Source organism: Physeter macrocephalus, chromosome 18 (genome assembly GCF_002837175.3).
Source record: "Physeter macrocephalus isolate SW-GA chromosome 18, ASM283717v5, whole genome shotgun sequence".
NCBI classification, from domain to species: domain Eukaryota; kingdom Metazoa; phylum Chordata; class Mammalia; order Artiodactyla; family Physeteridae; genus Physeter; species Physeter macrocephalus.
Window position 1 is genome coordinate 95,408,046 of NC_041231.1, and position 52,040 is coordinate 95,460,085.

General features: G+C 41.1%; 1 protein-coding gene across 1 annotated transcript; it reads right to left on the reverse strand.

Moving 5' to 3' along the window:
- Window positions 1–31,854: 31,854 nt before the first annotated feature.
- On the reverse strand, window positions 31,855–44,338 carry RBM24 (RNA binding motif protein 24). The gene is made up of 4 exons (XM_007129171.4): window positions 43,534–44,338; window positions 42,166–42,289; window positions 40,663–40,717; window positions 31,855–34,015 (listed from the first exon to the last, which is right to left on the reverse strand). The coding sequence occupies exons 1-4, from the start codon at window positions 43,699–43,701 to the stop codon at window positions 33,652–33,654; spliced, it is 711 nt and encodes a 236-aa protein (XP_007129233.2). The 5' UTR covers window positions 43,702–44,338; the 3' UTR covers window positions 31,855–33,651.
- Window positions 44,339–52,040: the final 7,702 nt, after the last annotated feature.

Here is a 52,040-nt window from a genome sequence, read left to right on the forward strand (position 1 = left end):
GCCCGGGGCCTGTGCCCCATAGCGGGGGGGGCCACAACAGTGAGAGGCCCGCGTACCACAAAAAAAAAAAAAAAAAAAAAAAAAAAAAAAAAATTAGTTGCACTCCATTGGCTCAGTCAGCTTAGACATTGTACAATAAAGAGAAAAAGAGGGGCTTCCCTTGTGGCGCAGTGGTTGCGCGTCCGCCTGCCGATGCAGGGGAAAAGAAGGATAGCACTGATATAAAAAGTACCAAAAACAGGGCTTCCCTGGTGGCGCAGTGGTTGAGAGTCCGCCTGCCGATGCAGGGGACGCGGGTTCGTGCCGCGGTCCGGGGAGATCCCACGTGCCGCGGAGCGGCTGGGCCCGTGAGCCATGGCCGCTGAGCCTGCGCGTCCGGCGCAGCGGTTGAGAATCCGCCTGCCGATGCAGGGGACACGGGTTCGTGCCCCGGTCCGGGAAGATCCCACATGCCGCAGAGTGGATGGGCCCGTGGGCCATGGCCGCTGAGCCTGCGCATCCGGAGCCTGTGCTCCACAACGCGAGAGGCCACAGCAGTGAGACGCCCGCGTACCGGAAAAAAAAAAAAAAAAAAAAAAAAAAGACCAAAAACAAGGGGAAAAAAAAAAGAAGGAAACCTATTCCACTAACAGAATAGCTATAATGTCTCTTCTTTGATGAGTTTTCCTATATTAAGGCCCCGAGGAAGTTGATGAATGACACATTTATAAGGGAAACAAAAGATCTTATGAAATTATGGGAAAAAATTGACTTGTAAGATAAGGATGACGAGCAGCGCTGGGGGCAATAGCCATACTTCCATATTCTCTTCTTCGGAAATGGAACCTAGAGGTTCTCTTGCAAAATGAAGTGATGGCTTGACTAATTTTAAAAGTTAATTAAATTGGAATACATAGCAATTTGTTAAATCGTTAAAACTATTTTCATAAAAGAGAAAATCATGACTTTTATACAGTACATCTAAAATGAATAAATACCAAAGAATTTAACTCATTAGTTAATAAGGGAACCAATAAGATGTTACAGCTGGTTTCAAGGAGAATTTAAGAGGTGGAGACATAGGAAAATCATGAAATAAATCTGCAAATAGAGGCAAAAATTGGCTATGTCTGCAGGGTAAGGGAGAGAAAGCAATTGTCTCTCCACCAGCCAAAATTTATTTGCAGGACTATTGCCCAAAAATATTTGCATTGCATTCATTATCTACAAATTACAGTTGTAAAATAGCACAAAGGCAATGAAGGACATGAGCCCCATAGAACCAGATAAACCAAAAGAGTGTGCTCTAAACTGAACATAGTTTTCCACTGAAAACCCCCAGTAATCTTTCAGTACAAAGGTTTTCACAATTTTTCCTACATAGATATGAAATTAAACATAATTATTCCTATGGCTACCTAAAGTTCTTAGTATTTCTGATGTAGATATAGCCTTCTCAGGTTTGATTTCATTCCAAATACACAGAGCAATGGTTTACATCTATTTTTTGGATGGTGAAGATTCATCTTTTACTTGCAGAAGTGTCACTTGCAAAGCCCATTAACAATTCCTGGGAAATAAAAACAGAATTTGGGTAATAAAGTCTAACCTTTTTTTTTCTTCTCTTTTCCTTTGTACTTCGTCGTTTCACTTACTCACAGGGTGCTGCGCACAGAGGACTTGTACACGGCACTTCAGGCCAGAGTTCCTAGTGCGAAATGGCCGTATTTTCCACAGCTCAGCTGGCCGTGTGTAAACACGACGCCGTGATTCAAGATGGCAGCGGCGGGCCCTGCGCACAGACGCTGCATCCCGCACTGCGGTCTGGAGCGTGAGCCGCGCAACTGCGCCCATCCCCGCGAGAACTCTGCCCCTCTGCCGGCGGGCAAACGAGATCCCTATAAAGCAGCCCCGCCCACGGCCTGTGGGGAGAGCATGCGCTCTAGAGGGAGAGAGCGTACGTCTCCGTTTTTTGATAGAGGATAAAGCTTTCCTTTGCTTCTGAACCAGACTGGGTCTCATTCTGTTGGCTCCAAGGACATGGGGCAGATGGACCCTGGTTGGGGACTGACTCAGGAGGGTCGGTAACAGAAGCAGAAGATTAAAATGGCCATTGAGGGTTCACGGTTCCCTTTTGTAAGGAGACCACGCTAGATGGGAGATAGCAGATATGGGGGCACGTCAGAGCTGGGAGCTGGAAGTTGGGGAGACAGCAGACTTTGAATCTTCGGTGGGTCTGGCCTCTGGGGTTGTCAAAGGAAATATCAAGAAGCATTGCAAAGATTTTCAGTATTTCTGGAAATTTATTTGTTAATTCTTCTAAATCTTGGAAAATGTTATGTTTTTTTCTTTTATCAGAACACCAAATTAATTCATGTCTCCCAGATGAGCCATTCATTTTCTGAATTTTTCTCTTTTGACTACGAAGAGTTGCATATACTTTGCATGAACTCCCTCTCTTCATTTATTCTCTATAATTTTTTTCATTCTGAAGTTTAAATTGCATTACAAGCACCATTAACAACAGCAAAGAAATTGTTCAGATGTAGCTCTTGTGTTCTGATCAAAGCTATTTCTCTCAAGGTGATTCATATTCTCAGACTTTCAAAGATGTGCAAATGTTTATGTCATTACTAATATACCAGCAAAGCTTCAGCTGTACCAAAGACCAGAAGTAAAATTAGAGCAGTGAACTAATTAACGTTGTATGTACTAAAAGAAACTGGGAGTTATTTTTTGTATTTACCACTTGAGAATGGGAGGGTGGAGTTTGTCAAGTTTAAAACCCAAAGCGTTGACAAGGTTCCCCTCAAGACTTATAATCATGAGTCAAATAGTATAATACTGGCAGCATGCAATGTCATCTTTAAGAAACTTAAAAACTGGCACCAGAGAACCAATTGCACTGCATCTGGGAAAAAGAATTGAGTGCATTTTGGCTTTTGAGCTTTTCAGAACAACAAAATTACTTCTCTTCTGACTGAGAAGCTATAATTGTAGCTCTGATAAAAAAAAAGATTTCTTGAGACAAATTCTTCTTTTAAAAAAATCTGAATTAGATTGTTTACCCTTAACTTAAAATTGTGAACTCCAGTGAAGGTTTATGCAAGATTGTGTTAGGGTCTGTACTGTTTTTCTACAGGATTTAAAATCTAATGATCTTTGAACTGTCACTTCCACTTCTTCAATGTCTGGTTGAAATGACTTCATACTTGTAGGGGAACTTATCACTTGGGAGGGTTTGGTTTGTCTGCCTTTCAAATGCTTTGCAGAAATTGTTGGGAATAAGCCTGGTAGAGTGGAATGGAAGTGGCTCTTGATGTATTTTGTCATCTATTTTTTCTCTGCTCAGTTTTTTTTTTTTTTCACATGCTAATGCTGGCTACTAAAAGCATCTTTCATTCCTTATGCCTAGCAACCGATCTACTTGAGGAATAGACAATTGTGTCGCAGCAATGGAGAGGAATCAAAGCCTATCAAAGATTAAGATGGATTCTTAGCCAGAACAGCCTGGGTTTGAATTCCAGCTCTGGCTTTTAGAGCTGTGTGACCTGGGGCAAGTCACTTCATTGCTCTATTCTGTTTTCGCATCTGTAAAACAGGGATGATAGTATCAGTGCCTACCTCAATGGATTATTTTAGAGATTAAATGAGCTCACTTTTGTAAAGTGCTTGGAACACAGCTTGGCACTTGGTACATGTTATATATTTTGAATTAATTAAGTTAAAATAATTGCTCTCAACTGTGAAGGCTAGAAACAAGACAAATGTCCATCAACAGGAGGCTGCTTAAATCAGATATAGTACATCTGCAGAACTATACAATGTAAGTATTAAAAAGAATGTGGCAAGGTCCCCTGTCTTACATGGGAAGAGCTTCAAGAAAAAAGCTATATATATATATAATATATATATATTATATATATATAGTACCATAGCCCCAAGTAATGCCTTGGAAAAGAGGATGAGGGTTAAGGGTGTTCAGTGCTAGCTCTCGGTTCCCAAAGAGAACACTAATGTTGTATTTAATGCAAAAGACACCAGCAAAGCAGTTCAGAATCTCTTATATGTGTCTTTATTCTTTTAGGTAACAAATTTAAGTTCACGTCCTTAATCTTTCACAATTATCCTTTTCCCCCCTACTAAAACCATAATGAATCAGACTTTTATTAAAAAAATAATAACTGAAACTGGATTAATTTTTTAGTAGAAAAAAAGGGTATATAATAAAAAAAAGAAAAGCCTCCCAAATTCCCAAGTCTCTGTGCCACTCAGAAAAAATTGTTGATTGTAGTTACCTCTGTGTTCTTCCACACCTCATTTTCTATGTGTGTGTGTGTGTATAAATGGTGGGAATTATATGTTCACTTTGGGAGTTAGTTTCCTACTCTGCAAAATGAGGATAATACTTGTATGTGTGGGAATACAAATGTTTTGCTGTATAACACCAGAGCCTAGAACTTCAAATGTTATTTGTATCAATCAGGTCATGCAATTTTTTTTTCTTTTTTTTGCTTATCAAATTGGAAACTTGTTTTTATTTTTACATTTTATTTTATTATTTTTTCTTTTTTCATCTTTATTGGAGTATAATTGCTTTACAATGTTGTGTTAGTTTCTGCTGTACAACAAAATGAATCAGTTTTATGTGTACGTATATTCCCATATCCCCTCCCCCTTGAGCCTCCCTCCCACCCTCCCTATCCCACTGAGGGTAGCTGTACACAAAGGCTCTTAAAAAGACAGGGCAAAAATCCCTCGGGAAAAAAAAAAATTAGGTCATGCAATTCTGAGTTGCCTTACTGGAAGCATGGTATCAACTAAGCATGGCATCGTCAAGTTAAGGCATGGTCCCAGTTTACTCTGTGACTCCTGGAAGTCTATGTTCTACTCTCAGAGTCCCAGTTTAAAAACAACATATGAAAACTAGTTTGAATTTAGCGATGAGTGATCAAGATCATGAAGGACTTGGCACTATGTGTGTGAGGTCTGATTAAAGAAAAGGAGAATTTAGCCTGGAGGAAAAAGGTACATGAGGATAAAATGTTGCTAGGTTGTCATATGGGCTATAAATTAGATTTGATCTATAAGGCACCAACAGGTAAACTATCTTTAATGGGGAGAATTAAGAGAGAGATTTTTGTCTCAGCCTATGAAAGAATTTTTATGGGTAAAAACCGTCCTAAGATGGTATAAACAATAATGGTTTTCTTTATTGTAAAAAGAATGCATGTCCTTTTAAGAAAATCAGAGAACAAAAAACGTTGAAATATAAACACTGTTATTATTTGGAAATCTCACCATCTGTTTAAACTCAAGCATGTTAATGCATTGTTGAAAAAAGTTTTGAGTTTAATAGTTCACTGAATTTGGCAGATGTGCATGCAGCACTTGGTCCAGAGCTCAGCAGTGAAGTTACAGACAGGATGGCACTTAGATTAAATAACATTTTGGGCCCCTTTCAAATCTGGGAGCCTATTATCTTATAAATGCCAGAAGCATTGATTCTATCGAGTGCATAGCTCAGGCTGGCCTTAGTTCTAGGCCTCTTGTGAATATGTGAGTGTTAGCTCAATCCTTGCACTGTAACAGCTCCATCCACAGCTGGAAATGGAAACAACTAGAATGGAAAGCTGATGCAGTTGCCAAGCAACTCAGATTTGGATAAATATGGCTCTCTTTTCTGGTGTACCAGATAAGTAGATAAACAAACATTCTTTTGAATATGACTCATTCTTATCCTATGAGTACACTTATAAAATTAAAGAACTAAGGCAGATATTTAGGTAATTCAGGGCAAAAATTTCTATGAATAATCTAAACATTTTAAAACCCAAATGGCTTGACCCATGTGAATAATGTCCTCAATCCTACATTTTAATGTGTGAGTAGGACAGAGTCTCAGCAGCGCACTTCTCCTTGAGTAGGCAGTAGATGGGGTAGCACCAGAGACAGAAAAAGAAGAGAAAGAGAACTGAAATGTGCAACTGTATTTCTTCTATAACTTGGAGTTGATTTGTGAGTTGGGATGTCTTTTTTTAGAATCTTGGACCACAGTCAGTAGCTGCTAGCAAGACAATGAGGTCAGTTTCTGGCAGCAATGAAATGGTTGTTTCCCTAACTAGACTCTGAGCTCTTTGAGGGCATTTATTTTTGTATTTCACAATGTCCAGAAAGCGTAGAGTACTAGATATTAATTTACTACAATTACAGATCAAAGATGTCCTTGACATATGTATATTCACTTATGTTTCCCAAATTTATGGGCACAAAATATACATATTATACTAAATATACCCAATAATATACATACCAATCAAGACACCTGAAATGATGCAAATGAATTCTCTGAATATATTTATTATCATTGTGACACTTTAAAGCTTAAGCTAAGAAAAGCATTTTTCCTGCAACAGTGGTGAAATATTGTTTTGTTTTGTTTTTTTTTTTTTGCGGTACGCGGGCCTCTGACTGTTGTGGCCTCTCCCGCTGCGGAGCACAGGCTCCGGAAGCGCAGGCTCAGCGGCCATGGCTCACGGGCCTAGCCGCTCCGCGGCATGTGGGATCTTCCCGGACCGGGGCACGAACCCGTGTCCCCTGCATCGGCAGGCGGACTCTCAACCACTGCGCCACCAGGGAAGCCCCATCCAATCTTTTTTTAACAATTCACTGCCATGCTTGTGTTGAGAAGATGGTGAAGTTTCAAAATATTAAGTGTTTATATTTCAATAGTTTTCTTTTTCTGATGTTTAGAAATGACCTGTATTCTTTTTACAAGGAAGAAAACCATCACTCTTTTACAATAATAATTTTTATAAGAACCTAGGAAGATTCCAACTCTTCCCAGTGTAGAGGATGACATTTGCCTAAATCATGCTAAACTAGCTCCTCTTGGTACCCATATGGCAGGGGGTGAGAAATGAGTATGGAGTGGAAATCCTGAACATTGGGGCTGAAGGCTCTTTATTCAATCGGCTGCTATAGAGTTGGCTTGGATTGAAGGTCTGGCAGCCACACTTCAATCATGGCTAAGGAGTCTGCAGTGGCTGCTGCTACAACTCTCTTCCCATCTCCCCATCCTACTCAGCTGTCCCCACGCCCACCCCTAACCCGCAGTCACTCTTGTACATTTCTAGGGGCTTTGCATTGCCAACAGTTTTGGGAGTCACCAGATCCAAGAGGCATAAAAGGAAGGGTATTGAGGAAAGTTTTCTTGTAGCCTCAAAGGGCAAATTGTTTGAGGGAGGAAAAACGGGGCTGGATAAATATAAGAGGAAAATAAGATTCTCTGAAGGCCACCCGGTGTATAGTAAGTTCTCCCCTCAATGCACACATTAGAGGTTCTGTGTTATTATCGTCACAAGTCTAGGGGTTAAGCATTGTCATCATCCTTATTTATAAAGACATTGAGATGCAAAAAGGTAAAAGGCTGAGCCAAGGTTTGTTTTCTCATTCTGCTGGACACAAAGCCATTAAACGACCTTTTGAGAAAGATTTTTTAGAGCAGACAGAATCAGTAAGAGAATAGGCTTCATTTAATTTAAATCACTACCACCACTGCTGTTCCCTCTCTTATATGGGCAGAGATGACTCTACTTAAATCAGGGCGTTCCCATTTTTCTCATTCCTCTCGAAGATGTTAAAGATTATGAGCTCTTTAAGGGCAAGATCATGTCTCAATCCCTTTTGCATCCATAGCACCTAGTACAGTGGCTGACACGCAGCATGGAGGTGTGGAATGAAGCTGATGAGGAGAAGACCATTGGCATATTATCTCCATAAAAAGGTGTGAAGGAGTTTCAAGCTTATGAAGACCCGGGATTTTGTTTTACCTCTGCCACTAGTTTTCGGTCCTGGGAAAGTGATTTACCTAATCTGTGCTTTGATTCCGTATGAATAACATTAAGTAGGTTGAGTCATGTGTTCTTGCCTTTTGCCCCTAAGCTTCTGTGTCTACAGGAAGGCTTATGTTTCCATAGAGAATGGCGACATTCTGCTGGAATACTTAGTTCATATCATCAGTAGCACCTGCCAGCTCTTACATAGCTCAAATTCAAGGTGCATAGTTTACCACGTTAGAGGAACCTTGTGCTCACAACCAGAAATTAAGAAAAGCAAAAAGTCAACAGGCCAGGCTTGTTGACAAATAATCATGGCAACTCTGGAATCAACTTTTACGTAATAGCAGCTATTTACTATAATTTGGTGGAAGCCAGCCTGGAGACCTACTAAGTATATAATATGACTCCGTTCTGTATAGTAAGTAGCTTTCCTTTAGGAAGAAGATTCTCTGTTATGTTGAAAGGACTCTACTTACTTATGGAGATGTGAAAATGTTAACTTCCAGAATCTAAAGAATATAGTCTCCTCTCAGGAAGGTGTTGTGCAAAGGCAAAATGAGAAGCACGATACCAATATGTTTGTGTGTGCATGGAGGAGAGTTTTTAAGAATTCAATTAATTCTTTTTTTTTTTTTTTTTTTTTTTCGGTACGCGGGCCTCTCACTGTTGTGGCCTCTCCCGTTGCGGGGCACAGGCTCCGGACGCGCAGGCTCAGCGGCCATGGCTCACGGGCCCAGCCGCTCCGTGGCATGTGGGATCTGCCCGGACCGGGGTACGAACCCGTGTCCCCTGAATCGGCAGGCGGACTCTCAACCACTGCGCCACCAGGGAAGCCCTCAATTAACTCTTAATTCAAGACGTTGTCTTAGTAACTACTATTTCAAGATGCTCAGTGCCTGCAACGTAATTCATAGCTTCACCAAGGCAGGAGAAAAATAGAAAAAGACAGAACCTTAAAATACCCTTGCCAATTAAATCCTGAGTTATTTTTGACTCTGAGAATAGTCAGTCATTTTATTTAAGCTGTTAAGTATGATAAAGAACGCATTGATTCTTCATGTTTCCACTTACATTTTCATTGCTTCACAATCTTCAGTGTGTTTGGGGGGGTTCATCTAATCTCCTCTACCTCCAAATCCAAGGTGTTAAAAATAGATGTAAAGACCAGCTTAATATTTGAACTTTACCTTGAAGGCAAATGACAAAATAGTGGAGTTCATGACCCAAGTCACCAAATCCCCATCATCCCAGGGCAATCTCAAGAAATGCAGCAGGTGTGACGTGGTGGAGCCACAGACCACACAGCAAAGCCAGCCAGTACTTTCTTGTTTACTCTTTATAATGAGAAGTTCATTGTTTTAGGGCACAGAGATCAAGACGACTGCATAGATTCATAGCAAACCTCGAAGGTTCATTTAAAATTTCAATAACTGCCCATTAGTAAGCCTCTCATATGGTAGGTTCCTGTGGAAGGTCTTGTTCTTTGGCTACTGAAAAGCTATTCCCCACTCCCTTTCTCCTGACATCCCTTCTACAGATGCTTAAAAGCCAAACAGTTGCTTTTGTAGCTTTTTGTCTAACAAGGGATGGTGATATGATAGCATTGAGATAATCAGAATTCTGCTGGGTGTTTCTAGGTGAGCTTGCTGTCCCCATAACAAGGGATAGATGTCCAGCAGGACCTTTCTCCTTTCCCCCTCATTCCTGTCTTGAACGCAGGCATGATGTCAGGATCTTTAACACTTATGTGGCCACCAGGAGGCCACAAACATAAAGAAAAGGCCAAGAAACTTTCAGGGATGCACTCCACTGGATTAAGGCCAGCAACTTCCTCCATCTAGACTTTTAATATACATTTAAAATATATATTTAAAAACCGTTTATTTGTTTAAGATGCTGTAGATTGGGTTTTACGTTGCTTACAGTCAAAGCATCCCTAGCTGATCGAGTGTTTCACATACATCATTTATAATTCCCACAAAACTCCAGAAGGTAGCCATTATCATCCCTATTTTATAAATGAGGAAATGGAGGAGCAGTCTAAATTACTTGTCTGAGGCTACACAACGGTCTCATCACTTTACTAGCATTTCCAGTTTTTAAAATCGGTGTCATTTACTGGCTAAATATGAATGTTTCCTGCACTTACAGCATTCTCCCACTCTGTGTGTGTGTGTGTGTGTGTGTGTGTGTGTGTTGTATTCTTCCCGCTAGGAAAGTTTGGCTCTAGTCTGATTCTACTACAACCTGCTTTCCAGGCTGCTTCTCATTCAGTTTCGTGTTCTGTAAAATGATGGGTTGCATTAAAGTTCAAAAATCTCTTCCAGCTCTAAAGTTCTATGAGGCCATCATGTCCTCATAAGATTGTGAGCTTCTCAACACTATGGATTCTGTCTTTTATTTGCTTGTTTTCAAGCCCACATTGCTTTGCCTGTGGCAGATATGCAGTAATTATATTACGTATGGTTTAATTAAATTCCAATCTAAGGATGTATAAAAGAAGCCTCAAGTACCATGGGGAAATATTAATTCAAGCTCATAAAACAGACATTGGAAATGATATTCCTTAGAAGAAATATACCATACAAGTGCAAGATTCATTAATCTACTCAGGAATGTTTGTTACATATCTCTTACGTGTCTGGTCTCTTTTTTTTTTTTTTTAATTTATTTATTTATTTATGGCTGTGTTGGGTCTTCATTGCTGTGCACGGGCTTTCTCTAGTTGAGGAGAGCGGGGGCTACTTTTCCTTGCGGTGCGTGGGCTTCTCATTGTGGTGGCTTCTCTTGTTGCAGGGCATGGGCTCTAGGCACGCCGGCTTCAGTAGTTGTGGCATGCAGGTTCAGTAGTTGTGGCTCGCAGGCTGTAGAGTGCAGGCTCAGTAGTTGTGGCACACGGGCTTAGTTGCTCTGCGGCATGTGGGATCTTCCTGGACCAGGGCTCGAACCCATGTCCGCTGCATTAGCAGGCGGATTATTAACCACTGCACTATGAGGGAAGCCCTGTGTCTGGTCTCTTATGAACATGGGGCTGGTTGTGATTTTAGGAGAAGGTTGGCATTACAGTTGGGGGATGTACATGAGGAGTTACAGTACAGCACAGCAAGTGTGATGATTCAAGGACATACAGGAGAAGATTTCAGACCCAGGCAATCCAGCCTGCTGAAATGCGGAAAAGCTCCATGGTGGGACCGATTGGCTGAGCTAAGTTTTGAAGGATGATGATAGATATCAACAGCAAACAAGAGGAGATGGGGCGGGAATGACTCTGGCTGAGGAAACATGTCCAAACCCGTTCAGACACATAAGGACAAGTCTTGAGAACTGCAGACTTGGTCTGTATGGCTGGAGTATAGGACATGGATGGAGTTGGGGAAGAGGTTAAAGAACTAAGATGGGGCCTGGTAATACAGGCAGTATAACCATGCCGAGGGGGATGGATTTATTTTGGCAGGCAATGTGGTGCCAGGGATGTGATCAGATTTGAAACGTTAGAAAGATGGTCGTGTAATGGGAATTTGTAATATGGTCAATGTTATGCACAGGAGCCTCTTTTTTATTCCATATCCATAATATGATTGATATTCATATAGTCTATGAATAAGAGTGATAGAAGGGTGGTGAGAAGACCCAAAAGTAGAATGTTTCAAGGTTCCATGGGTAAGATGATGAGCATTTAAACTAAGGCATGGAAATGCGGATGAAAAAGAATCGATAGTTACAAGTTATGTCAAGGAGGCAGAAAGATAATACTTTTGATGAATTAAATGATGGTGGGGCTGGGGGCATGGTGACCAAGAGTGTAGCACTCGGGAACCAAGCACAGGGAGGAAGTTTTGTGAAGCCAGATGATGATATTTGCTTTGGACACATCTAGAATGCCATGCAGTGCCTGAGGGCAAGATGTTCAGTAGAACACCGGACAAATACGGGTCTGGTGCTTAAACTATAGGGAATCATGAGCACGTAACACAGTGATTCTCAACCCTTTGAAAACCAACATCTTCTTTATATAACATATAATAATGCCCCTGCAATTCATAGATAATACGCACATATAGTAAATTTTTTAAGAATCCAAGTAACACTAGGTAAAGGAGAAATAAAAGGAAATTAGTTTATTTTTTAAATGGAAATTTAATATTTACATACTTAGGCATGGCTACATTTACAGTAAATAGTTAAAGGTTAGACCCTGCAGACCGGTTCATTTGTTCATTCATTTAACTATTCTTCACGAAGTGCTTCTAGGTTATCAGTACAATTTGAGGCACTGGGAGAACAGCAGTGAAACAAAAGAGATACAGTCTGTGCTCTCATGGAATTTACATTCTCTAATGGGGCAAGACAGACAACAAACAAATAAATAAGAAAATAATAATGTGATTTCTTATGGTGATAAGAGCTATGAGAAAATAACATAAGACTGTTGGGATAAAGAGTGATTTGTAGTGAGGGAGGCTACTTCAGATGGTAAAGTCAGGAAGAGTCTCTCTGAGGCATTAAAGATATGAAAGAGGTAGCCAGGTGGAGGAATCAACAATATCCTAAGATGGAGAAAAGTTGTCTGTGTCTGAGGACCAGAAAGAAGGCCAATGTAGCAGGAGTGTAGTGTTTTAAGATGAAATCACAGGAGTAAGCACAGGTCATGTAAACTAGCGCCTTGAAGGTCAACCTAGGAAGTTGAAGTTTTGTTCTAAGTGCCATACAAAACCATTGGAAAATTTTAATTAGAGATGTAACGTGATCCGCTTTACATTTTTTAAAGTACATTCTGGAGACTTCCGATTATGACAGCATGGCAGACTAGATGTCCTAAATGAAATCTAATCTGATTAAAATGTGAAATGAATCCCTCCTATTAAAAACAACTAAAAATTCTGGATAATTTTATATGTTTAACACTTTCAAGATCTTGCAAATAAGTAAGGAATTTGCAGATGCCAAAATGAAATGATACCAGGAATCCTACTTGGTACATGCCTGAAACTGGCTTTTATCCTAAGGGTGTTTGCAACTTTGGTGAACTTTAATCTCTGTTTTGATCGATGCTCAGGGCACACAGAAGGAGATGAAATCTAGGGTCCACCCAAGCTGGGAGTGTTATAGGGAACCCCTATATAAAGCTCAGATCCCAAAAGGCTGGATCTTAAAGAGTGAACAAGAAATAAAACCACAGTGCAGAAGGAGAAAGCAGGCACTCCCATACATTGTTACTGGGAGTATAAAGTAGTATAACAATTTTGGAAGATGGTCTGGTTGGTTTCTTATAAAACCTAGTATAATCCTACCCTATAACCCAGCAATTCTACTCCTGAGGTTTTTACCCAACAGAAATGAAAATATACGTCCAAAAATTGACTTGTATGTAAATGTTCATAGAAGCTTTATTTATAATAGCCCCAAACTTGAAATAGCCCAAGTGTTCATTAACCCAAGAATGGATAAACAAATTGTGGTGTATGTAATGTATACAATAGAATACTAACTAGCAATAAAAAGGAACAGACTAATGATACATTTAACAACATGAATAAATCTCAAGAACATTATGCTAAGTGAAAGAAGATTCACACAAAAGAACACAGTTGATTCTATTTATATGAAATTCTAGAACAAGCTAAACTTACCTAAGGAGGAAAAAGTCTGAATAATTAATATCACTAGAGTTGGAGATAGGGGACATGGACTGACTTTAAAGAGGCATTAGAAAACATTCCAGCATTATGTTAATGTTCTATGTCTTATAGGATTAAAGCTCATAAAACAGAAAAATTAAAATTTGTGCATTTCATTTCATTTAAATTTTATGGATGTATATACACACACACACATATATACACACACACACATATATATACACATATAAATATATACACATATAAATATATACTTCTGTTTGATAATAAAAACAACAACAGATCACTCTTGCTATTTCGTGGTGAATGTGAATGGACCAAAAGGGTCAAGGGAAACCAGCTAGGAGGCTATTGCAGTGAATCAAGTGAAGCATGATGAGAACTCAGCCTAGAGTAACAGCAATGGAGGTCAGGGAAAGTGGTTGAATTCATGATTTATTTTGGAGCTGGAGCCAATGTGAAATTGGATACAACAGTTGAAGAAAAGATAGGAAATAAGAATAACTGCTAATATTTTAGTCTGTATTATTAGATGGATAGAGGTGTCATTAATTGAGAAGAGGAAGATTAGGAAAGGAAAAATCTGATGGGGGAACACAAAAATTCTCTCTTCTGACCATTTCAGTTTTGATAGCGATTTGATATTAAAAGTGAAGATACCAAGTAGATAGATAGTATAATAATCTGGAGGAAAGGTCAGGGCTTGAGATATAAATTAGAGAGTCTGAGCATATAGGTGATATATTTCATATTTGTAATATTAAAATATATGAAATGTTTAAATGCATATAACAGCTAGCTAGTTATATAAATAGTGGTATTCATAGTAGAATATCATGTAGCCTAACAAGGGTGTAGGTTCACATAGGCTGATACTAAAGATGTTTAGGATATATTGTTAAATTTATTTATTTATTTATTTGTTTGCTTGTTTGTTATTGAAGTATAGTTGATTTACAATATTGTGTTAATTTCTGTTGTATATATTCTTAAAGTTTAAAAGCAAATGGCATATGTATCATATAATTTGTATTAAAAATCACATATAAATGTTTGTGCATGAATAGAAAATTTCTGGAAGATACATAAGCCGGTGTCAACAGTGGTTACTTGTCCGGAGATGAAGTAGAGGCATGATATGGGGATGGCGGATTTTGCTTATCCCTTTTTATTATTTCAAATTTTACCTCGAATATGTATTTTATAAATAAGTATCAAGTAAATACCTAGGCGGTGATTGTGGTGGTATTGTTTTTTCCTGGTTATGATAGGAAGAGAACCAAATTAGGAAAATGAAAACCTAGTTTCTTCACTGACTCTTGTGATGTCATGGGACCAGTCCTCTCTTCTACGTAGGCTTTAATTTTCTCATCAGTAAAGCATCATCATTAAGCAAACAGCTCTCTGCATTCAAAGTCCCATCTAAGCTAATTTTGCCTTATGCTACATTCAATTCAGGCTTAATTATTTACACCACACACCAACACATGGACTCAAATACTCTGCTTTACATCAATCTGATCCAATCTATCCAAATCTATTCAATTCATCCAGTCTTAATCAATCCATCCAGTACTATTGATATTTAATTCAACAGGGCATCTACTCTGTCCCAGGCACTGTGTAAGTGACAAGACAATAACAGACAGTCCTAATCTTGACAAAGAGTCCCTGGTCTAGTCAAGGGACTAGAGCCATGTAAACAGTTATAACACCCTCTGTAATAATAGAAGCATAAAGAAATTCTGGAGGTGAAACAGAGGAAGCAGTGATGAACTCTATCTGGGAAGACTGGGGGAGGTTCCTTTGGTAGATTGTATTACAGTTTACCAACATCTGTTTGCCCTTCCTGAGAGAAGATTCTACTTTCCCAAGGCACTGAAGTCATGCTTGGCCAAGAGACTTGCTCTGCCAATGGAGTATGAGAAGTGATATGTATCTCATTCATTCAAAAGTTTAAGAAGAGTTTGTGCTTTGCTGTAATCTTTTCCCTCTGTCACCAGCCACATTCCAGATAGTCTCTGCCAGGGTATCCTGGGTCCTGGAGTGAAGATGACATGAAACAGCATGGCAGCCAAACACAGTGGACTTGTGGCTTGACTGAGATTCAGACTCTGTTATCATAAGCCACTGAGATTTGGGGATCTGTTCACAATGCACACCTTTCAGGGCTGATCAACGATGTTGGGCTGAGTCTTCCATACAGAGAAATTCAAGGCAATAAGTTACTAAAATATCAGGGGTCAGGAGCACCAAAACCATATCATTCATGAGCAAAGCAAAACCCAAGATAGGTCCTAGGAAGAAGAGCACATTACCTTGATGTAGTTCACCTTTGTTTCAGAGATGAAACACATTTCTCTTTCAGTGAGTGATGATGAAACAATTTCTGTCATATTATCCTTTTAATTTAGTTGCCACAATAGCAAAACTACACTTATGCATAAATTAGACATATTATAAACAAACACTGTCCCTGACTTCAAGGTGGCTCTATCCTAAAAGGGGTAAGTCAAACACTCAACTTTATACAGAGACCCGATAAGCTATAAGTAAAGGCAGTTTTTTTTTTTCCTATTGTTCAGCCTTTTGTAGTGAGAGTGGAAGAATCTGTTCCTTGGTCCAGACAGCTCTTTTGAATTTTCTAAAAAGATAGCCCTAGTGTCTAGTAGGAGGTAGATGATGTGGAAGTGGAATGGTATTTTGGGAGCAAAGACCTTAACTAAGATATCAGGTTTTGGGGCTCCCACTCTCCTAGACTTTTATCTTAGACCTTCACCTCCCTCCTCAATACACAAAGTTTTGGTGCTTGTGCTGCTTAAATTCTGGGGGCATGGAAGACCAAAAGTAAACAAGCAAGCAAATATACTTATAGGTGATAAAGGTAATAACAAAGAATAAAGAAGGAAAAGGGTTAGAGTAGGATAGATATAGGTAGAAAGTGGGGTGGTAGTTTGTTTTTTTTTTTTTGGCCTCACCATGTGGCACACAGGTTCTTAGCTCCCCCACCCGAGATGGAACCTCCACTCCCTGCAGTGGAAGTGCAGAGTCTTAACCACTGTACCGCCATGGAGGTACCGGGTGGTGTTATTGATTGGCAAGTCTGGGAAACTTCTCTGATAAGATGACATTTAAACAGAGAACAAGAGTAAGGGAAGTAAGCCATGTGGACATTTGTAGGAAGATCATTCTGGGCACAGGGAACCACATGTGCAAAGGCCCTGGGGCAGGAGTGTGCTTGGTGTGTTCAAGGAAGACAGTGCAGCTAGAGTGGAGAACGTGAGGGGGAGAGTGGCAGGAGAGGAGGTCAGGGAGGTGGCAAGGAGCAGCTAGAACACACAGGACCTTTCAGACCATTCTTACCTTCGCTGTCCTCCCTCTTAGCAAATGACGTTACCTATTTCTTTTTTAAAATTATTTATTTATTTATTTTCTTTATTTTTTTGGCTGTGTTGGGTCTTAGTTGTGACACGCAGGATCTTTGGTTGAGGCACACATGGGCTCTTCATTCACTTCTCTCAAGTTATGGTGTGCAGGTTTTTCTCTCTCTCGTTGACGTTCACCGGCCCAGTAGCTGTGGCACACAGGCGGGCTTAGTTGCCCCGCAGCATGTGGGATCTTGGCTCCCCAACGAGGGATCAAACCTGTGTCCCCTGCATTGGAAGGCAGATTCTTTACCACTGGACCGCCAGGGAAGTCCTGACGTTACTTCTTATTGCATTGAAAAAATCGAACCAATCAAAAGAGAACTTTTACCTCATCACCCCACCTGCCTCCCTATCTGCATCTGTACCCTTACAATTTGTCTTCTCTCCTCTGACCATGGAGGACTGCTCACACTCCAGCCTCATCATTTGAACGCTAGATCACCCCCTCTCCCTGTCAGTGACATTGCTCCTGCAGTGGTCCACTCTCCTGCGTCATTAATATTTTCTCTCTACTGGATAAATTGTTTCATTGCTATAATCTTCTACCTTAAAACATCCTCCTTTGATCCCTGCTCATTTTGTTTCTCTTAACAGGAAAATGTTCTCCGTCTTCCTTGTCTGTACTCACCATCTCGATTCCTTTTTTCTCGTTCATTCCTGAACCCAGTACCAACCAACGTTTGCTCCCAACCCTTCTCAAAATCTTTCTTAACAAGCTCATCAGTAACTTCCATGTTGCCAAATCCATTGTTCATCCGTTGCTCATTTCCAAATTCTCATCTTTCTTAGCCGATCCACAGCACTTAACACAGTCGATTACTTCCTCCTTCTTAAGGCATTTTCTCCACGCGATCTCTTAATTTTCTTTAGCAGCTGCTCCTCTACTCTCCTTTCCTGGAACTTCCTTTTCTTCCTCACCTCTAAGTGTTGGGACAGGACCACGGGGCTCAGCCCTCAGCCCGCTCCTCATTACCATCAAAACGCATGCCATAGGTGATCTTATCCAGGTCCATGATTTAAATACATTTTTATCTTTATGACATGCATAATTGTTAGAATAGCTAGATTTTTCTGCAGAATACCCTCAAATCTCAGTGCTGTAGGAAAATAAAGATTTGCTTCTCTTTCTAAGTGTCCATCATGCGTCAGCAGGGATAACAGTTAAGTGTGGTCACTCAGAGATCCAGGCTGACACGTATGTCCACAATCACGTAGACACGAAAAGCAGAGATGGTGAACTCTCAAAGCCTCTGCCTGAAGTGACAGAATCATTTCTGTTCTCATTTCATTGGCTGTATCAAGTCACATGGCTATGCCTAACTTTAAGGGGGCAGGAAATACAGTCACATCATGGACCTAGAAGAAGCAAACCAGAAATATTGGCCAATAGCTCTAATGATGACAACAATTCTCACAGTTTTATCTCAGACCCTGTCATCTCTGCTAAACTCTAGATTAGTGTATCAAACTGCCTGCTTGACATCTTGGCTACTTAACAGACAACTCAAACTTAGTATATCCAAATCAAAATTCTTGATTTGTCTCTTGCCTTCACCTCATATTACCAGATTTGTCCTTGCTTTGACTCTGCCTTCTTGGTAAGTAGTCGTTCCATCCCACCTGCTACTCAGGCCAAAACCTTGGAGTCATCTTTGACTACTTTCTGTTTCCCAAACCTCACACTGTTCTATCTGCAAATACTACTGACTCTTAACTGAAATATATACAGCATTTGACCTCTTCTCACCTTATTATGACCATCTAGTGCAAACTGCTATCATCTCTTGTGTGGACAACTGTGATAGGCTACTAACTGGTCTCCCTGGTTCCCTGTTTGCCTTCCGATAGTCTATCCTTCATACAGAAGGTAGAGTAATCCTCCTGAAACTTCGCTATATTTGACCTTCCCGGGCTCAGAACCCATCAGTGGCTCCCTATCTCACCCGCAGTAAAATCCAAAGTCATCATGGTCTATAAAGTTGTACAATGTTCTGGATGCTCCCTGCCACCTCCCTGACCTCCTCTCCTGCCACTCTCCCCCTTACTTTCTCCACTCTAGCTGCTCTTTCTTCCTTGCTCAACACACCAAGCACACTCCTACAGCAGTGCCTTTGCACATGCAGTTCCCTGTACCTTGAATGATCTTCCTACAAATGCCCACATGGCTTACTCCCTTACATCCTCTTGTTCCTGGTTTAAATGTTATCTTATCAGAGAAACTGATAAGATGTCACTAACCCCCTTCCCACCTCTATTGCTCTCAATCCCGTTTCCTTTTTTCTCCTTTGTCATTACTTTTTCACCTACTGGAATAGCATATTTACTTGTTTGTTTATTTTTGGTCTCCCTTCCTCCCAGAATGTAAGTTCCATGAGTACCAAAGCTGTATGTTTTTCTACTTTCATGTCCCCAGTGCCTAAAACAATGCCTAGCACATATTAAACAATAAATATTTGTCAAATGAATAATTGAGAAAAGCAATTAAAATGTCTAACCTTTATTGAATGCTTACTCCTTGCCTTTCTCAATGCTTTACATTATTGTACTTTATGAGGCATCATCCCCCTCTTACAGAGGAGGAAATAGAGACTTAGAGAGGGGATGTAACTTGCCTAAGTTCACTCAGCTGGCACATGGTGGAGCCCAGTCTCAGTCCCAGCTCAGTCTGCCTCCAAATCCGAGCTCCTGATGACCTTGTCCTGCCATGATTTTGGCAAACTCCCTAGTGAGCAATCTATTAATGCACTCTTAAATTAGAACCTAAAAGTAAGGAAGGATTAATAATTAAATGTTACCATAAAGAAGAACTAGACATATCTAGAAGATTATGAGCTCTAAATGGAATGAAAAATAGATTTGGGAATTCTGTTGATTTTCAGTCTTCCATATTGGGTCTAAAGCCAGGCAGATAACATTTTTATACTTAAACAGTGACCTTATATAAAGCCTAAGGCCCCAAAATAACTCAGTGCCCTTGACCAGTCTTGAAGGGACAAACATACAAGCAAACCTCTGGTCAAGTTTCTCTCCTCCCTCCCTCCCTCCCTTCCTTCGTTCCTTCCTTTCTCTCTCTTTCTCTCTTTCCTTCTTTTTCTCTTTCTATTGCAGTATAATTGACACATTGGTCAAATGTATTTCTGACCAGCCTTTGACCCTAACAAATTAGGCTGGCAGAAATGACTGTTGTATGCTGAATGCATCTTCTAAAATTGCTTCTGATCTGAGCTATCTGTTGGTGTCACTGGAAAGCTCAGAGAGTGCTGCGTCACTCTGAGCATATTCGGTTTCTCTGGAAGGAGGGCATCATTGGCTCTGTCTTTTACAAACAGCAACATTTCTTATTAATAGGGTTCTTTCTCTACAGGGCCATGGATTATTGATGGATCTCACTGTTAGGCGAGGCCCCCGTTGCCCCAGACAAATATGACACAGCTTTTCAGCCTCACTTCAGCAGGCCCAGACGTCCCCTCCAGCAGCCCACATGTGTACCTGCCCCAGGCAATGTGAGGGTGGCTCTTGTTCAAGCTACATCTCGGAGGAAGAGCAGCTTTCTCCAGGCTGAGTGAATAGAGAGAGGAGAGGGGAGAGATGCTGGTGTTGTCATCTCCCTGGACAGACACTACTCCTGGGTGCCTCTCAAGTTGACCAGAAAGCTCTCACTGGACCCTGAATCTTTTTTATTTTTCAATTTTAATATACTTAACCTGCTATTTTATTTTATTTTATTTTTTTAAATTGAAGTAAAGGGACCCATAATCTTAATTGTTACCTATCGGTACCAAATACCTTCTCTTCAAGCTCTTTCTCATGTCTTTCTTCTCTTAGTGTAGGCATTTTAATACATGTAAAAATGCACTGAAACATGCAAGGGGCTAGAAGCTCTATTGTAAGATAAAGTAGTCACCAAAGGAATGCTTTTAAAATTATTTTTCCTATCTCCTTTTCATACATGCTTTAAGAGCTGCCCTGGTAGGAGGGACCTGAACTAAAATCATAGTGTCACCGTAACTGGAAGAAAGGAACTCCTGAAGTTACCTAGCCAAACTCTTTACAGATGAGGAAACAGAAGACAAAGAAGTAAGGGACTTACCCAAGCACATAATGGTGAGAACTGGTGGGACATGGATTAAACTTGTGGCCCTTGACCTCCCACTCCATCATCCTTCTAAGTATATAGGCTGCTGGCTTCCTCTGGCTGTAGGTTGCTGCCATTTAGTGTCATGGCTCACTCTGTGCTCTCTAGATCTGGCTATTTTTCCTCCAGTGCATATCCCAACTCTAGGAATTTGGACTCACATCCTAACACCTGGCTAGTTCGTTATCAGATTTAGAAAAAGTGTCAGTCTCCTAAAAAGTTGGGTGATAAATTATATCTAATAACTATTTAACATACCCTACTGACATCTGAATTTCTATTTTGTTATTAAAACTAGTAACCTCTTATACAGCTATACCCCAGGGCTCTACCACTCATAACACAGCACACCAATTCCTACATTTCAAACATGAGCAACTACAGCCACAGAAAGAAGAGAACTTATTACTTACAAATTAGGTATAGGATGAAAAAGGCATTAAAGGCAAATGAATTTACATTGAAAAAAAAACTTTATTAATATGGCAGTTTTAAAGATAGCACCAAATACTTTTTATTCCTCCCATCAAGAGGTGGGGTCTAAGTCCCCTGCCACTGAGTCTAGGTTGGCCTTAGTGACTCACTTAGAATCCACAGAATGTAGCACAAGCAATGCTATGTAACTTGTTGGGCTGGGCCAAGAAAGGTCATGCAGCTTTCACCTTGTCCACTGGAGTTCTGAGCTGTTGTGTAGAAAATCAGACAGCCCTGAGACTGCCATGCTGGAGCTGCCATCTTGGAAGTGATCCTCCAGGACCCAGCTGTTTGGGCCACTATGCATTCCAGACACCTTGGCTATTCTAATCATGCCTGGTGATGGAGTGCAGACACTGTATAGCAGAGAAGGGCTGTCCCCTCTGTGCCCTTTCTGAATTTCTGACCACAGGACAGCAAACATGAACAAATAGCTGTTTTTGATTTTGCATCCCTAGGTTTTGGGGTCGTCTGTTATACTGCAGTAGACACTGGAACAGTTAAACAGTTCAATGTTTCTCTTTGCTGAGAGTTACAATTCTTCACCCTATGGTGACATTATTTTTATTTTCCCACCCTTAGAGAATACTTTGCATCATTCTTTGATGCACTTGCATGTTCCCATAGTCTTTTTACAGCTTTTATGCCTGGATTCATGTCTGCGTTAACTGACATCTCCTCTGTGTCTGAAGAATCTATAAACACCTACTAGCTATATCTAACTTAACATAACTGAAATCACGAAAATGATTACAATTTTATGGTTACCATTGCAAATGATTCCTCTGGAATAAATATAAGAAAGATAACTGATCTATAAAACAGTAAACATTTTAATTTTAAGAAATCAGTTCCCACCATTTTAGTTACTCCTTCTTTATTCTATCAAAGATTTTTAAAAAGTCATTTATTCAAAGATCGCATAAAAATTAATAATATCAAGGGAATGTTAGCTGCCATATATTGGCTATTACACAGAAGAAAAATTCCAGAAAGATGTAGTATATTTAACATGGCTTATACATAGAAAATGCCCAGTGATGTCCAATAAAGATTAAAATTTTAGTGTTGATATCACTGTAACAGAAAAGGAAAATGGACAAAAAAAGAATAAGAATGACTCTGGAAATGAAAAATAATTACAACCTTAGTTTTTAAATTGTAATTTGTAGAATCCACTGGCTATATCACTTGTCTGCCCCAGGCCTATGAAGTGCAGAGCTGATGATGTTTGGAACTGTAGGATCTCAAATATGACACCAATTCATCGTTTAGAGTTATAGAGCTTCTACCCTTCTAGCACAAACTATTTCTATCAGGATCCAAACTTTTATCTAATTAGCAATAGCTGGAAAGAGTTTGCCCTTCGCAACTGGGAGATGTGCGTGTGTGTGTGTGTGTGTGTGTGTGTGTGTGTGTGTGTGTGTGTGTGTGTGTGTGTGTTCAACTATTTTTTCTGGCAGATTATAATCAATGCAGGTTTTTATAAAATACATTCAGAGACGGCAACTGATCTGATTGAGAAGACAGTCAAAATGAGTAAATCCAGTTCGAATGGACCTTGCTTGTTGATTTTCCCCTCATCTCAAGAACCTGGACTTAATTAGGCATACAAAAAGTTCCCATTCAAAGCATAGTGGCTATGTATTTCTCAACAAGCAAGAGATTTACCTTCGATATTGGTTGATATCATTCTTTGGAATAATACTCTTTATTAAGAGTATACTCTTAATTAAGTATAATAATTAAGTATCATAATTAAGTATACTCTTAATTATACTCTTTATTAAGAGTATACTAGCAACACAAAGATAGTTTAACAGATTTGTTCATATTTCCGAGGTTAATATAGAAGAGAGCAATATTGGCCAACCCCACAGAGAACCAGGGGATTGATTACCCAGGACATCTTACTTTTGGAGCATTTCTTGAGTGGGAATAAATGAGTGACAGCTGTTGAGCCAGAAGCTCCTAGCTGTGCCTAGCAATGTGGCATCCCCAAAGTTTTCAGAGGTCCTCAAGCCCTTATTACATAATTTTTTAAAAGACCCTCAAACTGAAATTATATTTTTTCTCTTAATCACTCAGAATCCATCATGTTAAGAAAATCTGGTAACCCCAGAGAACCACTAAAATTCTCTCAAAAGAATTACCCTGAGGCATGACAATCACATTGATCACAAAAGCTTAGCATCAACTACGGGTATTGGTGATAGGCAAGTGAAACCAAAGAGTTTCCAATACGAAGTGAAATTTGTCACCGGCTTGTAGCATTTACCTTTCTGTACACAGTGGGATGCCAGTAAACATTTTATCCAACCGAGAGGGTGTTACATAAACTCGGTGAGTCTGCTGCCGCAGAGAATGTGCATTTCTAAGGGGAGGAATCTCTAGTTTTGGACAATTAAGTGCCCTGTGGTTCTCTCTGGCATTTCCTGTGCAAGCCTCTTAAGTGTCTCATCCTTGCAGAAATGCATGAGTTGATTCATGCAGTGCACAGGTTGTAGGAATGCTGAGATGATTTTTTTTCTTCATAGATTTCAGGGCTAATTTTGCAAATGCATTTTTATAATGGTTATGTTCCCTCCCCACATCGGTGTGCTGAAATGTCTCACTCTGAGAGAACCGAGAGACAACTACTGTGCCAGAAGTGGCAGCTGGGAAAGATTAAAAAAATATCAGATAAAGGAAGCAAGGGCTGAAAGGTAAGACAGACAGCTGGGAGATTTAAGGGACGCGGCTTCTAAGCAGCTGAAAGAGACAGCAGTCCAGAGCGAGAATGTTTGCAAGATAAGAGGTTTTGTGCAATCTGAAGAAATATGCCAAAGATGATAAGAAATGCAGCTGTTATGAAAGTGTGAATTATCAAGATTCCCGGTATGCCCAGGACATAAAGCCATTCCACATGTGTCCTTGAGGGACAAGCACAGGGACTTCTTTCACTGGTCAGTCTCACTCCTCAGACTCTTCAAGTGAAGACACTGTGTACCTCCCACTCAGCCCTTCCCAAGCTGCTGGCTCCTGGTTCCGGTGCTATTTCTTCTTCAAGTTCTCCTTTCCTCCTTAATCTTTTCTTAACTGGCATTGAGATAGTCAAGCTCACTACTCAAGCTCATTCATGGCAGATGACTTGAATCATACACCTTTAATAACTATACCCTACATTTAAATCCCATGTTATTATTATTAAGATTGGCATTATTAAAAGTTTATAATTATTTGGCACGCTTTGACATATACTCATTCAATTTTATATTTTATTACAATAATAAATCACAGTATAACACTTTTCCCAAAAAAGCACAAGTGGATGGAGGTCAAGATGACTAAATAGTCATTATAACCCTTAGTACTGTGACTACATAAATGGTGACAACAGAAATTAGATTCAGAAAATGTGCACAGAGGCATTTGTGCTATGCTATCTATCTTTACATATTTTTAAGCATTTCAATCATGTAAATAACTTGTCTCGGAGTCCTTAAATTTGGTTTTGAACGGTCTATAGAATTGAAGTCATGTTTGTAAAACTTGCCTTAGAATTTCTGAGACAATTCCTAGTGACACAGAAAGAGACTGCTAAAATAATCCAGTGGCAGTTAGTCTTTGGCATCATCCAGACCTGGGTTTCAACTTACAGTTCTACCACCTTCAGTTATGACTTTAGGCAAACTACATTAGCCTCCACATCAAGTGACGATAATAATGCCAAGTCTATAGTGAGGCTGTGAGGATTTAACATAATGTATGCAGTTACTTACAATTGCCAAGATGTGGAAGCAACCTAAGTGGCCATCAGCAGGGGAATGGATAAAGAAGATGTATATATATACAATGGAATGCTACTCAGCCATAAAAAAGAATGAAATAATGCCAACATGGAGGGACTTGGAGGGCATTATGCTAAGTGAAATAAATCAGACAGAGAAAGACAAATACTGTGTGATATCACTTATACCTGGGATCTAAAAAAAATACAACAAACTAGTGAGTAAAACAAAAAAGAAGCAGACACATAGATAAGAGAACAAACTAGTGGGTACCAGTGGGGAGAGGGAAGAGGGGAAAGGCAAGATAGGGGTAGGAGAGTAAGAGGTACAAATTATTCTGTATAAAATCAGCTACAAGGATATATTGTACAACATGGGGAATAAAGCCAATATTTTATAATAGCTATAAATGGAGTAAAACCTTTAAAAATTGTGAATCATTATATTGTACATCTGTAACATATAGTATTGTACAGCAACTATACTTCAATTTTTAAAAAAAAGAAAAAAATAATGTATGCAGCGTCTGGCATAAGTGGATGCCCAGTAAACGGTAGCCAAAAATCTAGACATTTAAAGTAAAGAAGTGTACAATGGTAATAAACAGAAAAGTGTTCAATTTGGTGTTGACTATTATCAGTATTTCTTTTCTGACACAGAATGACTCTTTGAAAGTGACAGCAGGGGTTGCAGGGAAAGCACCAATCAAAGGATCTGTGAGGTAAGATTTTGTGTGTGTGTGTGTGTGTGTGTGTGTGTGTGTGTGTGTGTGTTAGTTTCTGCTTTATAACAAAGTGAATCAAAGCTATACATATACATATATCCCCATATCCCCTCCCTCTTGCTTCTCCCTCCCACCCTCCCTATCCCACCCCTCTAGGTGGTCACAAAGCACCGAGCTGATCTCCCTGTGCTATGTGGCTGCTTCCCACTAGCTATCTGTTTTACATTTGGTAGTGTATATATGTCCATGCCACTCTCTCACTTCGTCCCAGCTTACCCTTCCCCCTCCCCATGTCCTCAAGTCCATTCTCTACATCTGCGTCTTTATCCCTGTCCTGCCCCTAGGTTCTTCAGAACCATCTTTTTTTTAGTTCCATATATGTGTGTTGGCATGCGGTATTTGTTTTTCTCTTTCTGACTTACTTCACTCTGTATGACAGACTCTAGGTCCATCCACCTCACTACAAATAACTCAATTTCATTCCTTTATTCCCACCAGCAGTGCAAGAGGGTTCCCTTTTCTCCACACCCTCTCCAGCATTTATTGTTTCTAGAGTTTTTGATGATGGCCAATCTGACCGGTGTGAGATGATATCTCATTGTCGTTTTGATTTGCATTTCTCTAATGATTAATGATGTTGAGCATTCTTTCATGTGTTTGTTGGCGATCTGTATATCTTCTTTGGAGAAATGTCTATTTAGTTCTTCTGCCCATTTTTGGATTGGGTTGTTTGTTTTTTTGTTATTGAGCTGCAAGAGTTGCTTATAAATTTTGGATATTAATCCTTTGTCAGTTGCTTCATTTGCAACTATTTTCTCCCATTCTGAGGGTTGTCTTTTGGTCTTGTTTATGGTATCCTTTGCTGTGCAAAAGCTTTTAAGTTTCATTAGGTCCCATTTGTTTATTTTTGTTTTTATTTCCATTTCTCTAGGAGGTGGGTCAAAAAGGATCTCGCTACGATTTATGTCATAGAGTCTTCTTCCTATGTTTTCCTCTAAGAGTTTTATAGTGTCTGGCCTTACATTTAGGTCTTTAATCCAATTTGAGTTTATTTTTGTATATGGTGTTAGGGAGTGTTCTAATTTCATTCTTTTACATGTAGCTGTCCAGTTTTCTCAGCACCACTTATTGAAGAGGCTGTCTTGAGGTAAGATTTTGTACTTAAAATCCCCCTCTGAGTTGTCCTGGGAATTCAGACACTTGCTTCAACTTCCCGCTTGGCCAGTTACGCTCTCCCAGTGTATTACCTTTCCATCGGGCATTGGTTTATGCCAAGCACATTGCTGATCACGAGGTAATGATAAGCATATGGAGTGTTTTTATTTAATTAATTAATTAATTTAATTGAGGTATAGTTGATTGCAATATTATATGTTTCAGGTGTATAACACAGTGTTTCACAATTTTAAAAGATTCTACTCCATTTATAGTTACTATAAAATATTGGCTGCATTTCCTGTGCTGGGCAATATATCCTGTAGCTTATTTATTTTATACATAGTAGTTTGTACCTCTTAAATGATTATTCCTATGTTGCCCCTCCCCCTTCCCCTCTCCCCATTGGTAATAACCACTAGTTTGTACTCTATGTGGAGTGTTTTAAAAATATTATGGATGAAGTAGCAATAGTGCAGAAAATCGGCATTAAATTTTTTAATATGGTTCCCTACTGATAAGCAGGTACAGAAAGTACAGTTAGATGTCAGGCTAAAGGTCAGAAGAGTGGATTCAGTTGTAATTGGGAAGGAACCAAACATGTTCAGAGCAACACTGAAAGCTTCCTCAGGCCCCTGGAATCTTCTACCCCCATTCTTCTCAGAATTCATACCTATATGCAGGAATTTTGCCTCCACTAATTCAGTGGTCACTCGCTCATATGTCACAGGAGATTGAGGACAGGTGCTAAGGAACCCAGAGGAAGCACATAGGGTTCACTAGAAAGAACAGGGTCAGGAAGCAGTGTGTTGAGGCGGTGGGCACAGAGGATGTGTTTTCAGGCCACCCCAACTTGAAATCTCGGTTCTGCACCATGCTGAATTTGTGGCTTTGGGCAGGCTGCTTACTGCTCAATGGGGATACCATTGCTTACCTTATGTTTAATGAGGATGACGTACAAGCACCTGGTACACGGTGTGTGGTTAGTGGTGCAGGCCGCTTCCCTCGCATCCCTTTGCAAACTTTCTGTTATTTCTCCAAAGGCCCATCAATAGGAGCGACCAGCATCGCATCGAGGCAGAAGCAGCACAGCATGTGCAAACACCGATGGGAAGCGTTCACCTTTCTCAGCCACCGATGACCTTTTCATACGTAGAAGGAAAGTATACTGGTTAGCAAGGTAAGTACATTTTCTTTAATCTTCCTCCTCTCTTTTGACTCGCTTGTCTGCTTAAAATGGAAAGTGAGGCTAGATCAAAGAATTCCACTGTTCCTTATCCCTGGAGGCCCAAGGGTCCTGATGAAGCTCTAGCTGATCTTGCCAAAGGCACCATAATTGTCTGTTCCTACCAGCTTTCAGTTACAAAAAATATACTCCTTTTTCTTAAACATCGAAACCTCGCAAGCATGGTTCAGAAATTCAGCTGTTGTCCTGTCTTTTATTTAACTAGAAAACTAGATATCTAATTCGTGTCCTTTAAATGACCCCCCCACCCTCTCACCCCCAGATGAAGTCTCCTGCCACCCAGCCAGCCCCTCCCCCGCCCTTCCTCACAGCAGCCCCCTTAGCGGCAAGTCCTCACCTCATGCGATCCGGCCCACGTGACTCCCATTCCTTCACCTCATCCCCTGTCACTTGTTTTTAAGGGAAGCTTTTTTCTTTTCTTCATTATTTTCTTCTACTTCCTTTGCACATCACCCTTTGCTCAAATTTCAAAATGTACGTAAGCAAATGCAGGATGGAAGTGCGTACTCTAAGACTCTCCAAAGGCATCTTCTTATCTCCTTCGCCTCATCTGAGGCACCTACGGCACAGGTGGCACAGCTAAGAGTCAGAGTATTCAGAAAGTAAACAAGTTCATACCTGGCTGGGACTGTCAGATGAACATAGTTTAAAAATAGAGCTAAACCGCAGCTTTCTACTTGGCCAAAACTATGTTTTTGTATTTCACGCTCATTTTGGAAGTCAGTCTGAGATATTTGTCTTTAGGAACACATTATCTGTGCTTTTAAATGAAAAGAAATAATGATTGCTACTCAGTCCCTGTTATGATGTAATCAGAATGACCTGTAAGTGTGGAAAAATGGAAAACAATGTATAGCCTCCAACTCACTTAAACTATATTGATAGCTCAGTGGTAGCATCTTGAATTTAAAAAATAATTGCATTCATCTTCTGGGATACAAGTGACTGGAAAGAAGGGTACTTTCTGAATAAGTTGGTCAAGAATGACCAAATACTGTGCAATTTTGAGACAGAACTAATTTATGATATATCAAAGCTAAAAATCCTTTATCTCATCTAAAATTTCTAAAGTGCTTATACATGCATGTATTGTCTGATTTCCTTCTCATTTTGATTTATGATTGAGATTTCAAAGTCTGGAATGTAAATGACTTAGCTAAAATCATTATTGAACTTCTAAAATTCAACTCAGGACAAATATCCAAAATGAAACCTCTTCTGTATGAAGTGCTTAAGCAAAACAAAGTTAGAATTTCCATGGAAACAGCCTGGAACTGTTGAAGGAAAAGAGAGGACAAAAGTAAGCATGAAAATGCATTTATTTATTTTTTGGTTCCTCTGTACCTCTGCCCCTGCAAACTTCAGGCTGTCATCTTAATGAACGCTTTCAAGCCTCAGAGGGAATGAAGAAGAACAATATTTGACAGGAGTGAGGAAGGAGCTAAATATAGTTCCCCTGTGAGAGAAATATATTCCATAATCTTCTCCTCTCCCCTTCCTTCCCCTGAGCAATCTCTCCATCTTACAATGTGATTTTTGTGCCGCTCTTGCTGTACAGCAAGTTTAGCTGTGACTTGGCTGGGACAGAACGAAGGTAACATCATGAGATACTTTTGTCCTCTCTTGGGAGGGTCATTTCATACCAGACAACTGCTGAGGTCAATTTCCAAATTAATATTGTATATATTCCCACAGTATGATTTCCATCTGCCTAATAGTTCAGAATTTCTAAAATGCTCTCATATCAGTTAACTCATTTGATCAGTACAAGCTGAGAGGTAAACAAATCAACTATGTTGAATACTATCAGCTTACACGTTAGCAGGATAGAAGGGGTCAAGATCACCCTGCTGGTAAGTAAAGAAACCAGAACTTGGCCAGCAATTTGGATCTCAGACCATTGCTTTCTCCGACTATACAAATACAACTAACCTCCTGACCAAGGTAGACGTTGTGTCATGGGCACTCTCCCCTCTTTACTAGAAATTAAGAACTTTTATTTGTTTTAAAAATACATGCTTTAGCATTATAAAGTAAAAATCTTGCCCTCTCTATAACTGCTAATATTGATCAGTAAATACCTCCAGGAAAGGTATAGTCAGGGATACATGGACTTTCGGCTTCCCTGAGTATGGCTATTTTTGACAAGCTTTTCCCAGAACCTATTTTTAATTGATAAATCAAATAATGTTTCATTTTAAAGCTCAGCAATCAATACATGACTTACAGAGGACAAAAGTGACCTTTTGTAAATCTGAAACTTTAAATGTTGAACTTGTCTTTTGGAATAATCATTGATGCATTGGCTGAATTACGTAACTTAGAAAATTATTTTACTGATCCAAGATAATACCTTGGGGTGCAATAAAATCTCTCCCTAGGGATACGGTGGTATCTATTTTCTTTGGAAAATTAAAGGCAGTTAAGGTTGGAGATTATGATGGCTCTAAACAGGATGATAGTTATCATCAAGTACAAAGTCTGGGACCTCCCTGGTGGTCCAGCGGTTTTGATTCCGTGCTTCCAATGCAGCGGACACCAGTTCCATCCCTGGTCAGGGAACTAAGATCCCACAGGCCGTGCGGACAAAAAAAAAAAAAAAAAAAAAAAAAATAGAAAGCATGATGGAATCTGTTATTATAACTTTCTGCTGCTTATAATTTTTGAAAACTAATGGAATTCAATAAAAGACATCAATCATGCACTTGGGAAATATTAAGACCAAGGGACTAACAGACGATCCATTCCATAATTAACATAACATGTATACTTTAAGACAATATGACAGTCATTCATTTGATGTTCTAAGACACACATTATTAGATATGGCCACATCATTGTGGACAAAAATTAAAAAATAGAAACATTCCAAGAGGTGACTTCCTCTTTGGTTAGCTTTCACTATAGGGCATTACAACAAGTGCTACCAGTAATCATTTATCTAGATAAATAGTAATATATTTGACTGTGCCAAGTAGTTGATATACTTAAATAACCATGTAAGATAGGTAGTACCATCCAACATTATAGACAAGAAATCAATAAAAACCTCACCCCAAAAGTGAACTACAAAAAGCAACGTGTTCCATTCACATTGCTAGTACCTGGTACAGGCTAGCACCAAATCTCAGTTTACCTGATCCCAGCATCACTGTGCTACTCCAGCTTCGAGCTGACTGTTCCCCTCTACAGCCCACTCCTTCCAAGCAACCTTCAGGTAACCAAGTATCACTGCCATGAATCGTCCTTTAGGGTTCACTATTGGGGGAGGACCTATATCATTTGCTAAATGTAAGGCAGATACTGAGTTAATGAAATTTACTTAAAAGGTATAAAAGCAGGGCATCTGGGAAGCTTTCTGCTCACTGGAAATGTTACCTGTAAATCACAGCCATTAATTCTAGTTAAAGGGAGAAATCATTTTACTTTTACAACAAAATTAGAAACAACCAATGCAGCAAAAGTTTTTAAAAATTATATTTAATACAAGTGAATAGATTAGAAGATCTGAAATGTTATAAAGCAATATACACAATGAATAAATAATTTGCACAGAAGAGTCATGTCTACATTACATAACACTGTCTAGTATGGGAATACTTAAAGTAAATCCAGTGGTAATGGAGAAAGTCCATAAAAATGCTAACCTGTCTTCCCTTGTATGAAATTGTTCAAGTATAAAAATCCAATACAGTGTAAAATAGTATTCAATTTACTTTAAGAATAAAAATGGCAAGTATTGCAGTTTCAGAAGAAAAATGTAAAGCAGCATTTAAAACTACATAAACTACATAAGAAGAGTGTTAAACTAATGAAGTACCAATAAATGAGAGCTACACGAGCAAAAATCAGAGAAGGAAGCATGAAACTAGCAATAGGGCCTGTTAAAAATTAAAAAAAAAAAAAAACCTAAAAACTAAAATAAACTAAAATGTGTTAATGTAAGAGTACTCCCTTGTACAGTGCACATATGAATTTAAATAAATCCAAGCCAGCATCTTTAGTTGAATAGGTTAATATTTAATATGCTACATCTAGACCTACTAAATAATTTATGCCATGAGATGAATACATAATCTTACAGTGTCACATCTAAAGTTCCTTTCTTTAGAGTGCAGCATAGTAAAACTTAAAAATAAATATCTTAAATAGCATTACTATTAAGGCACAGTATAAACCACATTATCATTAATTGTTGAAGAATTGTAATCTCAGTAACCTTGTCGTCTCATGTACTGTATTCACTAATAAATAGTTTTAAATATGACTCTGAAATAGATACTAAAAAGTGTAAAATTATTTAAAAAGGGAAAAAAATAAACGTCCTTAAGACAGTTCTTAAGGGTTTAGAGTCTGCAAACTTTGCCCGTCTTTAATCATAAGCCACGAGTCGACACAATAAATAGAAAGAGAAGGCTGTTGTAGTAAAAGCCTGATCCTATTTCAGAATCAGAATTGCTGACACCAGCAGATACAAGTTTCCCAAAATTGAAACAGGATATGGGGAGAGGGATTAGAATGTGACAAGCTCATCAAACAAGCACAAGTGATGTGTTCTTTCCAGAACTGTGTGTGTTATTGATTGTCTGTACAGCTGTTGCACCCACTCATTCCACATCACTTGTTTCACAGTCCCACTCATCCACTGGGTAGATGAGAAAATGGCTTTGGTGCCTGTCCACCATTTCACCCACTGCCATGCTCCTAGATTGATTGTTCGATGCCCATTTTTGAGAGTCAGAACATTACCTTCTTGAAAAAGTTCTCTAGGCCATAGTGACTGCTAAAACTGACAATCAGTGCTTTCACCATTTTTTTTTTAAAATCTGCTTTTAAATGTAATTCAAGCTACATATTGCTCACTCTGTATTCCCTGGTTCAACTAGATTCAAATAGCATTTTCTAACTGGTAAAAGGCAGTTTGCTTCCCTGATACTATAAAAAGAGCAAAAGTAAAAATCCCGTTATAAAAGTGAAGTTCCATTGTTCCTCCTGCCACCGTTTCGTCGCGGCCTTTTACTTACTCAGGCTCTTTGGGATTGATTTCCAAAACTGCGCCCACTCCCCCCCCCCCCATTCTCATCTCTTTCACGTCTAGAACTACTACGGGAGTATTAAAAAAAAATCATAATTCTGCTTCACAATAGCATAGCTTTTTTTTTTTTAAACCTGTTAAGTCAATGTTAACTCTTATTAACTACTGAAAATTGGGAAATCGGGAGGGAAAGAGGAAACAATTCGACTTTGATCAGGTTCTGGCCTATTGCATCCGGTCTGTTTGCAGCTGCTGAGGCTGATACTGGCCAAAGGCAGCGGCGGCGGCAGCTGCGGCGGCGGCTGCGGCTGCGGTCCCAGGTGCGGCGGCGGTGATTGGCTGCTGCACCGCGTAGCCGTAGCCCCCGGCCGTGACGTAGCCCGCGGCAGCCGGGGAGGCTGCGTATGGGTACTGGTCGTAGGCGGCGGCGGCGGCGGCGGCGGCGGCTGCCGCCGAGTACTGTGCGTATGCGGCTCCCGTGTAGTCAATGTAAGGTGCGGTGGAGGCGGCCGCTGCGGTCGGCTGGACGTGCGGTATGACCACTCCAGGCTGCACAAAAGCCTGCGGATAGACATAGTGGGCAGGTATCCTGTCGAGAAACGGAAAACAGAGTCAGGCAGGAGTTGCCTCCTGTCTGGAGCATGGCTTCTTCCGAGATCAGACCAAACTCAAATTTAGTGGTTATTATGAGCATAGGGTTGCCACAATATCGACTTTCCAGTCACCTGTGAAAGTACTCTGGCAGGAGCCCAAATCATGGAGTGCCCCAGAAGGAATTCAACAACGAAAATAGGATACCCCCCCTGCCAGAAGTTTGATTCAGGATCATTTTGGAACCAAGAGATAGCATAGAGCCAAAGTTTGGAAAAGTAAATCAAGTTTCAGGAGGGCCTCGCACAGAGGAGGTTATTTAATAAATGCTGAATTGAGTTAAGACTTGAGAAAATTTTGTGGTGAGTTCGTTCAACAAAAACGGTTTAGACAATAGAAAAATTCTTAACCGTGAAACCAGGAATCCAAAGGGAATCTGTGATCGTTCAATTCCATAAGGGTGATGGCCGGTTTCTCAAAAACCACAGTAAATTTCAACAAAAGCCGTATGTTTATTATCATGGCAACCCTACTGGAAACTGCTATGCAGACTCAGCACACATTAATCTCTCTGCAACCTCAGTCACCCTTATTAAAGATAATAATAATAAAAAGAGAAGCAGGCGCCAAAATAAAAAAGGAGTTTAACAGATCACAAGTGTGGTAAACACAGCAGAATCACACTTCTCAAACGAACTGTAGTGCAGCTCACTCTATCACAAGAGGCTGTTGTGGGAAGCTACAGAAATGCTATTAACATTCATGGCAGTGATTCCCAAAGAGATGTGCAGCACGCTTTTGGTCTTTCTTTCTTTCTTTTTCTCCATTAAATTCATAAAGACACAAGGGTCAATCAAACCTGTTTGACTATCAGGCAACTGAAGGTCAGCCAGCTTGTTTATCTCTATGCAAGACAGACAGAAGGGGTTTTGGGGAAATGATGAGGTTGAGGGAAAAGGTAGGGTCAGGGAAACACAACTAAATATTTCTAAAATTAATATCAACTTAAAAGGATTACATAATAAGAGTAAGGAAACTTTTTTTTTTTGAGCATCTACTAAGTCTTGTTTTAGCCTCTAACTCAACAGAAATAGATATATTAGCATATCTGTTTTAAATCTTCCCTACTGGTAGATATTTTATACAAATCAATTCTATTATGGTGTATTATCCTGCAAAAGTTCTAGAAAGTGAAACAAAATTGAGTACCTTTTAAAATGATACATTCAGAGGTCACATACAAGACACACTCCAATGGCCTTACTTAAAAGTTAATTTTGTTAAAAAAAAAAAAAAGAAATCACAAGAGGTATTTAAAAAAAAACCATGCATCTCAGTTCTCACTCTTGCGATTCATAACTGCCCAGTTAAAACGCTACCTTGAATATCTGATTTATTTTCATCCTTCTTTAGAATAATCTCCATCAAAACCCCCTATCTTTCTAAAAATATGACACCATAATGCCATCTGGTTGTTGCCAAAAGCAGCTTACAAGAAGTACAAGCACAAGTAACAATCTTCGAATTTTAAAGAATTCAAAACAGAAAACTTCATATTTAGATTATGAAAACATAAATTTTGCTTTGCCTTTTCAGAGTTTTACTGAAAGCACTCATTAACCAACATCCATGGAAAAGATGAATTTATCACAGAGGGTAGTGAACTTTGACCCCAATGATAAAAATACACTCAATTTTACTAGACTGTAGATCTTTCCCAGTGCCAGGAGAAACGACGTCATCAAGTGTTTCTGAGGACACTTAGAGATGTTCTTAATTGCTTGTCAGAAACCAGACGCGTGGTCACGCACACACTCAGAACTTCTCTGCAGGTCAGGTGACTGGCTCGTTCAGAGCGACAGGTGTGGCTTTATGAAACACCGTCCCTGGAGGCCGTCGTGTCCACGATGTGCAGACACGGATAAGAAAGCCTTACTCATGCCAGTTTACATGTGGTGATGGACAGCAGGGGCTGCAGCCGGGCTATTTTTGATCCTGTCATGCGACAAGGGTTTCCAGCGGGTAAAATGTCTTTATAAGGCCAAAGTAAAACATCTATCAGCTCCAAAGGCCAGCCAGTATGAATCTCACTGATACTGAAACATTAACCCCTGTGCTCCCAAAGTTCCAAAGACAACACGATAGTTGCTCAGCTTGTATCTCTAAATAAAGGTGGTAACTGAAAATAAGTTTGGCCTACAAAAAGGCAGGATAAAAGTGTGTGTGTGTGTGTGTGTGTGTGTGTGTGTGTGATGAATGCTTTAAATGATACACAGGCAGCATTGCTTACAGGACTCTTGTCTCTGCGTTTATTTTACATTAACAGTTTTCACTTGAAAATGCCAACCAATGAGTATAAAATTCCTTAGAATATCAGAAACCTACATGACGTCTGGCAAGGGTTAGGAAGCTATCTAGCAGGCAAATGAAACCCTAGAGTTTTTAAGGCTTAGGGAAAGGAGAATCCAGAAGACCACAGAGAGACTAAAATAGTTCAGAAGGCAGACAGAATCGGACTAAAGGGTGAGGAGGCACTTCTGAAGCAATTCCTGTATTAGGAGCTCTTTTAATAGCCTGCAGAACCCATTAAGGCAATTTGGGAATCTCCCTCCTGCTAGAGAGCTACCAACATCCTTTCCCTTAGTAAATCATAGAATGTAAATGCCTAGCAGAAATAAAAGCACAAGAGCAAAGCCGACACCTCGGACAACTTTCAAAGAAAATTTACTATGTTTTCCTTTTCTTCCTATCTCTTCAGGTCCCTCTGGCATCTCTCTGTGACTTTTGACATCCTAAAGGGTTTCCTCTTTCAACCTATCACATAAACTGCGGACACAGGCTGCATCTCATTCCCTTGTTTAGAGTAACCTAGGTCCCTAACATCCTACCAAACTAAGTGCAAACTTCTTAAACTTTGGCATGCCAGGCCTTTTATACTTCTGGCTCCAAAATACTTTTTCCAGTATTTCTTCTCACCTTTCCTTGAACCCAGGTCAGCTGGGCTCCTCAATGTTTCCTGGACATACCACACACACCTAGAGCTTCACTTTCGCTCGCGACATCCCTCTGTCAGGGATGCCAATACTCACTCCATCTCTACCTGTTGAAATCGCAATCCTGTCTACCCTAGCTCTACCACTCCCCACGTGGAAAGCCTTCAGGAATTTGCTTCACCTTTTTAGTTTCATGTATTTCTCATAAGTGAAATGAACCTAATAGTTCCAATCCTAGTATTTCCAACCCTGAATTGCTGTGCATTAAATAAAATTATCTATGTGAAGGGCCTACAGTGAGGAATACATTCATTGCAAGAGTTCCCTATCCTCCATCATAGTTTCAAATCTAGGTCAACTTCTACCTCTTTCATGAAGACTTCCTGGATCCCACCAACCTGATGTCTCTCTGCCTTATCTGAAGCCATATAGACAGCCCTTCTGGGCGCTTCTCAGTTTTCTTACGAGATTATAAGAGAGAGCCAAGTTGTGTCTTTCAGACTGCAGCTTGACACAGAGGAAAGAACATGGCTTTGGAGGCCATGATTCAGAACCTAGAAGCAGACTCTATCACTTAGTAGTCCCTGAGGGAAGTTAATTAATGTCTCTGCATCTCAATTTTTCACCCATGGAAAGGACATTAACAGTGCCTTCATCAAATAATTACTGTGATAATTAAATTATATAATTTATGTAAATCCCTTATCAGTACCAGGCAAGTAGCAGGTGTTCAGTTAATGTCAATTACTGTCCCTTCTGCTCTACTCAGTGGACAGTATAATACTTATTATGCGTTAACACAACTAGAGTAAAACTTAGCACTTAAAGGAATACTAAGTAAATATTTAAGTGTATTTCAACATGATCTAAACTAGCCCAGAATTTTCTACTCACAGATCCATAGGCTCTCCTCTCCAACGTTTCAATAAGAAAATGATTCTTTCAAATATAAAATATTTATAAGATATTGTTTAGCAAATCCACACATTTCTGTATATCTGCCCACTGTGTTACATCAGAAATTCCTTCAGGCCAAGGTTTTTCTCTTTAAAGGCCCAGAGTAATCTGGGGGGCCATTTAAAGACCATACAAAAAAATAGTTCCTAGAATTTCAAACAAGTCAAGTAAGATTAAAAATTCTCAAGCTTCTTTCCAGGCCTAAAAATAAGAACATGTGGCTCAAATAGAATTTAGGATGACCAGGTGTGATTTGTTAGGTACAGACTCCAGGAATTAGAGCAGTGTTAAGAATCCCTCAAAAAAGAAAGAGAAGGCTTGCTGGGTCTATTTGGAATGCTATCTATTTCTAATAAGAATCTCAAGTTCAAACAATTTATGCAAACAGTAATAATCACCATCCTTTATAAAGACAGCTAATATTAGGAGGGATGAAAAACCAAAGGTTACTATCAAAATATGCTTCATTTAAAATTTCCATATGACACATCTTATTCTGGTTGTTATTGCCCTTGTGCTACTTTCTTTCTCAAGGATCTGTAAGGACTACCACAGCCAGTCCAAATTTCTAGTCTAGCTCTCAAGACCCTCCATCAGAGTCTGGTTTCTCCATGCACTGAGTCTTTTCTCCTCTTTGCCTTTGCTGATGCTCCCCTCATCTTACACCCTTTTGACATGTCCCTTCTTCCTTTTACCTGTCCAGGACCTACCTACCCACTGGTCCAAGACTAGTTCCAGTCCTCACAAAGTCTTGTCCAACTCCTCCAACTCACCTATTTTCTTGCTCTTCTGAATTCCTTTTGTACTTAAAATAATACCAAGTAATTTAGCAATTAATAGTTCCTGATTCGTTTGTGTTAGTTTGGCTTCCCAAACTAAAGTGCAATCTCCTTAGTTTGTACCATCCACTAGCACAGAGAAAAATACTCATATGCTAATACTGGTTGATCGATTTAGCTGTATTAACAACTGTCTCAAGATTATTAATGTGAGATCACGACTAAGTTCACCATCACTTCTTAAGATGTATGTTCTCGTCCCCAATTCCACCTTAAACATGGTCTAGACCAATGAGAGGGGGATCCAAAGAAGTAGTTGGACCCATCAACCCACTGTTTATCATCAGTATCCGGAATGGTTTGGATGGGGCATAGATAAATTGTATGGGTATACGAAGGCCCTTTCTAATCATATTGGACAGAAGACTCTTCTATGGCTTAAAAAAAGTAAGGGCTGTCAGTAAGTGAGATCTCGATATGGTAAAGGGAAGGTTATAAAGAAGGTATTCGTGGAAAATATAACTTGACTCTTCCAAGTCAAATTATTATTACTTTTTTGGATCTATTCTTGGAGACACATAAGGTAGACATCTATCTTTGTAAGTAGAATCCAGCCTTCCAGGTTACACATGTAGATGTTCAGGTGCTAAGCTAGAGAAGAAACTATTGTTGAGGATGAAACACTTCTAAACAGAATATTTAAAAAGAGAGTGTAAATCTCTGGCATTAGAGTTACAACCATGTTGATCAGGTAGAAAACAGCCAAAACAGACCCTAGGTGTTCGGAATAAATTGAGGTAGTTGGGGATCTCCCACCCATATCGTGTCTGAATGGAAGGGAAATGGGGGAGCTTGGATGAGGAAAGCTGGTAATCACAGAACCCACAGAATACAAATATAAGCAGGCTGTTCACCTGAGTCAGGTCTGAAAGGTGAAAGTTAGTGCTACTCTACTCAAAAAACTGGCCAGTGTTAATGACATCTGATGAGAGTTGTTGAACCTTTACATTAGAAGGCCTAGAAGTGGATATACATTGCCAAAGAAAGAACCCCATTCCCAGAAAAACACCCCAGTAAAACAGAAACTTAGGACATGCAAGCGATGAATCTGTATTCTTACAGAGGGAAATCACACCATTTAGCACTCACTACAAAAATGTGGTTAAATGGAAGTCACAGGCTACAGCTTAAAAGCAAGGAATAAAAAGGCCCTTTGCTTCCCATGGCAAAGTCAAAAGTCAACACCCGTCAACACCACCACCAAAACCAAAAACACAAAGAGCCCCTTCCCCGAGGAAAAGAAAACACTTTCACTACAGCTCTTTTCAATTAAGTAAAAAAGCACACAGTTTAGCTATCAACACCACTTCATTACTGTAATAAATAAAATAAAGCACACGGAGGTCTATTGACTATTGTGAAAAATAAAACAACAACAGCAACATCCATGCATCGTTAATCACCATCTGAGCTTGTGTGTCTGAGTCTACTGGTTACAGAGTTTAATTCCAAACAGAACTATTCCACCTCTTATCATCGTATCCTTCTGATCAGTTAGCTTAACTGTATACGAGCCCTGTCAGGTTAGAAAGAGATAAATACAATTGAGTCAAGTTGAACAGTAGTAATGGTGTTGGGACACAATCGTGTGGTACACAAGTCATACCTGGTATTTTTGTTTTGTTTTGTTAATCATGAGCTCAAATGTGTCTGTTTTGGAGGCTGCATACTTGGTCAGATAACTTGACTCATCTAAAAATATTTATTTTATCAGCATTCAAAATACACAAACATATATAAATATGTATAACCGGGAACAATCTGTGACATGATGGTCTTATCTGGATATAAAAAAGAGGCAGGTTAACAAATGATATCCATATTGAAACTTAGGAGGGTCTGATTAATTGACTTACCCAAAAGGTCTTTGTATAAGGGCTGGATGAAGCTGTTGAACACCAAAGGCAAAACCTAACAATAAAACATACCACATTCTCTATTTGTGCATGGTTAGGCATTTATTACTTCTACATATAAAATGCAATCACACCTTTCACTTAGAAAAGGTAATCATTCTTTTAATACTTTAGAGAAAATATTATACATATTTTTAAAAGTCATTCTACTAATGTTATTGTTGATCTAAATAAAAATTTTAATAGGCTACAAGTGGAAACTAAAAATGATCTGCAAAGTTTAGTTGACAGACACAGACTAAGACCTTAGAAAATCAGACATAGAGAAAGTTCTTGTGGAATGAAACCAAGCACAATAGGACTTGATAATGAAGTTACATGTCACAAATCTTCCTACAATTCTGAATCATGATCTATAAAAAAGCCTTTTTAATTTGGAACATTCTGGAATGCTTTGGACAATGCTTTGGAAGATTCCGGATTTTACAGATTATAGTATTAAAAATTCACAAAACAAACTCTTCTTTCTTTTCTGGAGAGCATACACAGACACACACACACACTGTATTAGACAAATACATGTTTTTTAATGCTCACAAATATTTGCACATGCACTCCCTTTCTTGACAACCTAGTTTCCTAGTAAATCTGTTTGAAGTGTCCACCTCTTTCCAAACTTTCAGATGCACAGACTTAAGGATGAAGAGTACACGACTTAATCAAAGTTGCACGCCCAAGAAAAAGATTACATTTGTTCAAGAGTCGATTCACAATTATTTGTGCTCGGGCAAAGGGCAGTGTTGTAAACCATTCAGGAGGTCATGTTTTCAGATAAACAAAATTCTCTCGCTTTTGGTGACTAATAGCTATGTGACTTTGGAGTAAACCCTTTCTCATCTCTGCATCAGTTTCTTCATCTGTGACATAAGGGTCCTGGAGTGCATGAAATCTCTTCATCCTCTTTCATTACTAATGTATTCTGGGACTTCATTTTGAACATTTACCAGCCAGGCACTGGGTTTTACAGAACCCCATTGCTTCTCTTGGCTCAGTGTTCCAGTTGAATTGCCCGCTCTGAACACAGGGCAACGGGTGGCAAAAGGAGAGACAACACTAAGAAGTATAACCAGCTGGAGTTGACACATCTGGCCCATAGCATCCACATGTGAATGATCTACAAGTGGCTAAAAACCGGAAAGTGGAGAGTGAACTATGATTGTATATAGGAAACAGATGAGTCAAGCTCAAGCCTGGGTGTGTGCAAACTGAACTGACCCCCAAGATCTATTTTTTGCCCATAGGTACATTTCAAGTCAGGAAAGGAGTGTTTACAACTCTCATCTACCTTTAATGCCTTGGTAGAATAATCAGCCACAGCTCACCTTTACTAAACATCTACAGATTCTCAGGGAACTCGTGTCTTCCCAATCAGGGGTTCATTCTATTCAGAAGTGGGGGAGGGGGTCTCTAGCTGGGGGTGGGGCGTCGAGGGACATTGCTCACCTGGCTGCATGATCCTCGGTTTTGCTCCCAAGTATGCCAGATTCACATTGGCCTTCCTGCCGTCAATGATGGGGTTGGGATCCTTGCAGGCTCTTTCGGCAGCAGCCCGGTCAGCCATGGTGACCTTAGCAACATACACACACAGACATACACACAGAGCTCTAAATCAACCCCTGAAGAAACCAACAATCGCACTGGAGAAGTCATTCGTTTTAATAAAACTGAGGGGCGGGGGGTCTTAAACTTTGTCTTTTTTGGGGGGGGGGGCTGGAACTTATCCCTTGATCCTCCATCCAAAACAAAACAAAACAAAAGAAGTAAACAGAAAGGAGGAAAGACGTTTTAATAAAACTGAGGGGCGGGGGGTCTTTAAACTTTGTCTTTTTTGGGGGGGGGGGCTGGAACTTATCCCTTGATCCTCCATCCAAAACAAAACAAAACAAAAGAAGTAAACAGAAAGGAGGAAAGAAAGAAACACCGCCCTCTCACCCCGCAAAGTTCTAAGGGTGCTAGTAGGGCCTAGCAGAGATTTGGAAGCCTGAATTCTGTCTTAGAACTCCTCGGGATTCCCCCTCTACCGACCATTCCCCAGGTCCCTACCCGGCCTGAGAGGCACTGTTTGCTTTAGAGAAAGACTAGCCTCACATCCGGCCGGTGTTCCCAACCCCGCAAACACTCCCCAGCGACAATAGCTATTGTCCTACGCTGGGGCTCCCGGCTCCTCGGCAGCTGAATTTGCTCGCTGAAATCTCCAGGAAGGTTACTATGCTCTCTTTCATTTCGGCAAAGAAAGAGCCAGAGGTTCATCTTTTAAAAGAACTCATCTTTGCAATTAAAAAGGGGGTGGGGAGGGGTGGCCATAAAAAGAAAAGGCCCAGACCTCCTGGGGTGTCCCCTCCCTGCCCCAGCCGGAATGCCAGGAAGACACACGCATTTTTACAAAGCAACAGCGCGCTTAACGACCGGCCTCCAACCCGGGAGTGCAATTTGAAGGGGCTACGGCCCCTCCCTCCCAGACCTCCGCACCCCTAAATCCGGCAGTCATCACAGTTCTCTCCCTCCACCCCTGCTCCGCCTGTCCCCCGACACCGCAGCGCTCTCGGTTCCCTCGGAACCCCGCGAAGCAGGCGCCGGCCCTCCCCTCCCCAGCTCCGCCGCGCGCAAACTTTCAGTTCAGCCGGGAGCCAAGAGGCAGCGCCGGTCACGTCCGCTGGGGTCCTCGCGCGGCCACGCCGAGCCCCTCACTCCCAACTCCGACCCCTCGGGCCAAGCGCCACTCTGTCCCTCCCCCCCGCCCCGTGGTCCTCTGTTTCCCCCGCCGAGCTCTTTATCGCCCCCTCCACCACCATCCCCCTCCGCGCAACTTACAAATCCATAGCCCCGGGACTTGCCCGTCTGCCGGTCGGTGATGACCACCGCCTCCTCGATCTCGCCGAAGACCTCGAAGTACTTGCGCAGGCTGGCGTCCGTGGTGTGGTAGGGCAGCCCCCCGACGAAGATCTTGGTGTACGTCGTGTCCTTCTGGGTCGTGTGCATCTTCGCGCCCGCCCCGCGGCTCGGGCTCCGGCTGCGGCTGCGGCTGCGGCTGCGGCTGGGGCAGCGGCTGCGCCTCCTCCTCCGGCTCCGCGTCTCCCGCACTCTTGCGCGGCCGCCGAGGGCTGCGGGCGAGCCCGGGGGCGAGGGCGGCGGCGAGGCGGGGGCGAGCGGCCGGGGTCGGCCGAGAGCGCGGGGCGCGCGGCTGCCGAAGTCGCCAGCAGCCCCGGAGACCTGACTTCGCTCTCTCCTCCCGCCCCCCCTGCCGGTCACGGTACAAATTCTCCGGATCGTCTGGCTTAGGCTCCGGTTCTGTAGGATGTGCAAACGGTTTCCACTCACCCGGCGGGGAGGCCAAAGCTGAAAAGGGAGGGTGGTCCTCAAGAGAAAAACTGGGTGCGTTTAGAGGTAGATTTTTCTTCCCTAGAAATTAGGTAGGTGTCTCGGGTGCGGCGCGGGGAGGGTCGGCGGTGAGAGCGTCCGGGCGCGAAGGTGGGCGGGCGGGGGGCGCGGCGGCGGGGCCCGGGGCGGGGGACTCCGCGCGGCTTCGGCTCGGGTTCCGTCCCTCCCGCCGCGGAAGCTGGAAGACAAGTGGCGAGGACGGCTCTCCCCCTCTCTGCTCCCTTCCCCCGCTGGCCGGGGGTCGGCGCCTGGCTGGGGAGGGGGCGGGCCGGACGCCTGCGATTGGCCGCGGCCGCACCTGGGGCGCCCTGCGCCGCCGCCCCCCAGCTGTTGGGAACAGCTGCTTCTCTCCCCGCGCGGCGCGGCCCTGGGCCGCCGGGCTCGGGCACTGGAGCCGGCGCTGGGGTAGGGCTGGGGAGGGCTGCAGGCGGCTTGGCTCTCGGCGTCGCCTGCCCTAACCCGTCAAAGTCCTAGGGACTCGGCGCGACCCCAGCCGGGACCCGGGTTGCGGGGACTGCGCCCGAACTGGGAGCTGTGTCGCTTTCCAAAACGGCGACGCGAGGTCTTTGCGCTCGGCCTCGGCGACAGGGCCGGCGACCCGGACTGACGAGTTGAGGCGGGGGGGTGGCCCGGATGCCTGGGGCGGTTCGCTGGGAGGCCAGTTCCCTCCCGGGCGCGGGGGCCCAAGAGCTCCGCCAACGATACCGGAATTGGATGCTCCCGGGTCTGGAGAGTGAGAAGGAGGGCCCCCAACCTTCCTTGACCCCAAAGAGCCGGTGCTGGGGAGAACCAGCGAGGCAGAGCCAGGAGGGAAAAAAAGCTTTGGCCCTCGGGTGCGCTGCGGAGAACCACTAGCTTTCGTTGCTCACTGCCCAGCCAAGCTAAGTAACGTAGACACCTGTCTATCAGACACCGCTTTCTATTTCAAAGGACCATAAATTAGTACTTCACCTCACAGTCACCAAATTTGTGTTACCTCCGTAACTTATTCCTCCCTAACTATTCGGTAAGATTGGTACAGATTTCTCATCATAAATCCTTTTCTTTTTTTCCCTAAGCAGAGAGTTAATTTCCTTCTATTTGAATTGTAAGGATGTTTAGTGACTTGATCTCAACTGTCTTATCAGGATGTACAGTAATTGTAAGAGGTGTAATTTTTGAATTCGACTTGTTACATAATCACTAGTTTCTACCAGCAAATCTTTAAAGCATTTGTAGAAATACAGACTTTAGTGCAGCCCATATATATTTATTTTTTATATCAGCTTTTGGCAACTTCTTTTTATCAAGAGTACCTTCAACTAGGCTGTAAGATCATGGTCATAGTTGAGGTTTGGATGAAGATATTTAATGTGAGCAGACTGTCCCCCCCCACACACACACTGTTGGCACACAATTTGCTTTTAAGTCTTTTCCACCAGGAGCATCCGCTGAAGTCCACCCAGTAATTGCCCCTGGGCTGCAACATTTATTCTCTTTAAAGCAGTTCAGTAGGTTAATCTATTAGAGAGGCACATACTTCTGTTCTTCTTTCCAGGGCAGCTCTGCAGTCAGCCCAAGAGGATGAGATATATTGCATTTGCAAAAGCTAATGGGAATGCAAATATTCCTGTGCAACAGTTTGAATTCTGTTCTTCATCTTGCTGACATCTGCATGAGGTTGACCTTTTGAGGTCATCAGTTTAAGTTTGAACCCCCAGCGGGAGATAGAAAGAAAGAAATCTAAAGTTTCTTGAGAAAATGTTTTTAAAATCCAGTTGAAGAAAAATATTTTACAGACATATGAGAGCCAGAAAGTGAAATTGTAAACACCCTCTCCTCATTGCTTAAGTAAAATACAGGTTTAAAAGGAACTCTGTGTACTGGTACAATGAAAGATGATTTTTTTTAATTAGAAAAACAAAGCAGGCCATGAAACAGAGGAGGCGTGTTTTTTTAATATTCAACATCCATCTTGCGGTGTCACTTAAGGATTACTGTACTTAGATGAGGCTCAGGCGAAACATCTTTGTGAGGGGAAACTAGTTACAGAGAAGAGTGACTTTGGCTGTCTCACTTCTCTTCCTACCGGGACAGGAGCCCACCCCAGAGGGACTGTGATAAAGGGAAGGAGAGTGTCTGGGAGGGTAGCCAGAAGCTCCAATGTTCACTAGGTAAAGTGGTGAGATCTACAAGGAAATGCTGATCCTATGCTGGGATACCTGTGTTGTAGAACTCGGCTTCTGGAAATAAGATGCTCCCTTGCCATAGTCCTAGAAAAAATAATGCAGCCACCCTCCCCCTACCCCATGTAACTCCTGCCTGGTGTGCTTTTATTCCTTCAATCCAACAGTAAATTTATAGCTTCATTTGAAACTTCCCTCATTTTGTATGAAATGATACCTGGATATCCCTGATTTTGAATTCCAGAGATAATTAAAGCATTATCAAGAATCGGGTGTTATGTGATTCACTGAAAACAAAGGTTAAGAGGAATGGAGCTTCCTTATTTTCCAAACCAACTTAAATAGAAGCCATAATTCATACCCGGTTCTGCTTGACAAACCATTGAGTGCCCCCCCCCCCCAAAAGCAGGCACTGGGCTAGGGCCAGGCGTTACTGACGCTGGGTTTGTGTGACATCTGCACAAAGGTGGGTACAGTTATTATAGCCAGATACATTCTTAGTGGATTTATGAACCTGAGCCATAAGACCATGTAGCCTTGGGGGCATAAAATCTTTCTGAATTCAAAGTTTCAAGGTTATTAAGTACCAAATATTTCTGTATAATTACCCATTACAAATTCAGGTTTGAAAAACAATACTGGGATAATCCTTTTGCTCGCTCAGCTGCTTTTGGCAGAGAAGAACGCTTGTATATTCACAGACCTCGTGCAATATGATGTGTGCCTCTTTGGAAAGAAAGAGCCATAAAGTACTTTAAAAGTTATAAATAGGTTCCACGTTTGTCATATCCAAATGACTACATATGGATAGCCCTGAATCCTTGGTTCCTACTCCATGGCAAGATCGATATGACTTTATTACTTACAGTTAATTATTGTCCACTTGGTTCAAAATCTTTATCTGACTATTAAAAGCCAAAACCAAAGTTACAAGTTTCACATTCATTTATATATTTTCTTCCCCCCCCCACCCCTTTTCTCTTAAATTAATCATGGAAATGAACTCCAGGCCCAAGGCTTATGAAGAATGTTGAGAAAAGAGGGTAATAGCATTTCATGAAGGGAGAGAAGTACTATCCCCACTTAAGGAGGTGCCTGTTCCAGAGGTAGTACCTTGCTCTGGGCAGCAAGTCTCCTCCAGGCAGGGTTGGCCTCTTAGATGTTATTGGGTCTCCCGTAGGTCAGGTAAGTCCTCCACAGGGTTCTACACACATGAACACTGAAGAAATATCTACTGAAGAGAATTGCTGTCTTAAAGATATCTACTTGCATGCTTGATGAGAGAAAATACATTCTTAGCTAGAACTAACCACTTGTAAAGTATTTAGGCCAGGCCCTTTTTTTTTTTTAATTTGGGACACAAAAAAATGGCTTCCACAAAGTCTTTTGTTTTGGTTGTTTGGAAACGTTTACTTATTTTGAGAGTCTGTGTGAGCACTCTGATGTAAAACTAACAGGTTTTCTGCCCTTTGGAGAGGTCCCATGATCAGATGTATTTCTGTTTCTCTGGGTGGGTGGGTAATTTTCTCTTAGTAACAGATAACAAATGTGTGTAATAGGTTATGCTGCTATTTTAGCGTGCAGAAGAGTTGGCAGTCAGAAACCTAGTCGGTTCAGCTCAGATCCACCTCTGGGAGAATTCTAGTCATGCTGCATTAAACCACATCTAAGCTGGTAAGTAAAGTGAAATGGAAATTTGTAACTGTAATTCAGTCATGAAAATCATAATGCCTCTTTCACATGAAGCATCCAGAAAATAGAAAGCGGAATAGGGTCACTTTGGAGGAAGAGGGAAGGGCAAAAATGAAAGTGGGGGCACGGGGCATGGTAGTGGAGGGGGACAAAAACGTCCCCTGCCAACCTCGCCCTTGGGACAGTTTCACTCTGCCCATGTAGAAGTGGCTTTAAGCCTATGCACACTTTACATTCTAGTATATAAATCCGAAAGGGAAGGAAGAGAATGCAAACATTTTAAATCCACAGTGTGTTTCTTCACATTTTAAATTCAGGGTGTACTTTGGTTCTAAATCTTTAAACAGTGAGCCTTGGAGCTGCCAAGTTATTTTAAGGAGCTGATGATCTCTCCAAATGCACTGAATGACTGTCTCTTGATGACAGATTCATTCTAATGCTGTTGCTGGGAGGCAGAGGACACTGTGTGGTGGAAATAGCCATGGATCCTCAAACAGGAGACCTAGGGCCTAGTCCAAGCAGTCATTAACCAGCTCCAAGACCTTGTTTGGTTTACTCCATTAAAAAGTACAAATGTGGTTAGAAAAACCTGTGACAGTCCTCCCTGAGCAAATATGCCCTAGAATGGAGGATGCTAGTCTGACCCTTTATTTACAGATGTTTAGAGGGTCACCTTGGAATCGTGAGACAGCCCAATGTTGGCACTCAAGTGTTATTTATTTACTTTTAAAATATAAACTACTTGAGGTTATGTTGTAAGATGGATATTTTCCCTGCTAACAAAGGAAAGGCATATTTATGACAAAATTATGAAAAAGCATAAGACGTACAAAGAAAATCAAAATCACCCACAGTTCTACTCAGAATAACATAATATTTTACAGTGTCTAATATCAGGTATTTCTTGTACATAAATATATGCTTACACATGTGCTGTTATGAGTTACCCTACATTCTGTTTTACTATCAGCTTTCTTCACCTAATAGTATACGGTGAATAGTTTTGTCTATTATTAAATAGTTGCTACAGTTCATTTAAAATGCCTAAGTAGCATTTTATCATGTCAATGCCCCCAAATTTATTTAAGCAAGCCCCTTTTGCTGGGCATTTTTATTGTTTCCAATTGTTCCCTATTATAAAGAGCTCTGAAATTAACATCCTTGTCGATAAATCTTTTTACACATCCTTGGTTATTTCCTAAGGCTGGTTCCATAAGGGACTTTGTTTTGTCCGCGGCTGAACCCCCAACTCCTAGTTTAGTGTTTGGCACCTACGAAGTGCTTAAATACTTGTTGAATGAACGAATGAATTCTTACAAGTTTATATATTAGGTTGCAGGGTATGCCCATATTTAGATCTTTCGATATGTATTGCCAAATCGCCCTTCAAAAGGTAATGCAGATTTTACTTCTACCAGGAGCATATTAAGGTCAGTTTTCTAGAATCCTCATTGACGTTGCTATATAAAATAGAATAATTTTGTTTGCAAGTGAGAAAAATCCTAACTCACACTGGCTCAAGTAATAAAAAAGGATTTTTTTGTCTCCTATAATTGAAAAGTCCAGAGGCAGGGCAGGCTTTAGGTGTGGTTCGACCCCAAGGGGCATGTTGTCACCAAGACAATGACAGAATTTGCTGCAATCCGCCTGTCTTCACCCTCCTCTGCTGGTTGGTTTTGTTCCTTAAGCTGACTCCCTCAAAGTAGCAAGTTGGCTGCCGGCAGCTCTCAGAGCCATGAGCCTCCTTGGTCACATGCAGGGGAAAACTGAATTTCTTTTGCCCAGTTATCAAACCAAAGTCCCATCTTCCTTTCGATTGCATCATCTTGGGTCACAAGCTTGCCTTTGAACCAAACTTAGAAGCCAAGGAATGTAATTGTTGATTTTCTTAGGCCTGGGTTCCATTCTGTTTTCCCATCATGGGACACATCCCTAAGACACAGGGATGAGATGACATTGATTTGCTCAGACCCATGATGGCCCGGAACTGAGGAACACTACTGAACCCCATGGTTGTGAGATTCTGGGTTCTTTTGGGAAGAAGACATAATAGAGTGAACGCTTTAGAAGCAATTAAAAAACCACACTAAATATTAGCATTTAATTTTTAAAACACATGTATTTTCTGGGGTAAAAAGGTGTTCTCGTTGCTTAATTGTTTTTCCATACGTCTGTGGGCCGTTTGTTTTTGAGAACATTTTTTTTAAAAACATAGGGTTTTTGTCTTTTCCTTCAATTTTTAAGAACACTTTATTTTATTTATTTATTTTTGGCGTCACTGCGTGGCATGCGGGATCTTACTTCCCCGACCAGGGATCGAACCCAGGCCCCCTGCAGTGGAAGCACAGAGGCCTAACCACTGGACCGCCAGGGAATTCCCTGATTTTTAAGAACACTTTAAAGAGCTGTTTTGATGGCCTCATTTGATGTAATGCGGATCATCGAGTCCAATCCTTTATTTTGGAGTTGAGAAAGCTGAGGCCTAGAGAGAAATGGCTTCTAATAGGTCACATATCTAGCAAAGGATGCAACTGGGATTCAAATAAACCCTATTTTACATTTGAAAAAATTTTTTGTTAAATTTACAGGTAACTTAGACATACTCAATTGCACAAATCTAAACGTACATGTGCATATACCCATGTAACCGGTACCCAGATCAAGATGTAGGCTGTTGGCATCTGTAGTGGAGGCAATGCTGTAGGACTGAGCCCTTGACCTGTGGGGTCTGTGCTGACTCTGGGTAGTTAGTGTCAGAACTGAATTGAGTTGTTGGACACTTAGCTGGTGCTGGAAAAGACACCACTCTTTTGGTATCAGAGAAAAGCCGACGGAGACAAATCACCTCACAAGGGTCATTGATTTAAAGTATACACTATGTCCTGGAGGATGATGCCTCAATCTTGCAAGGTCTCACCTCTGAGGGAGCACTCCGTGTTTTGAACAGAACATTCCATCCTTCTATTGGGCCATCAGCTTTTGTGTAGTGAGGCACGTGTTACAACCAATGGATTCCATGATCATGTGCCCAGTTTTATGCCTCTTTATCGTAAAGAGGATATTTCGGCCTATTGCAATATTATGTGGAAGCCCATGCTAGTGGATCAAACGCTGCTCCTTGTGAACAGAAAGGGCAAACTCATACCCAAAATATATACTCATACATATCAAAATCTCTGCTCCTTCCCGGGTAGAAGGAGTCCAATGTGGTCAACTTGCTGCCAAGGGGCTGGTTGGTCTCATAGAAAGATAGGGAAGTATTATGGAACAAGAGTTGATCTCTGCTGCTGGCAGCTTAGACATCCAATGAGCCTCGGGAAGAGCTGTAGGGTTTGTGCACAGCCTCCATTCCTGCCATCTTGGCCACTCTGTTCCTGTATCCATTGTGCCTGCCCTGGGTGGCTGATGACAGAAGCTAGCTGATATCTACTGGTCAAGCCACTTTGTCTACCTGATGTGGTGATACATTTTGTGGTGGTTACATTCTGACAGGCATTAACATACGCTACAGAGGTCTTCACACTTGGTGCCCACTGCCCTGTAGCGATCCACATGCCTCTTTCTCCTAAGACTTCTGGGTCCCCGATCTTCCAACATTTCTCCTTCCAGGAGTCTGAGCAGAGAGCCAGGTAACTTGCTGCCCCCTATCTGTATTGATTCTAACCTCCGACCACTTCTTTTCCGACAAAAAGGTGGATGAACTGGTATTTTGCCTAAATTGTGTCCAAAGGGAGGATTTCCTTTCACCACTCTTTCAAGGCCACCTCTGAATGGGGCTGTACCACAGTTACCATTCATTTCTGGCTCGTATCCCACATAATAGACTGATTATTACCAGCTACTTTATCATGGCCTGAACCAGAATTCCTTTAAATCAATTATATGGATATTTTTGGTGAGAACTCCTTTACACTAAAAATATTAATGTATCTCTCTTTTTTTTTTTTTTGGTATGCGGGCCTGCCTCTGTTGTGGCCTCTCCCCTTGCGGAGCACAGGCTCCGGACGCGCAGGCTCAGCGGCCATGGCTCACAGGCCCAGCCGCTCCGCGGCACGTGGGATCCTCCCAGACCGGGGCGCGAAC

What these genes read in the sequence shown, in the direction of transcription:
- RBM24 (XM_007129171.4), bottom strand. Translation starts at nt 43,701, where the DNA reads ATGCACACGACCCAGAAGGACACGACGTACACCAAGATCTTCGTCGGG. An exon ending in AGTCCCGGGGCTATGGATTT is followed by an intron (nt 42,290 to 43,533) that starts GTAAGTTGCGCG and finishes TATGTTGCTAAG; the next exon opens with GTCACCATGGCTGACCGGGC. An exon ending in CTTATACAAAGACCTTTTGG is followed by an intron (nt 34,016 to 40,662) that starts GTAAGTCAATTA and finishes GTTTCTCGACAG; the next exon opens with GATACCTGCCCACTATGTCT.